At 42.1% G+C, this 72,089-nt stretch overlaps 1 protein-coding gene across 1 annotated transcript; it reads left to right on the plus strand.

The window, feature by feature from the left end:
* Positions 1-7,771: 7,771 nt before the first annotated feature.
* Positions 7,772-50,349, plus strand: Bzw2 (basic leucine zipper and W2 domains 2). The gene is made up of 12 exons (XM_004626435.3): positions 7,772-7,793; positions 10,054-10,118; positions 17,475-17,651; positions 21,898-22,001; positions 24,591-24,656; positions 27,923-28,058; positions 32,765-32,874; positions 37,704-37,874; positions 41,244-41,390; positions 42,440-42,578; positions 49,109-49,231; positions 49,895-50,349. Exons 2-12 carry the CDS (start codon positions 10,061-10,063, stop codon positions 49,921-49,923), a joined length of 1,260 nt encoding a protein of 419 aa, XP_004626492.1. The 5' UTR covers positions 7,772-7,793; positions 10,054-10,060; the 3' UTR covers positions 49,924-50,349.
* The last annotated feature ends 21,740 nt before the right edge of the window (positions 50,350-72,089 follow it).

The raw sequence follows: 72,089 nt of genomic DNA on the forward strand, positions 1-72,089 counted from the left end.
CCCCTCTCCCCCAAATCTAGGATGCTGAGGCAGGAGTTTCTTGATTGAGAGGATTAATAAGTAAGCAAATGTTTGGACTCATGCCCACTGCCACCTTTGAGCTACCTGAAGGAGCATTATCATATTTGTTCGTTTTTTTGTAGTGTGGGGACCGAACCCAGTCTTTGCACAAAGCTGTATCCCCACCCCACCCTCCTTTACTTTGAGACAGGGTCTCATTAAATCACTAAATTGTCCAGGATCCTCAGTCTACCAAGTAGTTGGGATTATAGGCATGCACCGCTACCACTCCCATCCACACCCACCCCCATGGTTTTCAAGCAGTTTCAATCAAGCAGAATTCCCCCACTAGTTAACAGAAGAGAGTGTTTTGTTTTGTTTTTTCTCAGAAGATTTTGTGTTCTTCCTGATTAAAACTCTGGAGAGAAGAATGTGCTTCCCCACTTTTGCCATAATCGGTGATCTTCTGCCTGCCTATTGGAGCACTAGTTGCACACACTTCCATCCACTTGGTGGTGTCTGGCTTTTATAAACTGACCTGCTTGCCCTGTGTGGGACATTCTGCTCCTTGCTGCCCCTCGTCTCCTGGTTTTCCTCATCTCACTGATCAAGGCCATTGCTGTGTGTGCAGTCCACAAGCCTTGTGTGTCCAGGTGGAAAGTACATTGCACATAAAAATCATCTCTCTCCTGAATTAAGTTAGACTTGACATTTATTTAGCTGCCCTCCAATGAATTAGCGTTTGTCTGGAGAAATGAACCTGGGAGGTGGGAAGACTCTGTAATAAATATTTCCCTTTCATGTTATTTCAGTGTGGTGAGTCTCAAATGTGTAGTCATTTTCTAGAAGGTTCCATATGATGGTGTCAAGGGGTAACACTGTAACATGTGTTACAAGTGAAAGACCAAGGAGTGGACATAACTTTTTTTTTTTAATGACCTTCTACACTGTTAATGTTTCTTGCTGCTTTGCTCCCAGGTTAGAGTTTAAAAGAGCTAATTACAATTTTTTTAAAGCCCACTTTTTTCTAAACTTAAAACTATGATGTGATAATTGGATTTTTAACATTTATTTCTATATGTAAGAACTAAAGAATGAAGGATTTTATAGTGTGTATCCCATCAGTATGCAGTGGTCATTAGTGAAAGTTAGACTTACAGATCATTTTTTCTCAATAGCTCTGAATTTTCTGCAATGTATATGGTGAGCAAAACATTACAATCAGTGACTTTAAAAGATACTCTTTGATCCCCAACATTTTTTCACATCTTTATTGAATAATCATGTCCTATATATTATCATATATAAAATGTAAATTAATGTTTATGTGAAATAAATACAATGAGATAAGTATAATGTGTAAAATAAACCCAGATCTTGGCAGATATGAACCTCCAAATCATCATCTTATGCAATTTTATATTTACTGTATTGATACTTTTATTCATCAATACACTTTTGAAGTAGCTTTTGAAAAGTATTACGTTTTAGTGCCTTGTGTAGAAAACAAGCTCTTTGATATACAGTCACCGCCCGTCCACTCAGCAATGCTGCTGTTACTCTGGGTGATCACCTAGTCTTTGGTTTCTTTCAGTGTTTCAGCATTCCATTGTAAATACATAGAAGGGGGTGTGTGTAGGCGATATGGGGTGCTTGAACATTGACATGGACATCTGGCCTACTTCCAAAAGACCACACACTTTAACAGAGGAGACTGAAGTATCTCTAGTGATAGCCTAAATTAATCCTTCCATCCATGGCAGATTTGCCTCATTGATGATAATGAAGAGAAACTCTTATACACTCTGGGAGAAATTCTTTAAAAGGGGAGGTTCATGCTACTTCTTGGGCTTTTAGCTAAGATTAAGTATAGTATCTGTTCTTAACAGTTTAAAAAGGGAGGTTGCAAAACCTTACTCAATGGATTAATGGCAAAATTGTATGTAGCCTTTGCAGGGGAAAAGATTTTTCATTGAGTAATTCTGAAATGTGTTTTTTAACCAGTTAAATGACTCTGTAACATTTTGTGCATAGATGTGTATTGTTCTGATACTTTTTAAGCAAGGTTTGTTTTTTTGTTTTTCCTTTTCTGGTTGGTTTGGGTTTTTTGGTACCCGGAATGGAATCACGACCTCATGCTTGCCAGGCAGGCGCTGTGCTGCTGAGCTGTATTCCTAGGCCTTAATAGTTTCAAATGTGTAGAAAAATAATGAATGTCACTGAAAATTTTGTATACTTTCTGTGCAGGACTTAGAACTTTTTTTATTTCTATGTCTGCTTTGAATTAGCAAAGATTAAAATTTTGTTGTTAAAGCGTCCTATGTTGTACACATGCGTGTGTACACACACCCTGTGTATACTCTTTTCATGGTGGTGATCTTTATGGTGAATTTCAGTGTATATGTTTCTGCTTTGCTCCTCACCCAAGACTGTGGTGTGGAAGGGTACTTCCATGGCAGGCTTGACAGAGGCAGCACGGGGACGCTGAAGCGGTTTGCGGCTCGCCCACGCCAAGGATTCGTGTGGCCCAGGTTTGCAGCAAGGTGTGGGCTCTTCTAATGTAGCAGTCACAGCATTTACTGTGGCTTTTGTCTGATGCTAAGGAATAATGTATTATGGACATCCTCATGTCAAAAGTTAATTTTTTTTTTTCCTGGAATGCACAATCAGTAGAGCAGAGTTGTTTGCTATTTTATAGCTGAGTGATTTCCGAGGGATTTGGTAAATTATGTTACCTTTCTCTGGTGCCAGCTTATTTCTAAGAAGCCCCAGAAAATACAAATTCTCCACAGCTTTTGGCTTCTTGAGCATTTCTCAGCTTCCTAAAAGACATGGCTTCCTGTGATTGGCCTTGCTCTATATTTTTATTTCTGAATTATTTTTATTACTGAATAATCTATAAGTAAATTGCATGTATTTCAACCCATTATTTTGAATGTGTATTTCTCCAGAATGTTTCTTTTCTTACGGAGTACACGGGCAAAATAAAATGCAAGGAATTTCATGTAGATGCCATAGTTGTTGTGTCTTTCTGATTCTTTTATATGGAGCAGTTTTGTAATCTTTGTTTTTTAGAGACACTCACAGTTTTGAAACTTGCAGGCCGTTTGTTTAGGATGATGTTCCTAGGTAGGCATTTGTTTCTCCATGATTAGATTCAGGTCATGCATTTCTATCTGGAAAACCATATGAGCAAAATCATGTGCTGTTCACTGTACATTCTTTGAAAATATATGAGTTTCCTTTTCCCCTGCTGAAGGTGTATGTTGTCTTATTTCTTTAATATGTAGTAGTTATTCTTTTTACCTTGGTAATTTATGTCAGGATACTTGAGGCTACATATGTATCTTCCATTTAGTGTTAATATTCTTTTGGGAAAACACTTTCCCTTTTCCCCAGTTACTCCCTTTGCCATTGTGTACTGATCAGTTGCTTACTTTGAAATGAACATAAAGTGAGATACATATGGTCCTTTGAGTTCTTATTTTATTGAATCAATTATTAGGTATTGCTTTCGTTTAAGTAATTTGGTGAACAAGTTGTCCCAGACTAGGGTAGTCAACTTGTCCTCAAGATACTGCTGTGTTGTTTTAAACTTTCGATTTTTGACACAAGATATCCTAGAATCAGAGTAAATGTTCCCTGCTCCAACCTTGGAACCATCTTTTACTGAAGGACTTTTGATAGGGAATAGTATCTAATAGACAATATTATTTACATCATGTCTGAATGTCATTTCTTTTTATGCAGGAATATTGCTTGTAACTCTTGCAACTGGTTTAAACTTCAGGAGAGGGTAAAGCTTTTCACTTAAATATATGTAATTTTCAAGTTACACAAGTGATCTGCATATTTATATTGTAGAAAATCCTAAAAAGTGTAGGTAAGAGGAATACAGTGTCCCCTGGAGCTAACCTTTCATTATGTGCTACTGGATTTATGTAGCCAAGATCATGTCGTGCATACAAAATTTGTCATTCTACTAAATATGCTTAGCATATATTGTTCTCTCTGAGTAAAAAAAAAAATAAGACAGTTTCATTTTTTAATGATATATTGCATTTTTAAGTTTCTGGTTTTGTTCTTCACTTTTTTTCCTATTCCTTATTGCAGCATCCTAAAGTAGGAAGAGCTTGTGCACTGGTGCTCAATTGGTGTTTTTATGCATCTCTCTTTAAATTTCTTACTTTGCCTCTACTCAGCCATTCCTGTGAATATCTAAAATTATCAAGGTAGAAATCCGTCTGTCAGTGTCAGACTGGGAAATGTTGGCTTTATGCACTGTGAGATGCATACTGATCTTGCGGTGTGTGTAGTTCAGACTGTCTTGAGCTCACTGTTATCCCAGCCTGGCCTCCACTCCCAGCTCTCCTGCCTCAGCTTCCCAAGTGCTGGGATTCCAGGCATGCATCACCATGCCTGTGTTATGTAGACTTTTTATTTAACTTAAAGAATATTTTTTTCTAGTTGTATTTTTGCTGTTAGATAAAACTCTGTAGTCAGCGATGTTTGTTTTGTCTGAATTTGACATCAGTGTTTGGCAAATACAAACAAGCCATTCGGTGAGCTATCTGCTTGGCCCTTGTTTTGGAATGTCCAGTGCTGCGTGTGATACTTTCAGCTCTTAGCAGGGCCCACCCCTGTTCTGCCCCACACTGTTTCATGTTGTGTAAGGCTTGCGGCTTTAACATGGCTGAGAATTTGGACCAAACAGTGTTTGCTATGGAGGGTTTTGCTATCCCTCCTGCCATGACAAGAAAAACTGCTCTTGTGTACAGAAAAACTGGCACTCCTCACCCCCCTGGGATAGCAGTATCAGTAAGGATCACCGTACAGGGATTCCTGTACGGTGATCCTTACAGAGTGGGCACCCAAAGGTGCTCGACGCGTTCTGAAGTGTGTGTAAGCCACCACTGGATGTGTGGAAGTCACTGGCCATTTCTGTGTGTTATGCTACCATTTCCTCCAAATTTTCAGGATGCACAATTTTTAGTATGATAAGTATGTGATGGTTATCATAATTATTTTATCTTGTAGCCAGAGATTCTCAGAATCTTACCTAGATCAGAGCTTTGGGGACATTCTGCTCTGAAAACAACCTGAAACATACTTGAGGGGTGAGTTGTCTAAAAGTCAGGGTGTGCTCATCTATCATTAATGTTCTTCACTGAAAGAGATGTTCATAAGGTTTTGGAGGAAATTTGTTAAATGTCATACTTTTTGACAAAAATATTTTGTTGTTTTGTATTAAATAGGATAAGAATAAAGGGGCAAGCATGTAACAGCAACTATTTTTGTATTACAGAAAAGAACATTGGCTTTACTTACAAACTTATAGTTAGACTATTTGCTATTATAAATTTTTTAAAAATTTTAAGTACTAAAACTAACATTTTTAGATCATTTAATTAGGGTTTGTAGAGGCTGGGTGAGTTATAAAAAGGCTCTTACTTATAAAACCAACATAAGGTTGTTAAATAAGTTACTGTTATTCTGGGCCACAGATTGCACAGTGGTTTTACAGGCATATATGTAGTTGATTGCTTTAGAGCATTAATAATTTCAATGTTCAGAGGCAATTTAATTTTTGTTTCTTTGGCGAGAATTTTGTGACAGTGTTATCACCCTCAAGCTTTCCTAGGCTCGACATGTTCTTTAAAGGATTTCATGATGCTGTTCTTCTAGTTTTAGCTTATATAGAAAGAATCATTTGTTTTTGTTTTTTTTTCTTTCATAGTGCCTTATCTCTTAGAATACAAATTAGAAGGTAATTCTTGAATATTGCTACTCAACACAGAGAACTTCAAGAGAAGAGCTTAGTTTTATGGAGTTCTGTTTTGCTGTTGTTTCATCTTTATGAAATGCTTTTTCCTCTGGAAGTGGTGATGTTGTTGCTCTGTATTTTTTAGATTCTGAAATCCTTTTCCTCTAAAGTCTTAAAGAATATTGACTAAATCCACAGGTTTCTTTTCAGGGTGCTGACTTTTGCTTTTCCTTGACCACTGAGGCCATGTGGTTTTGAAATTTGGGCAAAATAATCCTTGTTCTCCTTTATTTATAGTATATTAATTAGAGATTCCTACTGTTTGAATGTTTTCACAGTTCTTCCAAATTACGTATTCGTAACTGTAAGCGTAGCTTTAGAACTGCGTTACCCGACAGAGTAGCTGTTAGTCACATTGACTAAATTTAAAACTTAATAGAAATGAAATAAAGTTGAATATTACCTCTTAATCATACTGGCCATGATTCAAAGGGACAGCAGCCAAATGTGTCCACTGTCACACTGGACAATGTATTTATGATATGATAGTAGAGATTATGATTGTAATGTAGATTGAGTCCATCACCACACATGGTTAGAATATCTTCTTTCTGACCTTTTATTGTGACCCTTGCTTTAAAGTATGCATGTTAAAAGGTTGACGTTGTATGATAGCAGCATGTCATGTTATCAGATGATAATGGCATGATTATATGCATAGCATATATTAGTGGCATGGCCTATCTTTACAGGTTAGATTTTTCCTAGTGTAAAAAAGATCAATCAGAAATACAGTATAAGCAGGCCATGGTCACACATGCCTGTGGTCCTGAGCGCTCTGAGAGGCTGAGGTAGACAGATCACAAGTTCAGGCTCAGCTTGGGCAACTTAGTGACTGAAAAACAGAAAAGGAAAAGAAAAAGGGCTGGATATGTAGCTCAGTGTGAAGTGCATTCACTGTCCACCAGACAGGTACGTGAAAGACCAAACCTTTAGAGCAACTAGTTAAGAGCAGTTATTTCTTTGTTGGGACAACTGAGAGACTAGGTCCTTCTCTGATAAATCAGCTCCTTTCCACAACAGAATTAAGGAGACAAGAATACCAGGCAAGGCGAAGGGTCAGCATTCAGGTGCCCGTCCCTTCCGGTGGGCTAGGCAGGTGGCAGCATGAGCGCCACAAGGCCGTCCTTGCTGCTGCCCTTGGTCACACCTGAGCCCCTAGTCCGAGAGGTTACGGGTGGAACCTGCTCGACGTTGCCATGGTTCTGTTCACAGTCAGGCAGATGACAAACATCTGACAAGTTAGACCCAAAACCATTTTCTTCAGCCTTTTCCATTTAGATTTAAATAGACATTGTTTTAAAAGTGTTTAGTTTATTAATAATTAGTTTCCAAATTTTTGATGGATTAAATTTAAGTGTTTTTCTGATGCCCCTGTATCTTCTGAGATAGCTAAAATTTAGTCTTTTGTGTGACATGTGAGATGCTAAAATCCATAGTGTTTGCTTTTTTATTTATGCATTTTAATAAATTCAACCCATAAAGCTGTTGTGTTCACTGGGACAGACGATTTTTATTGTCTGTTTGGCTCATGGGTTTATTTTTGTTTGTTTGTTTAATGCAAGTCAGATCATGATGCGTACATTGTGTATTAGATGAATTTGATCTTTGAGGATGTTGTTAAACTCCTTTTAAACTGTCATATTTTTCCTCGATGTGAACTTGTAACGCAGAGCAATAAACATAAGCTTTTCCTGCTGGCCTAGTAGAACAATCTTTGTGACTCTTTCTTTGTCGTTTTCTAAGGATTGAACCAGCCCCATCTTTTATGTGTCCTAGCTTCTCTTAGGCCAGGGCTGTGGTACGTGCTCAGTGAGGACCTTATAAAGGCTGACCCTCACCGGGGCAGATTATAGTCCAGCTGGGAGAGCTAAATTTAGAGGGAAGCCGTGCCTCTGCCCCAAATAGTAACAGCTAAGAGGTGACACTCAGTGAGCACAGTCTCTGCAGTCAGCCTTGCACTACATGGGTGAGTGTTGTGGTTTTGTTTTACGTGTCGCGGGTGTGTGTGTTAAGGTCTTTGCATGGATGCTTATGTTTGCTCCTAGTATGTTGTCCTGCACATGTTCAGGGTGTGGACAATAAACTCCTAAAACAGAGCTGTGAGGCAAAACTTCTGTACTTCAAAATGCCAAGGGTTAGAAACACGGTACTTCTGTCACAGTGCTTAATAATTCCCCATCATCAGAAAAAGTAGAAGAGGGTACAAAGATAAAGTTTGATATGGAATTCCCTGAGTTCGTGTTCCAGACCAACAGTATGTTTTAGAGAACACTCACACTTTTATTTTTATTTTTAACTACAAAATAAAACATCAGTAGAGAGTAACGGCTTGCATGTTCTGCTAAAGATATTTAAAGCTATTTGGATTCCTCCTCCTCCTCCTCCTCCTCCTCTTCCTCCTCCTCCTCCTCCTTCTCTTCCTTCTCCTCCTTCTCCTTGTCCCCTTCCTCCTCCTCTTTTTCTTAGAGTGAAACCTTAAACTTTTAATGGGTTTTTGTTGTTGTTCTGTTTTGTCTTATTTTTTCCTTAAAATAAGGAGACATTGGAATATTACTTGCCCAGGTGGGAGGTGTGGAGACATTACAGGAAACACACAATCAGATGTCATCACTTTTACACCAATTAAGTGTTTGCCCATTCAGAGTGACTCCGATAAAATCCCCAATAGGGAACATTCTGAACGAGTTTGTAGTGAATATAAATAATGCATTAGAAGCACTATTTCCAACATCCATCAATGAAATGAGGTTTCACTGATTGAATTTGTGACATTTGTAATTATTGTAGAATACAACTGTTGCCTCCTGTGCAAACAGCAGAGGGGTCGCTTTCTGTACCTCACTACCCAGGGCACTGCTATTGTTTCAACTGTCACGTTGTATTAGGAGTATTTGGAACTTCTCTCTTCCACTGCTTTTCTTCCGGGATTGATTCTAGCTTCCTTACCGATTACTCTCAAAGCAGTGTTTGAGTTCATTTTACTTTACAGACTTGAGAAGAATTCCTTCCTTTATGTTAAATTATGTTTCATGTTTGCTATGTTTTTGTAATTAGTTTCTCTGTTTTAATTTTTGAGTCAAGGTCTTGCTATGTGCTGTAAATCAGACTGGCTTATTCTCAGTGGTTAAGACATGTTAGGGAGCAAATTTTACCTATTTTTATCCTTAAATTTTCCCTACGTATGTTACTGTTACTGCGTTTTAAGCAAGTAAAGAGTTATGCTTTACTCTTTTCTAGTTAGTAGCTTCCTTTCCACTAACACTATACCTTGAATACCCATCCATGTCAGTAGAGCAGCTTATTTGACAAGTATCTAATAAGTGCCTGTACCTTGCCCAGTTTTTAGGTATGAAAGACACAATATTTCATAGAGCCTACAAGGTCCCTTCTTTCTCTGAGGTAAAAGCTGTCTTGAGAGAAAGGAACCACAGAGAAATAGTGCAAAGAGTCCTTTTAAAAAAAGAAAAGAAAAAGCTAGATAAGGACAAACAGTGACAAGGAGTCGCTTGCATTGGAGTGACCGAGTTTATCTGCAGAGGAGGCAGTTAAATGAATGCAGAGATTAAGCCATGTGAACAGCCAAGGTTTTCAACCTTCCTGAAGGAGAAAAGGTAGATGGCCTCAGAAAGCAGGCCTCGCCCAGTCTGTCAGAAGCAAAGTGGAGAGGGCAGCGTGGCTCACACGCAGCGAGTGATGGAAGGGGGGGGTCACGCGCGTGTGAAACCAGAAGCAGAGCCAGGGCAAGAGCTGCGGCGCGGTTGATCTCGTTCACCCGCTCACGAGGCGCCGGGGGCTCCAGGCCCTAGCTAAGTGTAGCTTGTGTACCAGACTCGTCTTTCTGGGCACGTGCTTAGCTTGCCATTTTGTTCATGAGTCCCGCGGGGCTGCAGTTAAATCCTTTACACGTACACAGACACATACTTGCATCCTCACATGGGTGTAAATGCAGGATAAATGCCTGGTCCAGGAATTGCTGGGCCACAGGTTATACCCATGTGCATATTCATAGATTTTCACCAACTGCTCCCCAAAAGACATTACATAGCGTCCAGCGTCTGCCGCAGTTAACATCTGCCGTGGTTTTCCCTATGTCCTGTGCCAGCACTTTAATGTCTTTGCTAGTCTAGTAGTTAAAAGGTATTTTTATTTATGTTTGAAGTTGAATATACACTAATAGCTATATATTTATATGAAGTATTTTAAAACGCTAATCTTTTCTTTTTCAGAAATTTTATGAATAAGCATCAGAAGCCAGTGCTAACAGGCCAGCGGTTCAAAACTCGGAAAAGGGGTAGGTTGTGTTTTCTGTGTGTGTTTGTATGTATGTATAAGGTTAACAATTAAGGCAGAAGGATAAGAACCATGGCGATCCCTGCTTCCATTTACCCTCACAAGTGCTATTCCTTAAGAGACTCAAATGTAGAATCTCAAATAACCAGTTTCTTGGGTCTTTGCCGGACAAGTCATTCTGCTTGTGTGAGATATATGTCTCTTTACAAAATTAAAACAGTTGGGCTGGGGAGATAGCTCTGTGGTCTAAGCACCTGCCTTATAAGTTCAAGGACCCGAGTTTGATCCCAGGTACCATATGCCATGCCAGCCTTGGAATACCAGTTACACCATGCTGGCCAACGAAACCAGGCATGGTGACACACGCCTGTAATTCTAGCGCTGGGGAGGCTGAGACAGGAGGATCACTACAAGTCTGGACTGTGTAGCTGTATCAAATCATTTTTTTTTTTGATAAACTATCATTTTTACTTCAGCATTTGTATTTAGGTTTTGTTTTCATTGTGTTTCTTTGTCAATGGTAAAGATTCTTATACTGTGAGGTAATAAGTTAGGGAGAGAGAGATGGAAGAGTTTTGTTTTGTTTTTAACTTTCTCAGAATTTAGGAAGTCAAATCTTTTGCCCTAATGTTCTTAAAATTCATAGTATTTTCATGTGTCTTTTTGTGGGCATAATAGCAGTAGACAGCTACTCTTTGATGACAAAAATCTCTCTGTGTGAGTGACTTTTTAATATATTTGCCATCCTCTTTGAATAAACAATATTTTGAATATGATTTTCAGTCAGTTTTATACAGATAGTCAGTGTTGCACACTTTGGATATTCTCTTGTGTCTAAAAACAGACTGAAACTCCATAAAGAAATTCTTTCAAAGAAGAAACATGAGATGAATTGTTAACTGACTTAGAGAACAGCTGAAAAATATTTAAGAATTATCTTGTGAGAGAAAGGCAAGTGGCCTTTGAATAGAGCTGCTGTCTGTAGAAATTCTGTAGAAAGTTGTCTCGGCAGTAGCCCACTCCGTATGCCCTTGGCATGACCAGGGCTGAGGCAGCCCCGGCAGCTGGGTAGTCATGCAGGGCTGTGTCCACCTAAGTAGGAGTCTGGTCAGCTGGAAAGACCGGAAGTCCCAGTGCACCGGTCATTTGGCTCGGAAGAGCTTGGAGGAGTCCCTGGGCAGAAGGAAGCCTGAACTTGATTACCTAAGCTGGAGGGACAAGGTAGCACTAGCACCTCCGTATTCTTAGTCCTTGTCTCACGCATACAGATTGTGTGTTTCCCCAGTGGAATCTGGCATCTAATGCCAGCACAAGGCACTGACTAGTGTGTCGCACACTATGAGAAGCTTCTTTAAAGAAAAAACTCACATAGATGATTTTGAAAGGCAATACCAGGGGAGCGCTACGAGGGGACAATTGTGGGCCCAGGAATGTGATGCTGGCTAATCTGTGCCTGACTGGGAGGTGCACAGAGGTTTGGCACTGCCCGCCTGCCTGCCGAGGCAGTGTGCTAATCTCACACCTGGATCGCCAGCTCAGGCAGTCTGGTGAGCACGGCGGATGCACTGAGCTCAGCAGCCACTGTGGCGCAGGCTGGGGTTGCGCAAGTGCAGATGAGATTCCACAAGTAACCGGCCCTTCCCAGCAGCTGGCAGCGTGGAACCGGAAAGGACTTGTAATCCTGCGGAGCAGTTTGCGCTGATTCATGTGCGTGTCATGACTGTGTCATGAACGTACCCAGGGAAAGTTACTGGGAAAGACAGCTTGTTTGTCAGTCGATCTGGATTTATATGTCTCGGGTCAGATGGTGGTTGAGCAGCATTTGAGCCATTTTGTGCCATGCTGCTGAATGGAAAAAATGAATTGTTTCAACCTCAGGTTGCCTGCTGATGACTTGCCGTGCTTTGGCTTTGCTTTAGCAGTGCGGCAGCACCTTCAGGTACATGGTCAGCAGTTTGGGGAGGTAAGGGAAGGGAAAGTACTGAGGGTGTCTCAGGCCTTTGCTCAGCTGGAACAACCCTGCCACACTACATCCTCGGAGCGCCTTTAGGGGGAGGCCAGGCCTCACCTGATTTTGGAAGCTGGTCACAAGACTTACTAAGCAGTCTGTGGTCTTTTCACTTCCTATATTCTCATCATATAGAAAAGAAAATAGCTTTCTCTCAGGAGGAGAAATTACTCTGGTGGCCAGATCCTGCATGAAGGTAAAGTCTTTGCTTGCCTATTGGTTCTTCTTAGCTGAGATAGTTACCCGCTTCTTCAGCTCACAGAATTAGCTCTTCAGCGTTCTTGTCTGCTTCCTCCACATGAAGCTCTATGATGTATATTTTTTCTGCTATCAACATGTGCCTGTTTAGGGAAAATGGATAAAATTAAAGTAGAAGATGATAAAAATAAACAACTTGTAGGCATTGGAAGTGACAGTATTCAGGTTTCTCCCTGAGACTTAAGCTTTGTGCTGTTCATTTTAAATCACTATTCGGCTTACCGAACTAGGGATGTGGTTCAGTGCCAGAGCTCTTGCCTCGCATGCATGGGGCTCTGGGTTCAGTTCCCAGCACTGCACGACGAAACACTACAAAAGAGCTTTACCGTAAGTGGTGTTAGTAACTGAATAAACCTTTAAACCTTAAGATATATAAAAGTAGTATGTATAATTAGAATATACATGATGCTTCTTACTATAGCTTAGTACCCTTCAGGAAGAGATAAAGGATATGTTGTTTATCAATTTATTAACAGATTGGGCAGATGCTCTATCTATGCGTTGCCATAGTTCAAACAGCAAGCAATATAATTAGATAGCATACAGGCATATTTGAATGTCAAGAATAGGCCTGTTTCTCTACAAAGGCCATTATGACACTCCAGTATCATACTCTGATTCACTAATGGTACAAATCGCAGGCCCTAATTATATACTTTCTACCTCAAGGGAGGCTTGCCAAAGGAGGCAGTGGCACTTTTTATTATTTTATTTTATTTATTTTTTTGCAGTACCAGAGATTGAACTCAGGATGCTGCGCTTGCCAGGCAAGCACTTATTCTGCTGAATTATCTCCCCGGCCCCTAGTGGCCCATTTTTGTTAGGAGTTTGTAAGAATTTCTACTAATCCGTTCTCAAATGAAATACAAATACATGATACACTGTTGCTCCAGACAGAAAGGATTCTTTGGGTAAAATGACCTGTGATTCGCCAGTGTTCTTGCCATTTTCTTGTGTAAGAGTTTTCTTTTCCTCTCAGTGGATACTGTCTTCTCAGGTGGAGGATATTTTTCAGCCAGAGAAAGAATATTAGTTCTGTGATGCTGTCATAATTTCTAAGATAGTCAAGCCTGGTAATACACAAATGATCTTTTTCAGAGGTTATTTCTGATCTGAGTTCCTCTATACCTTTCTGCAGTTGTTTCTTTACTGCAGATGCTATTAATTCAGACATTTCAGCTGTGTGATTCCCAGTTGCTTCTGTGCTAGTGTCCTCTGCACTTGGTCTGGGTGGGCTTGAGGCCTGAGATTGCATTTCTCTCCTTCTCTTTCTTATTTTGTGTAGCACTGTACTCTGACCTTTGGTGTAGAGCTTTGGTGCAGTCATAACCTTAGCAGCTTCAGGTGCAGATCTACGAAGTCTGAGTTCATCCAGTTGTACCTGGCTTGGGTCTGGCTGCGGTGCTCAGCTCCTTCCTGCTGCAGTCCTTGGAAGTGAACCTGCTGTGCCCCTCTGGCACGATGATCTGCTCCTGGATTATCTGTGTGGTTCTGGCCCCTCGCCTCTCTGTAGGGATTTCAGCTGCAGTTTCACCCCAGGCCTGTACGCCAGGCCTGGGCTGGGTCTGGAGGGGTTCAGGGGGCACAGGGGAGCACGGAAGCTCTCCCACACACCAGCCGGGCCTGAGCTTGGGCTGGGTCTGGAGGGGTCCCCACAAATGATCTTTTTGACATAATGCTTTATTGCTCAGTTCCTTGGCCAGGATATGTTTTCTTTAACTTTTCGTCTTCCTTGGCAGTTCTCTTGGAAAATCATGAGAGATGAAGACCTTTATAGAGACACAAGGTTTGGGCTTTTTGGGTTTTTTTGTTTTGTTTTGTTTTTTGTTTTTGCGGAACTGGGGATTGAACTCAGGCCCCTTGCGCTTGCCAGGGAAGCACTTATTCCACTGAGCCATCTCCCTGGCCCCACAAGGTATTTTAATTTGTCTCTTATATTCAAAATGAAGTCTTTGGTGGAGATTCTCAGTGTGGTCTGTGGTTGTTTTTTGTTTTTTGTTTTTTTCTTATTTACCCTACTTACATTCCCAATACCTCGATTTCTAATTTTCAAATCATTAAAATCTGATCTCCCTGCAGTGACATCCAACCTTGTAGTGTGTTAGTGAGGACGGCCTCAGTTGACTTTGAAAGTTGATGGTAAGGCCTAATAAACAGCCTGTGGTCTTTCACTTCCTATGTTCTCATAGAAAAGGGGAAAAATTCTCCTGAGAGAAACAATTACCCTTTGGCCAGATCTTGAGTAATGATCAAGTTATCTCTGCTCTTGCTGGGTTCCTCTAGCATGGCGAAGCAGTCGCCCTTTCCTCCAGCCCCACAGGCTATATTCTGGAGCTCTTATCTGCTTTCCCCTCCCCCTTGCCACAACAAGACCCTAATTATGTTTGTTCCACTGTCAACAATTGCATGTCCGTGGCTGCATAATGTTTTCCTTATGGCATCAAAAAGACCTTCTATCTTTTGTGTATGACAAATATTGTTCCAGTTAATTTATGTGTGTCTCGATGGCGTCTCACACCCTGTGACTCCAACTGGTACTGGGAATGCCATTCTGCTCTGGGTCTGAGGCTGATGTAAGCGGTGTTAACCACTTTTGTAACCCATCCCTTCTGTTAGAAAACTCCAAGCAGCCAGTCTGTACAAACCAGACAGTTTGGTTTTTAAATGTAGTTTTAATTTTATCAAAATTATGCAAGCACATGGTTTAAATAGTCAAACAGCTCTGTAAGACATGTTATAACAACAGCAGGTCTACTCCCCAGAGGAACTCTTTCAACTCTTCTAACTGCTGCCTTTCACATTTATATTCGTGCTGCCAAACAGCATTCTTATATGGTTATCCCTTGGCTTTTCTGGGGCAGTTTAAATACTTGCTTCCTAGGGTAGAAGTGGAAACATCAGCCTTTTCCCGCCCACACCCTCTTGTATGCCTTGTGCCCTGCCACTCTGTTCATCATTGCCTACTAAGTGCAGCTAGACCAGTGTTCAGACTTATGTTACGACTTTCTACATGCTAGTCACAGCTGAACTGGTACTTGATTATGTTTTTTTTCCTGAAATTATTTCATTATCTTTTATTAAATAATTTTAATAATTTACCTTCTTTTGGTTTAGTTTTCTGTACCTTGAGGCTAGTGAGCCTTTCCCTTTGTTGTACAAATCTCTTAATACAAAGAACTTTAGGGATTCTAGCAGTGATAGTTTATTGTAGGAATTCTTTATTCCTATCACATTATATATGATATATTGAAGAATTCAGTCCTGGTCAGGTTACTAAGCCAGCTGTAGAGCTGTCAAGATGGAATGTTGGAAATGCCCTTTCACCCTTTCCCACAGGAGTGCTGATGCCCTAGCTTGTCTATGCTTCCCCTTTCTTCTAGGACCTTTTGACCTACTCCTTAGTTACTCTCCTTTTTCAGGCTTTGAATGTTTCAGTACATGTGAACTTTGCTCTTGCTCTTGATTAATGAATGGTTTGGCCAAACAGTAGGATTCTGGATTAGAAAAATTGTTTTCTTCAGAGCTTTGATGAAATTTCTTCTGCTTTCTGATATTTCATGAACTGCCGAGCAGTTGGTGTCATTTTGTTTCTTGACATTTTGTGTGGCTTATTTTTGTTGTTGCTTTTTTACTTTGCTTTGTTTAATTTATCCCAGGAAATTCAGGTAGCTTTGTGACCGGTCTTCTGAAACACATGGTGATGAGGGTGAGCCGGGCAGTGCGTCCACCTCAGTCACTGCTGGTGGCTCTAGCAGCTTCTATTTGGACATGTTTCAGTTCTGTGGAACTTCTTTGAAATGTTTAATGTAATTACAAATTTTGTTGATTTCGCTCTACTTTTTATTTGGATATTTGACTGGTCTGCCCTTTTCTTTTTGTTCTTATTATCTAGTTTCTAACGAAGATTCTCAGCTTTCTCTTTCAGTTGTTGAGTTTTTAACTTTTCTCTATGTTTTATTTCCAAGGACTCACTTTTATTCATGAAATCTTTTATGATGTTTCCCCTCCTTCTTCCTTCTTTTCTCTTCTTTCTCTCGACTTCCGCAGGGGGGCAGCGCTGTATCTCTAGGGGTGAGGACAGATCTCCTCCCCATCCCGACCTCACCACGTGTGCGCCGCGCTGCTTCTCCCCCACGGGCCTAGCTCACTGCAGCCCTTGGCTTATGCCTCTCATGTATGCCTTTGCCATCATTTCATACTTGTTTTATCAGAATTCCCTGAGAATAGAAGGCTATGTAATATTTACATTTGCTTATGTCCTCCGAGGCCCTTTTAAGAGATCCCCAAAATCATTTTTATAATAATCCTGATATTATTTACCTCTTTCATATCCTCTCATGAGTTTTCTGGTCTGTAAAATGTGTACTATTAGACTAGGTTGAATGCAGTGGGTATAAGAATCTATCCATCTCCTGATTAAACCAGACATTAAAAAGATTAATAATTATTCTAAAATTTTCTGGTCGAACACCTAATAAAATAGTGTGGTTATAACCTCCATGAACAAAAAGCCCTTTGGAGTCCTCAGTATTCTTTAAGAATGCCAAGGGGCTAGGAAGGCATAAAGCTTAGAGTGCTCCAAAACTAAATAGGCACAGATAGTTCATAACATGTATTACTAAATACTTAGGTACTCTTATAAGAGAGATAGCCCTTGTTTCCTCCATATCAACCTTTATGTTTACATTTTCCTATATTCTTTGGTGATTTTTCTAGATAATTTTCTTAATCATGTATGAAACAGTAGTTTAAGTTTCTTATTACACTGTTTTTTCTCTGATGGCTGGAGTTAGTAATTCACTTTGGCCTACCCTACAAATGCTATGAATGAATTTCCATTAATTTTATTATTTATGAGTTAGAGAGTCAAATATTTCTGTGGCCTTTCAACAGGAGTACCTTATTGCTTGGGTAAATGTTTAAACAAGTTGTTTCGGAACATGCAAATCTGATAGAAAAATTTGAATTGTGTTTCAATTTTTAAATAATCATTCTGTGAAATAGCAGTGAACAGAGAGCACACATGGCTCTGTCTCTTTGGGGGAATGTGACTTGTACACAGAGGAATAATCTTGATCTTTTAAATTTTAGATGAAAAAGAGAAATTCGAACCCACAGTCTTCAGGGATACACTTGTCCAGGGGCTTAATGAAGCTGGTGATGACCTTGAAGCTGTAGCCAAATTTCTGGACTCCACGGGCTCGAGATTAGATTACCGTCGCTATGCAGACACGCTCTTCGACATCCTGGTGGCTGGCAGCATGCTGGGTCAGTGACGGCATCTTACTCATTGTAATTCTGTTGTCATGTATCCCTATAAGACAGGATCTTTAAAAATGCAAATAGGAATCTACAATGTTTACCTCAGTTACAGTTTGGAATGGTAGTACTGTAGGTTTAACATGATTCCTGGGTGATCAAGGTGTCGAACTGAAAGGTTATAACAGTTTGCAACTTTGCTTTTGAAAGCCATTGTCCCAGCACATACACTCCTAATCCTCAAATGTTTCCGGAGGGCTAATGAGGCTGCCAAAGTGCCAGCTTAGGCAAGCACACAAGGACTGTGGTTTGATCCCCGGCACCACATGCTGTGCCAGCCCCGCCCCCCGGGTGAGGTGGGCTGAGCTGGCCACGGGGGAAAAAAAGGTATGGAGGGGCCCAAAAAATGTTAATTTTGTGGAAGAGCGTGCATGTGTCACATCTAGGCCTTCAGTGTGCTGAGGGAATCCCATCTCATCGCATTTTTTAGATATAAATGATTTTTTTAGAGGTGAAATCACTCTCTGTTTATTTTTTGGTACCACCAAAAATAGTGAGATACTGAATTATGGCAGGCTTTGCCTGTCTTGGGTGTCAGCTGAACAATCCATAGGTGGGGTTAGTTTTATATCCTATAATACAAAGCATACTAAGTGGCAATTTGGAATTACACAGTCAGACATTTAATGTCTTGGATACTTTAAATGACTTCTATTCCCATGTTTTTACTAGAATTGTGTCCTGAAGAAAACTACTTCCTAATTGCTGCCCTGTCAGAATCCTGTACACTCTGTAACATCTTTGGTAGTGGAAATCCGGTTCGCCTCATTTTATTAATGTGCCATGAAAGATCAAAAATTTGAATATGTAGTGTATGTGATACACAATTGTGAATTAGTGGGTCTTAAGTAACACTTTGTCAGCATTTGAAGGTACTGGTACTTAATCCTCTTACAGAAAATTTGCCTCTAAATTTGAAGCTGGAAAGTCACTGAAATCACTGAAAAACAACACATGGCTCTTTTTGGTCTGTGTGTTAAGAATTGTGTACAAAGTGAATCCTGTGTACTGATCCTCAACACGACCAATAAAATCTCAAATATTGAAGACAAAAAAAAGGATTAAAGGCAGAAGATTTGTAGTTGTTACAGGCTGGTGGAAGCAAAGTAACGGCTGAGCATGCCAAGCAGAGGCATTCGTGGAGAGAACTTCAGAAGACATTTAAAGCCATGAAAGAGCTGTTCCAGTTGTTTTGTGGCTAGCCTGACCATACATTTTTCCTGTCTTGGGCTTTTTCAGATCTTAGTTATTAATAATTAGTTCTTGTGATAGCCCTAAATCACCAGCAGGGGTCCATTTTCCTAGGCCTGCAGTTTTCATTGTTTGAGGGACCTTTGCCCAATGTATGGGAGCATGTGATTGTTCCAGGGACTCGGGCGTGGGGCCCAGGGGTGCTTCCTGCTCTACTGCACAAAGCAGTTAACACTGTAAGGTTGCCCTGCCCAAAATGTGTGCCTTTCATTGAGAAACAGGGCTTGCTCTGGACTTTGAGACAAGGGTGTATCATTCCTCCTTTTCGACGTAGAAGCTCTGCTGAGCTCTTGTTTCAAGTATCATTTCCATTTTTAGCTCCCCCCACCCAGACAGCTTTTCCCCTCGTCTGCAGGACTTGGCCCTGAAATGGGCGTCAGTGGAGTGCGAAGGCCAGCACCAGCGGGTCAGGGCAGGAGTGCAGGGCGTTCGCTGCTTTGAGGCTTCCGACATGGAATTCCGACCACTTAGGCATAGCCCGGCCCACACAGTACTGCGTCACATATGGAGCTTTGGCAGCACAGAAGCACTGAAGACACTCCTTCAGCAACACTCACCGTGGGCATGGCCTCTCGGTCTGCTTGCGAAACGTCTTCAGGGCACAGTTCCTGCAGTGAACAGGCTGCACAAAGCCTTGGCCCTTTTTGGCACAACCATGTTTCTTTTTGGCACATGGCCCCATTTAATGCAAAGCCCCTCTGCACTGATTTTCATTACTACTGAATTGATTTTTTGTTGGTGGTGGTATTTACACAGATTGCTCGCTGTACACAGCTCTAGCCATATGCAGTGAGTGTCAGGGCCCACTGACCGCTGAGAGGGCAACACTGTTGACCCCTCTGTGATTCCCAGCTGTTGTGTTCTCTTCCCTCTCATCAATCCTCCTAGACCCCCTCGTACTTCTCTGGATGCCACTTGACTCCTGCCTTTAATCATTACCACTCCCCAATGTGCGGTAAATTATCTGTACATCTTGCTTGAATTATCCCGAGGCTGTATTTACTGCAATCAGCAGATTAATTTCTGCGGTTCAGGTTTCATCCCTCACACTGTAGTTCCACAAAGAGGGTAGAGCAGCGTGTTTAGTGCAACTTATTTAGCATATGCTGCACAACCCAAGGTACCTCCTCGCAATCGATGAAGCCAACAAGGTGTGTTCTTTTAATATGAACACTTTGTTTGATTATCACATGTGATGAAATTTTCTTTACACCTACAAAAACATGTGTCTTCCCTTAATTGTTCTTCAGTCAATAACTATGTTGATCTTGTAGCTTTCCCCTTGGTGTAATAGCTATAAGAAATATTTTATGTACACTTCATAAGGAAAAGTTACCATTTATAAATGGCAATTCTTAATTCCAATATCAGGAAAAATAATTCTAAGTAGAAGTTGTGGCAATATATAACATGTATATAGTAAGTGCTTTTGCTATGTAAAAGAATGCAAAAGAACAGACTATACTTTCAAAATCATGGTTTTCAGTTATATAAAGTTTATCAGGAATAATTAGCGCAGAGTTTTTAGAAGATTATCATCTTAATAAAATTTTGTTCCAGGTGGTGTGTTCATTAAAAGGGGCTAATTGAATCTCATGCATAACTTAATGGAATGAAAATAAACTCCTAGATGAACTGACTTCTCTAAAAACTAATTTATTTCCAAAACTGCTGGAGTCTGAAGCATATAAAGGACGCAATAGCTAGTGAAAGTATAATTCAGTTGAATCATTACTTGCTTCTCTGCACCAGAGGCAGCTAAAGACAGCCCTTTTCATCAGGAGACCTAATATCACAAGTTAAATCAAGGCAATTGTACACTTAAATTTACAAATAAACTGGTGGGGCCGGGGAGATGGCTCAGTGGAATAAGCGCTTCCCTGGCAAGCTCAAGGGCCTGAATTCGATCCCTGGTTCCACGGAAAAAAAAATAAAATAAAATAAACTGGTGATTAGATAACGTGTCTTTTCACCTTTGATCATTGTATCCTCGGTGCCTACACACAGTAGCTAGTATAAGTATATATGCTACAAATACTTGTTAAACATATGAAAGATATTACTCTGATTTGTTCAAAACTTTTACCTAAGTACAGTGAACTAGGTACTGACTTCTAACCAGTCAGTGCTTATAATGGCCACCTTTGCAGCTTGGAGGTGATGTCCTCGAATGTGGAAAATGGAATTGCGGAGAAAAAGGCATCCTTTGTTCTGGTCAGTTTAGTCCATGAGGAAAAAAGATAAGAGAGAATGAAACACTTCAGAGTGCAGCTATTTGTTGACACTGTACTTCCGATTTGATTTGAAACTGTGTCATTGCTATCTGTTTATCAATAAAATTTTGAAAAAAAATAATAATTAATTTATTTAAAAAAACAGTGCAGCTATGGGCGATCAAACACAAGCACAGAGTGCATGCTGTTCACCGATGTGTGGGTCGCTGGGTGGGTGAAGGAGGAGCAGTTATAGTTCGTACCTGCCAGAGCTGCAGCAGTCTGTTAGTAGCAGAGCTCCCCATTCATAGTTAGGGGAAGCAGAAGCTGACAAATTACCAAACCCAAAGCAAAATGTCCTTACATGAGTAACATCAGGCATTGTGCTGAAACTGAATTAATTTTGCTGAATAAAGCTTGCTGTTTGACTCCTGTGGTTAAAGATACACTTTAGAAATGACCAGATCCATAGAGATAGGATTGAGAAGACATAAGGCTGTGAACAACAGTGTTAGATGCTGTGGGTGACGTAAGAAATAGAACAACCAATTTGTATCACATTGACAATATCAGCAAGGAGCGACAGGTATATATTTGCCCAAGGCCTTCTCGGGCATTTGGAGGTAGTTCTCAGCTCTTACTGTCTCTCTTGATGGTGTGCAGGAATTGCCGTGTTCCGCAGCTGCCTTTCTCATTTCGGTATTGTACTAACGATAATGTTCTCTTTTCAGCCCCTGGAGGAACACGCATAGATGACGGTGACAAGACCAAGATGACCAACCACTGTGTGTTTTCAGCAAATGAGGATCATGAAACCATTCGAAACTATGCTCAGGTAGCGCCTGACATTGAGCGGTTGCCAAGGCTTTAGAAGGGGCAAGACAGGGCTGAGGAAAACTAAACTCTATAGCCACATTTGTGATAGGGCTGTTCCTACGCACGTGAAAAGGCAGTGACATTCATAAGACAGTGGGTGACTTTAATTATTGGATCAGTCTTGCATGTCTGTATCTGGTAGTGTGAGCAACAGATTTAATAACAGGTAATATAATACCATTGTTAATATTCCATTCTTGTTCTGAAATTCTGTACCATTTGTACTGTCTTATATTGCTTTTTTTCTGCCCTACCCTTGTTATTTGTTAGTTTTGTTTGTGTTTTTCCTCTTAAAAAAAAAAAAGACAATGGGCTTGAAAAGGCCAAAAAGCTTTTTTCCAAACCAGTCATCCATCAGGGACTTAGGGGACCAGGTGCACAAGGCAGTCGCCAGTGGGAGCATAAGCTGTTTCTGTCTTCAGAGAAAGTGATAGCTTTCAGAACATAGTTGCATATTCCCTACTGCCCAGCAGCGCCTGCCCTAGGACTGTCCCGCAGCAGTGCTTAGCCTGTGTGCAGCGCTGCCTGTAAGGTACAGAGGTGGTGTAGAGTTGGCTGTGGTGCCCAAGCAAGAAAACAGCGACAGAAACCGACAGGAGACGAAGTCAACTGCGGCACTTGGTATTCATAAGGAGGACCCTGTAGCTCACACAAAGGCACGGGGAGATTTGTAGTGCAAATGCCGCGGCTAAGTGATGGAGGACTCTAAGGGCTGTGTCTTACCTTTAATTATTATAGTATGCAAGGTGTATGAAGGAATTTGGAATAGAAGGCCCTTAATTTAAACTTAAGACATTATTTTTAATCACATGCTATCTTAGGAAAGGTTTCTTTTCCCATTTTATATGTAAGAAACATAGCATAAAAACTAAGGCATTTTTCTTTTGAGACAGGGTCTCACTATGTAGTTCAGGCTGGCGTCAAGGTAATGATCCTCCTGTCCAGCTTCCTGAATGCTGAGATTATAGTCATGTGCCACTGCGCCCAGAGAAGTACTTTTACCTGGTACACACAAGTAGACAGAATTGAGTTGGCCAGATTTTAATGTCATCTAAATATTTTTGTTTCTAATACTATGTAATGAATATAAACCCTATAAGAAAAAAATAAACAGAAACAAGTATCCTCACTTCAAAAGCTGATGTTTTTAAATGTTGCGGTCACCTTTTTGTTTATGAAAGGCAGCTCACAGGGCATCACAACTTCTAAATACAAAGTATCTATTTCTAAATTTCTGAATCTGAATACTTAGTAGCCGTTTCCATGTCTGCCAAATAATAGTGCCTTTTACCTTCCCCATAGAATTTTTTCAGGATAAAATTAATACAGATATAAGATATATTATTTGTTATTTGAATTTCACTGGAAGAAAAGACTTAGAAGAAAAAGCTGTTTCCATAAACAAGATGTAGGGAACTTTGTCTCTTCATTATACTTAAATTGAATAGTTTCTTTTTACAAATAATTTTATTTTTCACTTGGATAATGGGTATTGGAAAGAGAAAACAGTTTGATACATTGCTTGAGTTTAAAAATCATAGAATATTTACAGAATGACAGAAAAGTCTGGTGAATGAGGCCACTGAGCAGAGATTACATGAATGGGAAGGATATTTGAGAGGAAATAAGCCGTTATTAGCTCGTTGAAAATGCTTTTATAAAAATGATGACTTTTGTTCTTTTCCATAGACATTTACCTGTGGGTATTAAGATAACCATTCTTAGATAAAGAGATTTTTCCTATTACTAATTACATTAAGAAGCATGTGAATTCTAGTGTTGTTTGGAAGTCAAAATGTGGAGGATTTCAACACAATTTTTTTTCACTGCCCATTAATTCCCTTCCTGTTTCACTGTTCTTTTCTTTTAAAGGGCTAGCATAATTTTTATTTTTTGAGCTCCATCTTAACTACATTAAAAAAAAAAATTCACCAAAATGTGTAAGAGTAATTCATTTGAATGTAAGAGAAAGGAACTGTGTTCAGAAAGCATGTCCCCAGATATTAAAGGTCATCAGTATTTACAAGATGCTAATTTAAATAAGAGCATCCTGCTTTCCTATAGCCTAGAATCTCAGTGACCTCACAGCAAGTCCCTCCGAGGGAGGAGGCCGGCAGTCCCCATGGCTAGTCTGTTACAATGATTTCTCCTCATCCGTGAGAGCCGTGGCTGCCGCCCACGCAGGTTATAGTCTGCCTGAAACCCCGCCCTCTTCGCCAACACGTCTTCAACTCTGTGACAGTGACCCTTCCTTTTAGTGGCTGTCTTCAGTCTCTGTGTCTCACATGTTGCAAAGCCTTACTCATTTTTATTGTCATCATATTTTTATTTGTCTACGCATTCATTTCTTGAATGAATTTGTTTTATCCTCCAGGTGCTCGATTTTATTCTTTCCCTGCGTCATAGCAACACTTTTAAAATGCATATAGCTTTTATAGCTCAATAGGAATATGTTCATACCTATAATTATAGGTCTGTGAGATAGTTAAGGTGAGTTACTTCTGTGGGTTTTTGAATTGTTAAATAATATTATGTGTCTTACATTTAGGTCTTCAATAAACTTATCAGGAGATACAAGTATTTGGAAAAGGCATTTGAAGATGAAATGAAAAAGGTAACAGCTTCAAATTGCTGCCTGTTTAGAGTGCTGGGATGGAGGGACACAGACAGGTACTCCAGGAGTGCTAGGGACAGCAGATAAAGCTTCTTGGATGAATGATTTAGTGTGACAGAATGTTAGCTAAACACTAAAGGAAGAAGTATGCAATTACCCTGGGCTGTTTTCATTCATATTTAATGTGAAACAGTGCTTTGTTAAAGAGGAATAGTTTTACAGAGTGTGATCTTAAATGTCACAGAGCATACAACAAAAACTAGAGATTCCAGATATTCAGGACAGTAGGTATGACGTAAAGCTGTATGCATAAAGGTGTTTATCACAATATTGAGAAATAACTTAAATGTTCATTGGTGAGATACTGGTTATAGCCTATCCGTATATTAGAACGAACATTATGCGCAGAGAATGAGACCTAACTACAAGAACTGAAGAGGAGAAATGCCCATAGTAAATGAAATGAAGGGTGTGGTGGTGCACACCTGTACTCCCAGCACTGGGGAGGCTAAACCAAGAGGATCGCTGCTACTTGGAGGCCAGCCTGACCTACTTTGTGAGTTCCAACCCCGCCAGAATCACAAACTGAGACTCTGACTCAAAAATTAAAAAGTGAAAAACACAAGGTGCATAGCAGCAACTTAGTAGTACTTTGGTCTTGGTCAAGGTCATTTCTTTGTTCCCGTTTTCCTGCCAGTAGGAATGGAGGCTGTTTATATGAGTCCATTTTCCGTTGCCACTAACACAATAGCATGGACTGGGTGAGTTAGGAGGAAAGGAAGTTTATTCTGGTCCAAGGTTGACTGATGCTCTTCCTGCTTGAGGAGTCTGGGCTCCTAGCTCAGGGCACCTCATGGCAGGAGATAGGGGTGCATATGTACACGTGTGGCTCCGGTCTCTTGTCCCTCTTCTTATCCAGCTACCAGGAGTTAGTCATGACTGTTGAATCCTGATCACTGCCCAAGCCCCCCACCGCCACTTACTATCATTGCATTAAGTTCCTACCCCCTTAATACCTCACAGTGGAAATACGTTTCAACACACAAGTCCTTAGAGGACATTGAAGCTATGTTGTAACACCGCCGAGGTGTTCACGCCTAAGAAGTGTGATCAGAAGTGCCCTCTGGTTTACTCTGCAAGTCTTTACTTCTCTGCCAACTTCCCTGAAGTTCTCAACAGGTTTTTACTTAGAAAAAATGTGTGTCCATGTGGATGTATCTGTGCACTTAAAATCTGGAAGAACACAGATTGCTAATGTTGATCCTAAGGCAGCTTGTTAAGAGGGCATTTTTCACTTCTTTATACTACGTTGTATGATCTCATTCAATAACCATAAACTGATTTTTATATGGAAAGATTTTAAATGGAGAAAGCTATCCACTACCCTGCCTCATTCTTAGAAAATAACAGGTACTTTTAAGTAATCAAAATAGGAAAGTGATGTAAAAAGTTCAAATAAACACTGTTACCACTTATGCTTTACTTCTCAGCTCACTTGAACCTTGAAAACACCCCTAGCTATTTTCTTCATGGAATGAATAAGCTATCAAGAAGGATTTCTTCTGCATGGTATTTCTATATTGTAGAACCATCTCTGTTGAAAAACATGGCATTGATTCATTGAACAGTGTCATTATTTGAAGTGATTAGACATGACAAAGTATATTTTTTAAATGAATGAGTATTCTTTTAATGTACTGGTGCTCTGTGGAGCTTTGATCTTTGATACTCTTACTCCCTTGATGCCTGGCTTTTAGGGAATTTTTAATTTGTTGAAAATTGTATAGGTATAGATGAAAGTCAGCTGGACTGTTTTCATTGTACTTCTGCCACTTACTCGTAATGTAAATATTTGGCCAGTCACGTAGCCTTCCTGTAACCTAATTCTTCAGCTGCTGGGGGATGGTAAATTAGTGTTGCCCTGCCTCCCTCACAGAGTTATTGGAGGAATTGTGTCATTCACATGGAAGTACTGAAGTCTATATTGGTACTGGTACTGGTTATTTTTCTTTGGTGGCAAATGATGAAAAAAAAAAAAAAAAAGAATCAGCAGTCCCTATATTGAATAGTAGTGGTCCCAGGAGAACTTGGTACCATGCCTAGTGATAAAATGGAGCAAATACCTAGCACGCATAGTCAGAGCACTAGGATAAAGGTGGCAGGCAGCCCACAACAGTGGAAAGCAATCGCCCTGGCTTTTGGCTCCCACATTCAGACAGTCTAGAGTTACCCCTTTTTCAGCTCCTTTTACTATTAGGGCAACAGGATTGTGGTGCTGGCACCCAGAACACTCAGCGACACTCTCGCACCCAACCCCCGACGCCACCCCTCTTGTGCCAAAGCTGCTGTTGCCAACACACACCTCAGGACGTTTTTGCAGCCTGTTAGCGCTTCTTTTGCCTCGTGTATTCCTTTGGCTTCATCACTAAGGCTGGTGGTAAAACTGTGTAATCCAAGAAATAGCGTGTTTTGGATCTAAGTTGTTTTAAAAAAATCAAGAACTGGGGCCGGGGAGATGGCTCAGTAGGATAAGCGCTTGACTGGCAAACGCAAGGATCTGAGTTCAATCCCCGGTTCCACCAAAAAAAAAAAAAAAAAAAAAATCAAGAACTTAGAAAATCCTTTCCTCTTCCAACATGCTTACTGTGAACAGTTGTATGCTGTGAGCTCAGAAAAGTGAAGGCTGAATACCAAAACCTTAGCATAGATCTTTGCGGTACTGCTGTTGATGGTGGCAGCAGTTTTGGTTTTATTTTCTTACCCTGAGAATTTTGTTGTTCCTCAAAAAAGAAAATGATTGGGGAGCGGGTATCACCATAGCTGTAAAACATATGGACATCAGTTTATTGCAGAAAATATGGTGAATATTTAAAGATCTAAAAATGTATTACCATGAAACATATATTGCCATTAATTAATCTCCATCAAAATCTCCCTCTCTCTGTTGTAACACACCCCATTGTACTTACCAATGTGAGTTTGACTGTAAGAGTTTAAACATTCACACTATTTTGGTCACCCCACCTATATGTGGCCCAGTGTGAGCGGCGCACACTGTTCTCCAGATGTCCCTTCCTTCCTAAATCTTCACAGCAGTTCGCAAGTGAATGCGGAGGAGGGCTGTGTTGGGCAGCAGTACTTCCAGCAGGAGGCGCTGTATCTGACCACGCGCTTTCGTGGACTAGCCAGGGAGGTGCGGGCCGCGTGTCGTGCTCCCCCTTGGGTCCGCTGCTGCATAGACATGCTCTCTTTTGTTTGACCCACAGCTTCTCCTCTTCCTTAAAGCCTTCTCCGAAGCAGAGCAGACGAAGCTGGCCATGCTGTCTGGGATCCTGCTGGGTAACGGCACCCTCCCGGCCACCATCCTCACCAGCCTCTTCACCGACAGCTTAGTCAAAGAAGGTACCAGCATGCTTGGGGTCACACTGAGGATGCTGAGCAGGGCCAGCCGGGTGGAGAAGCACGGGGGTCGCTTGCCAGCGTCCCTACTGCTTGTAAATGAGAGAATACGTGTCCACAGTAAAAACCGAGAAGGAAAACATGCACAACTACACAGAGGCCGAGACTGAAGTCTTTGTTTACAATCTTAAAACTAAAATCTTTCAAGTTAGTGTGTTCAGATGTGGTGCCACATACCTGTAATCTCAGCTACATGGGAGGCTGAGGCAGGAGGATTTCAAGTTCAAGGCCAACCTGAGCAGTTGAGCAACACCATCTGACAATAGAAAAGACTGGGTTTAGCTCGGCACAGTAGAACTCTGACTTAGCACGCACAAGACTGGGATTCTGTGCGCAGTACCACCAAAACCAAGCCAAGAAACAAAATCTCAAAGCCCTGGTTAAAGGCAGTAAAATCAATCAGGTCGGAACTGCCCCTTTCAGCTAAGGCGCTCCTCCTGCCCTTCACTGGGACAGCACTTCATTGGCAGGTGTGCCTTGGGTTTTATACATTGTTTATTCTTTTATACGTAAGTGCCTGAAGCAGTGACCCCCACGGAATAAAACAGACAGGTAACCACTCCCTACGATGACTGCGAACTGCGTGGATTACAACTATGTACTAGTAAAGTGTTAAAAATTATAAAGAGAAAGTGTCATCAAAAATGTCCGATTAAAAATCGCCCCACCCTCTAGTGGCCACTCTCCCGAACAGTTTCCTCTCAAGACCTGGGGAAATATTCTCAGACCCTCGTTTTGCTCACACTGGGGATCTCCATTGTCTCAAAGACAATGAGTACTTTTAGAAGTCAATGCTTACTGCAGAAGGAGGTTTTTCTGAGAATTGGATAGGCGTGTATACAATGATTTGCTCACAGAATAAAACAAAAAGTGGGCTGTTTTCTTGTAGGAGGATAATGATATTCAAATTATAATGCAACACAACATAGTTATTTTTCATTAAAAAGTAAATTAATGCAACTTTTGTGAGAACATCTGTTAATCCTAAGAACTTAAAAATTATCCTCCTACACACATGAAGTCCCAGCCTCATTCATCCCAGTAATGAAAAGGGTTAGAATTTTCTTACAGTGAAGCGAAAAAAATACAATAAATTAGGAGTCAGACTGCATTATTCAGAGATTCTCTACAGCATTTGGCCTACGGCACCCCAGCACCCCTGGAGAGTGAGCCCAGGGCTCTCCTGCTGAGCTGCATCCCTAGCTCCTTTGATTATTTTTATTTGGAGTCCTGGTCTTGGTGCGTCATAAATTATCCAGACTAGGCTTAACTTTTGATTCCTCATGGCTTGGCCTCCCAGATTCCTGGGATTAACCCCCCATCCTAACTAACATGGCTCACATTGATGACGATCCAGTGAGGAACAAGAGTAAAGAGAAGAGTAGCGGCAACAGTGGCCACAGAGAGCACGTCTATCTCCCTTAAATTGCATTCCGGCTCTTTGCCCCCGGCTGGGTGTGTAACACACCCATAATCCCAGTGGATCATGAGTTAATCACAGACTCTTAAAATTTTCCTGTCGTGACTGCATGAGGCTTTGGGGGGACAACTAGAAACAAACCATAACAATTAGTCTATTGTTCATCTTAGGGCATTTGAATGAGTTTTTCTGAGAAGAGCCCTGGTGCCTCAGTTTACTTTTATTAACCAGTGTGCACACCCAAGAATTTAAACCGTGGACATTATTGATACTAGATTATCCCAGCCGTTACAACATGATTGCTCTCCTAGGTACATTAGAACCCCAAGTAATTTCTGGAACCTTCTCTGTATTTCCCCTAAAAACCAAAACAGGGATAAACGGAGAGATAGGTGATGAACAAAATGTATCAAAACATTAATGGATGTAGAGTCTAGAATACATACGTATACATTTATTGCTCAGTTTGTTCAACTTTTCTGTATGTTCGAATTTTAAACCTTGAGAGGAGGCAGTGCCTTTGCTGTGGAAGCGCCGTGCGGCGCCTGTGACACGCTTTCCCCTTGCACTGAGGAGCTAGAGGCTTAAACTTCTGGTTTCTGTTGGGACTGGCTTAGGAAATGCCTTCCTCCCACCTCGTGCCCGGCAAATGGCCCAGGGGGCCGGCCACCCTGCTCGCTAGAAGAACAAGCACAGAGACATTGCCCACGCTTTTCATCACGAGCGTCCCTCAGTGCAGAGGAACGGCTTAAGCCTACGTTTCAGACCACTGCTTCTGACCACAGCTTTGCTTTACTTCGGAGACAGCGTACAGCCTAGTCTTAATACGACTTAATTATGTAAATTTGCATTGAATTTTAATACTGATTTTTGTAAGCGAACAATGCTGATTCCATGTCAGTAAGTTGTTACCTTAAAGTTCTCTAGCTTATTAAGCACAATTTATTGTCCTAGCCATAATTTTATTTTAACTTAGTTCCTCTGCTTATTCAATTAAGAAGAATCAGGCAGAATTTATGTAAATGGTAAATGAATTGAACAATTTTATCTACATGTAGCTGAAAGACTTGCATGAAATTGGCATGCAAAGATACTGATTGGCTGAGGTGGACCACGTGACCAGTGTTGGTCCAGTAGCAGTTGTCCAAGGGGTAGCATGGGCAGATGAGATTAGCCTGAGTCATTCCTAACCAGTCATATGAAGAAGTTTTGCCAAGACTGACTAATCAGAAGTAACCTGGCTAGACAAAATGGGGGTTTTCTCTTACAGAGAATAAAGGGTGCTTAGCCAGTCAATACTAGACGAAAACTTCAATTAAGCAAGATCAGCTAAATATTTCAAGCACTCTATAACTCTTTAATAAATGAAACATAAATTTAGAAATTGGTGTGCTGACAGCAGAGCTATGTATTACTTGTCTGATTATTTTTATTTGAAAATAACTCCTAAATAAATACGGATATGTGAGTCAGTGGTTTCCTTTTAGCATAAGTACTGCTTTAACAATTCAAAAAAGTAGCTGATCACGTTGCGTATGCTTATGTTCCAGTGGGAGGGGGCCGGAGATGTAGTTTATCATCAAGGCTCCGGGTTCAGTCCCCAGTACTGAAGGGGAAATTAAAAAACAACAACAACAACAACTTTATTTCAGAGCCTTGTTCATAGATTAACTCATGAATATGCTTAAATGCTTTTTCTAAAAGAAATGCAAAGTCAGTGGTACCTGTGCATCCGTAGTTCTACTGTCTGCCGCTGCTGATCCTTTACTGCTGTCACTCACCCACAAACTAATTGGTACCCGTTTACTCTGCAGTTGTGTGGCTTGTGGTTGTTAGTGTGCTGCTTGGTTTTTTTGTTTGCTTGTTTTCACAAATAGGACTTCTTCTTTGTCACTATTGAAAATGTGAATATTAAACAGATTCTTAGCCAGGTGGTTCATATCCATCAGCTAATTTGACCTTAGTACAGTAGCTTTGCCAGAGCTACTGTCTTCGCCAGGAGCTTTCCCACTGTAAACTCAGTCTGCTTCCATATTTTTACGTTTCTAATGAAAACATTACAAAGAGGACACATGTCTGGCAAGTCCTTTCTGTGTCTTTGCCAGTGGTGTCTGGAGCCCAGTTACTGACCACTTCTTTCAAGCCACTTGTCTGTACCTTTTGGGCCATGCTTTGCCATGCTCTGGAGTTGGTGAACCTGCTGGTGCTGAAGATAAGCTGTCTTCTGTGTCTCATAGTTATGATTCTTAATTTGCAGTAAAACCACCACAGAGCAAAGAAGCAAATAAAATTGGCAGTCTTGACATCACGATAAGCTTCAGTCATGGCCTTCCACGTCTTAACATGGGACACATTTTCTCATGGCTGAGATTCATGCCAGGGAAGTCAGTCAAGCAGATTTTGCCTTGAAAATCCACAGTAATTAGTGTGAATTTACTTTTCTACATGCACCTTTATCGTGCTTGAGGTCAGCAGCTTTCATTTCAAATGCAAAGAATTTGAGGCCATCAGACGCCATTTTGGTTCCTTGACTTCTGTGCCTGGTGCTTTGCCATGTTTCATATAGTGGAAAGAGTAGATGTCTTTCCACTATACTGACGTTTTATAGATTCTGGCCAGGGAGATAGCTTAGTAGAATAAGTGCTTCCCTGGCAAGCACAAGGTCCTGAGTTCAATCCCCGGTACCACCAAAAAAAAAAAGAAAGCAAGAAACAGATCAACTAAGGCCAGTCAGATAGCTCAGCATACTGAAATGCCTGCTTAAGCAGGGTGCAGGAGCTGGGGCTCGAACCCCAGCACCACAAGCCCTATTGTATTTACTACAGGGTCTCACTATATGGATCAGACTCATAGTGATCCACCTGTGGTCAGCCTCCCAAGAGCTGGAATTACAGGCACACACCACCAAGCCCAGTCTCAATTGCTGTCTCAGTGCACCCTGAGGGCAGGACCTGCACAGCACACCAGGGATTGAACCTAGCTGCTGCTTTAATTGCTAAGCTATTCAGTGGGCCCCAGATAGATTTTTGACCAAGTAAAAATAAACACATAAAATAAATAAGTTCTAGCTTAGAATCAGAGAGGATGCTTTAAAAAATATTTTAATTATTTTTTCGTTCCCTTTCAGTGTAATCAAAGCTGTTAAATTGCCCATTTTCGGAAACCAGTAACCAAAGTTGTCAAGTGGTTTTGTTTCTAGGAATGATACTTTCTTCTTTTCTTTAAACAGGCATTGCAGCCTCGTTTGCTGTCAAGCTTTTTAAAGCTTGGATGGCAGAAAAAGATGCCAACTCTGTTACCTCTTCCTTGAGAAAAGCCAACTTGGACAAGAGGCTGCTTGTAAGTGTTTTCACGTTAAGAGAGAGTGAGAAAAGGCTGTAAGCGAGATGCTCCTGCCAGAGCTTTGGCAATTCCTGTGTGCAGTGCCTGACTTGGAAGCCGAGCCTGTGCTGAATTGGAAAAGCATTTCTTTTAATTCATATAATTGGCCAAAAGAAACTAAAGCCCATTTTCATCTTTGGTAAATAAATGCCCTGATAAACTTCAGGGACCATAGGAAAGGGAAAGACTCTCAGATCTGGACGTTAGTTGGTATAAGATGCTAACATTTTACCAGAATTGAAACCTCTTTGATAAGCAATACCTTCACGGAAACCCAGGGCTTCAGGTGACCTTTTGGTTTTTTTGTTTTGTTTTGTTTTTCTTTTCTAATGTGTGGGAGCCTTTCTCCAGTGCGCCAAGGAGAGGAGAGTCTGCCAGGTCCACAAAGCGGGATACTTGTGTACTGTCTTGGGCAGCAGTGGTCGCAGGCATGTTAGGCGGTTTGCTAACAAAATCAGAGTTTAAACAAGATTGGAAATAGGCAGATAAGTTAATTACAGTTGATTTGGAACTTCCATGGTCACAACTGCTTAATTACATTTTTATTTCTACATGTTTGTGTTTTTCAAAGTACGTCAAGAAAATTATTTTGTTGCTCTCTTTGTGTCTGCGCCCTGCAATTTCTTTCTGCTAGAAGCAGCAGCTGCGCAAGTGACAAAGGCTTCTGGACCGTTTTTGCAGTTTTAAGACAGAGTCTAAGAGAAGTCTCCCCTGCTATTTTCTCTTCTCTTCCTGTCCATTCTCTGCTCTGCTCTTCTGGCGTGTTTTGTTGCAGAATGGTGCCAACCCAACAGTTCTAAAACTGCTCAAGAGAACCAGAAAATAATTTTCAGCGTGGACTTTCAATCATTTGAGATTCCTTTGTCTCTTCAGGTTTGTCTTTACGTCATTAGAAGGAACAAACTCGAGGCCTAGCTTCTCGTTAATTTCTGCCAGCAGTCGTAACTCTCCTTTGGTGTGTGTTCACGGAGTGCATGCTGTGTGCCAAGAGTGAGGCTAGCAGTGGTGCCGGAACAGGATAGAGAAGCCCCCCAGGAAGGGGACTCGGTGGCAGAGCCCGCGCATGGCACGGCTGACGTCCTGGATATGATCCCCAGCACCAGCAGAAAAGAAACAGCAAATTCTTGCAGACGTAGGATAGATTCTTAGGCCAAAGTTATAAGAGAAGTGTGTAAACGATTTCATGAAAACATATAATAAAATTGTCCTTAACTCTGAGTTACGTTTTAGAAAAACAGCATTCTACCAGAATTCAGCAATCACCTACTGACGTAGTATAAAAGAAAAAATTTACAGTTAAGAGAGAAATGAGAATGCAGGAATGTGTCTCCTACTAGAAAAGGGAACAGTGATTGAGAAATTGAAGAAGTTGCTGTCTTCCTTTATTTGTTGAATAAATTCCAAGTATATCGTGTCTTGTAACATTTCTGGGAGCTCGACATGCCCACAGGACGCAGAGAAGCGGGCGCTTGCTGTGGGCACTCGGCCCAGGCCAGGAGGCTGAGCAGTGACCTGAACAGGCAGCGAGGTGCAGCTCGTAGTAAAAGATGGCAAAAAGCACTGCTGAGGACAGCTAGCGTGTTCCAGCGGGGGAGGCAGGTGCCAGGGGCAAGGGAGGCCTGCGTGAGGAAGCCGCGCTCGTGCCAGGATTGAAGAAGGGGAGGGAGTGTGAGCCGTAGAAAAGGAGGAAACTGCAGGCTTGAGACACGCCGCGGGCTGAAGAGGGCTCGGAGAAGGAGCTTGCCCGGCTTTTACTCCAGGTGAGGTGGAAGCTTTTGAAATAGTCTTTGCACGATGTGATGTGGTGTTCTTCAGATTCCTAGTCACTCTGGTTGCCGGACTAGAATCAAATCAGAAACGGGCAAAGCAGGGAGACCTTCAAGCTGGAGACGACAGCGTTGTACCCAAGTGAGGCTTTCCTGTTGCCAGGTGTGCTGGCACATCCCACAGTCGTAGCTCTTCAAGAAGCTGCGAAAGGATCGTAAGTGCAAAGCAACCCTGAACAACTTGGTGAAATGCTGTCTCACAGTATGTTTTTTAAAAGGGTTGGGGACTATTCTCCTTCTGGGTATCTTCTCAGAAGAATTGAAAACATCACACCACCATGATATATGCGTGCACCTATGTTTACAGAAACACAGTTTGTAATAGCTAGATCTTACTAAAAACTCAAATGCCTATTACCTGAGGAGTGGATAAAAAAGATGGGGTCAGTTTATACAGTGGAGTACTATGCAGCCATAAAGAAGGACAAACATTTATAGGTGCATGGATACAATTTATAGCATACTTGTAAGTGAAGTAAACCACAGACACGTGTACAAACATTGTATTGTGAGAAGCTCAAAGAGTAAGATGCAAAATGTACAATAGATAGTATAAAATGGGAAGAAACTGTTCAAAAGGAAGGAGAAACTGGAATTAGGAAAAGGAGGGGGATATATATATATATTATAGGGGCCAGGGAGATGGCTCAGTAGAATAAGCACTTGCAGGGCAAACATCAGGCCCTGAGTTCAATCTCCAATTCCACAAAAACAAAAAAAAACTGAGCTAAAGGGCAGGCCCCCAAAGGCAGAAGGATTTTTCGGGGGCCCAGCCCTAGCTCAGTTCTTTAAGTGGCTGCTTCCACAATGCTGGCAGCCTCAGTTTGCTGTAGTTCGATCCCCACAACACTCCAGCCATGCAAAAGTGCCCTGAAGGCATTCAAGGAGCAAAACACCACCCCCCCCAAAAAAAAAAAAATACCATGTATATATTATATATATCAGTTATACTACTAAGATCTCTTAGTTCATTGAAAAGAAAGATTGGTGCTAATACTGTTTGAACAATGAAACGCCTCTATCTTGCACTCTGAGTAACTAATTTAAAGATAACGATGTGCGATGTATTAACCATTATTAACCTCCTATTCTTGTTTGGAAATTTTGGGATTTTTAAAGAAACTATCTCTTTAAAAAAAAAAATACTTAGGAAACAGCTTCAGAAAGAAGCAAGAACGATGGGACGAATGTGTTTGAAGAAAGGAGAGTGTGAGGGGGATCCATGAACATATCTTACTGTAATAAATTTTTAAGTTAAGGAAAGGGGGGCTGGGATGTGACTCTGTGGGAGGGCGCTTACCCAGCGTGTCTGAGGCCCTGGCTTCAGTCCCTGGTACTCCAAAGTAAGAACAACAAAAAACTGGGAACTGAATAGGTTTTTCCGGGGAGCACAGACCATGTTCCAAGCCACAGAATGAAGCGCTGTGGTTTAGCCTGGCTTTCCCTCACGGTTGATCGGAGTAACTTTTAAGCTGTTGCCTCGCACTCACAAAGACATCAGGTGTGCTCACGAACTGTGAGTACTGGGTCCGCCGCATAGTGCCCAGCCCCACCTTCAGGGCCCTCTCGCAGCCACGCCTCCTGCGCAGGGCACCGAGCGAGCACCAGGAGCGAAGGCAGCGCTGCCCAGTGCCAGTTGCCTGCCTTTAAGGTTTCTAGGCATACACATGGGGTCAAGCAGTGGAACTACGGAGGCTGAGCTTATCAGGCAAACAAATTTGTACTTGTACAGTTACTATGTAGAAAGAACCAAGTCTTTCTGATTCATAGAAGGAGCTCCACAAAATCAAATTGGCCCCCTCCTCCTATTTGGAAGCTCTCGAATGAGAGTGAAAACATTGGTGACAAAACCTCAGTCTGCCGTGAAGTACTTGCCTTAACAGGAGCGTGCTTTGTGGCTGAGAGCCGCTCCCACCAGCTGTCTCCTGGCATTTGGAAACGCGTGGCTTGAGAGCAATTAAAGGACAGTAGTGTGGAAACTGATTTAGGTCCTGGCGAAGCAGCCCCCCTCCCTGGGAGTGTTCCTGTACCTGCTGGCAAGCGGGGTACAGTTGTTGCCACCTAGCCCGAAGTGGAGCCCCATAGCCTTAGGGGATGTGGATGCGCATCTAACCTGTATAAGGTTTGAGTCTTTTTTTTAAGAATTTGAGAAAGTGAGAACTTTATAGTGTTTGGACAGGCTAGCATGTCTGCGTTAGTGTCTTCACTTCATAGTTGAGTGCTGAACTCAGACAGGGCTAGATCGTGCCTAAATGTTACTTAGACACTGCCAAGTGGCACAGGGCACACTGAAGTGAGGTGAAACGCGACAGCAGCTGTGGTCTCTGCTCCTTATGGAGGGATTTTGCCCCAATGGTGAAGAACTGGGGGGCCAGGTTAGCTCAGATCTCACTGTGACTGCGACCACCGTCATTAATGGAGGGGACAAAACCCTGTGCTCCTGAGCTCGTGTTTAGGGTGAGAGCAGTGTTTTCCCAGAATGCCAGTAAGGGTTCTTAAGAGACAGCAGTGCTTTTCTGTTATCTGCAGTCACTTCAGCATTTCTGAAATGGACTTTTACCTATCAGCTTGGAGTTGAGAAAACTGAAAATGTGTAACTTTAATTTTTCTTAATTTAAAGCAACTCAAATATTATTTAAAGTTATCATACTTGCATATAATGGAGCCACTTTATTTCACACATGCTCACTGATTCTTGGAGTAAAGGAAGAATAGGGCTAAGAGCTCGGGATGCGTGGACCTTGTTTATCTGAGTAGCTTAATGTTCTCTTTGTGTGAAAAAATGCTTCACTTTAGAAGTTGCTCAGTGCAATAAATAATAGAGATTTGTTTTGCAAACACTTCTTGTTTCATCTCTTCCAAATTTATCTTTCATGGTAGTATAGCATGAAAATTTTGCCCTTCATGCTTGCTGAAATTGAAGAGCCTCTTGCACAGCCGCCTCTTCCTTCTGTCTTCCAGGAGCTCTTCCCTGCTAACCGGCAGAGTGTGGATCACTTCGCCAAGTACTTCACTGACGCAGGGCTCAAGGAGCTGTCCGACTTCCTCCGAGTGCAGCAGTCCCTGGGCACCAGGAAGGAGCTGCAGAAAGAGCTCCAGGAGCGGCTGTCTCAGGAGTGTCCCATCAAGGAGGTGGGAGGAGGCTGCTGCCACCCGGCGCAGGGAGTGGGCGGGGGATGTGTGCAGGTCACAGGCCCTGGCTGGCCTCCCCCGCGGAGACCCCTCCTCTCCGTTGCCACATGCTCTGTCACTTGTTCCTGCCCTTCAAATTGACTGTGTTGGCTCAGAACCCTCCATTTGATTTCACTGCAGAGTACACTGGAAATGAATGGGTATTTCAACACAAATAACTTAACCTAACAGGCTACTGTTTTATCAAAATATGTCACCTGACACATAGATTTGACTACCTACCATTAGAATATACCATAATATATTTACTATTTTTTTGTAGATTGTCTGATCAGATTACGTGTTTTATTCATGCTTACAGCAGTACAGTGCATCGCTGGGAGTGAATATATAGGCTGGTGTTTTCTTTGTTGTGGTAGTGATGAGACCCAGAGCTTGTGTGTAAGGCAGACCCTCTCCCACTGAGCTGCACTCCAGCCCCCCACCTACATGCACAGTTTGTAAAGCTGTAGTTCAGTGGCCATGTCCGTGTCTGGTTTTTTTTTTAAGTATTGCAGAGAACTTCATATCTGAACAGTTTATAAGACCTGTTAGGTGACCACCCGAAGTTCAGCGGACAAACTTTGCTTACTCCTCAGTGCCCCCCCCCCCAGCCGGTGGGGGTGAACATGCAGCACACCTGGTCCTCAGCTGGTGGGGGTGAACCTGCAGCACACCTGGCTCTCAGCTGGTGGGGGTGAACCTGCAGCACACCTGGCCCTCAGTTGGTGGGGGTGAACCTGCAGCACACTTGGCTCTCAGCTGGTGGGGATGAATCTGCAGCACACGTACCAGAGCAGGTACTCGTAACCATGTGTGAGGGCCAGGGCCAAAGCTCAGTGGCATTCATACCTGCCTGGCAAGCAGAAGGTCCTGAGTTCAATCCCTGGTACCAAAAAAAAGAAAAAAGAGCCCTCTATGCACATGTGAGCCAAGTCACCCCCACGGCCCAGCGTTGGATAGCAGCTTTTTTCTAAACTAAAACCTCAGCACTCTGGTTCCAGTGCAGTAATGGTGCTCAGCGATGAGCAGGTGGTGTGGGGTTGCAGTTGGGCGCCAGTCTCCATGTGGTTTGCCATCCCTGCTGCAAGGCTCCTAGCATGGCTGAGGGCTGGAAATTTTCAGGTTGATACCATCAGCTCTTGGAGGTGTTGTAGCAAGTCCCAGGGCTTTGAGGTCAGCAGTACACTCGATAATTTTCTTCAAGCCAGAGCTTGTACCAGACTTTTCATGGGAAAATAAAGGGAAAACAAAACTCAGTGGGATGCTTTCAGATGCAAGGGTGTCGCCTTGTTGTATAGCTCCCCCGGGCAGCTCCGGGACTGGCATTGCCCAGCTGCTGCTGCTGCTGTTCTGTAGTCCAGGCCAGAAGCCAAAAAAGCAGGGTCTCTTTCCTCACAGGAAGGGGAAATGTCTTGCAGGGAAAACACCCACAGCCACAGCTTAAAGCAGGAGGCGTTAGTTCAGCTCGATGGCAGGCCATGGCTGCCATACCTAACCTACTCAGCCGCAGAGCTTGTTAGCTGGTGCAGGCCCTCTGCGCAGCGGCCTCAGGAGCCTGCCGCCTGCCAGGAGTCCCAGCCCCCAGCCCCCGGAGCTTTGGGGGCAGAGTCCTGCTCTGCCACAAAGATGAACTTGCATCATTTGTAGGAAAATGAATACACTCGACCATGGCGTGAAGTGACATAAATCAGACGCTCAAGGATCACGTGCTTTCTCGTACATAAAACCCACAGTAAACATAGAAGGTTGATAGTCGGAAGTAGGGAGCCCAGTCCTTCCCAAGGGAGGGGAGGGGCAGGGGCTGAGGAAAAGGAGCTAGGAGGCATGAGGCACGGGTGCCAGTGCTGTGCAAGGAAGGTAGCCATGTGCTGCACACGTAGACAGGGAAGGCAGGGAGTGGGAAGTAAAGACAAGAAGGATGAAGAAAGGCTTTCGGGTGTGCTAGGAGCGCGCCCGCCCCCACAAGGAGTGTGAACACTAGGTGCTACGCACATGCACTAGTGCACTGCGATTTAAGGAAAAGACTTAAAATAACCATAACTGGAAAACTAAAGTTAGGCTGCTTGTAAAATAGTACACTTTAGATAAATGGTTTTTACTCATTTCTAAGGCCTTAAACTCAGTCTGTTATTTTATTTCAAAAATAAGCAGCATTCTAAGTAAATATGATATACATTGTCAGGCAGACCTGTATTCTACACTGGTAGAACTGAAAATAAATCTGTATTTATGTGTAATTTAAAGGATAAAAGTAACCTGTCCATATTTCTGAATTGGTGAATGTGGTAGTTCATATGTAGATGTTCCTCAAAGCCACAAGCGCCCATAGGTGGGCTTTTAGCAGACTGGACTGAAGGCTCGTGGTGCTGGGGTTAAGCGTGTGTGGTACTAAATTAGCCCACTAATTGGAATGAGCACAGTCCTGGGTGGCACCAGCCAAACAGTAGGTGGCCTGGTGGGCTAAGAGGGAAGGGAAGGGCAGACCGGCTGCTCGTGGTCGGCTGCCGTACCCTGCTGCGCTCTGCCGCGCCAGCCAGCCTTGGAGCCAGATGACTAGACAAGCCTCTCATGACCACAAGCTGAGTAAGTGTTTCCTCTTGGAACTTGTGGGTGTTGGCTGTTTTGTCTCAACAATGGAAGAAGGAAGACAATATCAAATAAACTTGTCCTCGTGTTTATCGTTTATGTACAACTTTTCACTAAGAATGAGACATGCGCATCAGCAAAAGTAATAATGGAGGAAATCAGTTGTGGAGAATGCAAGTCAGGGAGGCTCAGAATCAGCCAGGCCTGGGGCGCACGCCTGTGACCCGAGTACTCAGTTGAGGCAGGAAGATCGCAGGTTTGAGCCCAGTCTGGTAACTTAGCTAGGTCTTCTTTAAAAACTGTAAAAGGGACAGGAGTGGCTTAGGGTACAGCCCTGTGTTCTGTGCTCAGCCCCTTGCTCCTCCCCCAACAAAAAAGAAATTCAGGTTGAGATCACACTTACAGCTATTTGCCTTCTTGAACCCCCAAGACAGTCAAACTGGCTCATGTGTCAACACTGCCCTTCGGGGTTGCACCACGTAAACATGACTTAGGAAGCAGCAGTGCCCTTGGTCTATGCTAGCTGGATATAAACCTGTTAGTGTGGGGACTAGAAATCAACCACCTTTGAGCACAAATCGTGCTTTTTATTTCTTCTGTAATCTGACAGTATGTGCCAGGAAAGGAAGAAGTGAACAGAACATTGCCTAAGCTGCCTCTCCCCTTTCGCTGACCAGACGGCGAGTAGGGAGCCCTCCGCCTCCTGTTGCTTCCTGACCCTCCTCCTGCTCAATGCTGCAGGTGGTGCTTTATGTCAAAGAGGAGATGAAGAGGAACGACCTCCCAGAAACTGCCGTGATTGGGCTTCTGTGGACCTGCATAATGAACGCTGTGGAATGGAACAAGAAGGAAGAACTCGTTGCTGAGCAGGCCCTGAAGCACCTGAAGGTAAAAGGGCCACCATGTCGCTTGAGAGCAGGAGGAACTGGGGCGTGTGCCCAGAATCCCAGCACCTGAGAGGCCGGGGCAGGAGATCACAGAGCCAAGCTCAGCCTGGGAGACTGAGGCCCCATCTCAGAAAAGACACACAAGGCTGGGTGTAGCAGTTAGGCTCCACCTGTGAGTGTCCCAGAATTAAGCCAAATACATGCAATCTGATGTTTTCTCTGATTTGCTGCTGTCTGATATGCTCCAGATAGAAAAATATAGGCAATGTCACAGAATAAATTTTTAGCAAAAATAATTCCAGAAAAGTCATGGGATCATCATACATGATGGGCACGTTATAGAGAAATATAACCTAAATTATTCATTCTCTTTCTGTTCCATGTGACAAAAACTTAGAAAACTATAAATTGATAATAGAATTTATTGAGTATCTGACTGGCCAAAGAAGTCAACTAATTATTGTATACCAGTTGCATATTTCTGTGCATTGACAAAGGTTTTTCCTCTTACTGTTTTCTCACTGTAAAACTCTTGCCTCTTGCTTTTGCGCTTGAACTGGTAAGCCAGGATCAAAGTCATAGAAGACGTCTTTCAGCGTGTCTGAGAACAAGGGAGCCAGACGTGCAGGTGCCTCAGGGAAGAGAGTGCTGAGTGGAGAGGGCCTTAACACAGACAGTGGCCATCCATGAGTGGGAGTAGCCTGGGACATTTGAGATGAAGGAGACAGTGGGAAGGGGTGGCCAGCGAGGGCTCGGAGCATCCTGGAGGAGGAAGCCGCTCTTGCGGTGCTGACGTGGAGAACAGGTGTTCCGCATGGGAGGTACAGTGGGTGTCTATCAAAGGAGCGCTTCGTGGCTCATCTCTTCTTAGAGGTACAGTGAGAAAATCCACAGGGATAAAGGCAGTTCATTTTCATGGGACACGGTACGGTAAGAAACCCTGGAACTCAGTATTTTCCCAGCAGACCTCCAGGTGGGTGTTCAGTCTCAGGAGTGTGGGCACCATAGACCCCACACGAGTAATGGCTTTCCCATCCACCTCTCTTCTAGCAATACGCTCCCCTGCTGGCTGTGTTCAGCTCCCAAGGCCAGTCCGAGCTGATCCTCCTCCAGAAGGTCCAGGAGTACTGTTACGACAACATCCACTTCATGAAAGCCTTTCAGAAGATCGTGGTTCTCTTTTACAAAGGTACCGTCACGTTGTTCCAGTATCGCTTCTTGTCCTGTTGGAGCCCTGTGAGGGCAGAGCGGGGCTTAGGCAGAGCTCACGGGGCGCGGGCCCTGAGCGGCAGCTGAGTTGGGGCTGCCCCCGCCACAGAGTCCTGCGTACTGCGGGGAGCCATCCTGACGGGTCCGGGCATTGCTCCCTGGTGGACGTTGCCTGAGGATGAGCTGGTTATTGTTTCTGGGTGGTGAGAGAACGTAATTATGTGAGATAATGGAGTCTGCTGTTAAATTGTAACAATTAGCTTTAATAACAATGATTATCAAAATGCTATATATACTGTGTTCAGACCTTTTTCAGTGCCATAAAGCTGACTTGAAAATTGCTGAAATAATTAGCCTTTTCACTTGGCATCTTAGTCACTTGGCTCCGGCAATTTCTTATTTTCCAAAGAAATGGCTATTTTTAGGTTTTCACATTTACTGCCTTTTCATCGCATTTATAAAGTTTAGGTTGTCATGGCAACTGCCACTAAAAATGAAAGCTAAAGGTTCTAACTGATCTGTACCTACATTAGGAAAAAGATCCTATAATCGTCATTGGTCTGTATTTATGTCCCTTTATGAAGGAGAGAAAGTGCACCTCAGAAATATACTTTGAACATTATAAAATTCACATCAGAAGTTGAAAGCATAAATGACATAATACAAGAATTCAGTAATAGCTGTTAAATGTTTATTCCCTTTAATGTATTTGAAAATTGTCAGTTGTATGTGAAGGTTTGGAATGTGGAATAGAAGGCTTTTACATTAATGATTAATAGCTATTGTTTAAATGTGTAAGAGCATTTCACAATGCATTTTAACTACCTATCTATATTCTTCAGACATACACATCTTGCTCACAAGTATTTGGGTGCTATTTTACTTGTGCGGCGCACTCAAGCGTTGAGTGACAATAATTATGTCAGCGGGGGAATGTGGTAACTTCTAATTCCAATCTGAAGTTGGCCACTGTTGAATTTAATGGATGTAGCCTTAAAATAGCAGTGTCTTAAAACTAGGACACAGCAAATGATACAAAAGTGACCCATCAGAAGCAGACTAGCAGATAACATTGCCCACCCACACATGATACCAGTAGCCAAGAATGAGAAACGATCCACTGAGCCAGGGGCCACTTCTGGGTCCACTGTACCAGCAGCCGACTCCATTCGCAGGACTGAGAGGCCACTCAGTGCTGCAGTTTTTTCCACTACAGAAAAGCAAACTGCTTGCTAACTAGTTTACGGAACAATTTCCTTTCTTTAGGAAATCTTTTATCCTTTAGTAGATAAAATCCACCAAAAAATGTGCTAGCCACTTGTTGGCAGCGACACCCAGGTGGCATCAGAGCCACCAGAATTTTCTAAGTTTGTCACTTCGCCCACTGATGCCAGCACCCTCCCCATCATGCTCCTTGTAACAGTCGGGGACAGATGATGAACTGGCTGGTTTATTTTCTATTCTTCAGTCACAAATGCTAAGGAGTAGGATGTGAAATGATGAAGTTGCCCAAGTGGGTACCAGGAGGTTAAAGAGGCACTAGCTCCCCCTTCGGCCATTTATTAATTCACTAGGCACTTAGCTGGGAAACAGGTTAGAGTCCGTGGCAAGTATGAGCAGGCCCCGGAGATGTGGGCAGGGTGGCCACAGGGCCTCCATACAGGGCTACATCCCCAGCTCCTAGTTTAGTTTAGTTTAGTTTACTCTTTGTTTTGAGATAGGATTCCTCTGGGTTGCCAGGCTGGACTCAAACTCGCCATTGTCCTGCCTCAGCCTCCCAGAGTCCAGGGATAACAGGCCTCATACCGAGCTTTGCCATCAATTTTATTTGACTGTGTTGATGTTGTTTTTAATTCAACTTATTCTTGGAAATGAAAGCAGGAATCTTTTTTTTTTCTCTTTTTTTTTCAAAAGGAATCCTAAAAATGTATCACTGAAGCCTTAAGACTAAATATTACTCTTCTAAGTAATTTCATAGTTTTCCAAAAGATTTATATATACACTCTGCTTTACTAAATAATCATATACTTTCTCTTGAGACTGTGGAGGCCCAGAAGACTAATTATTCCATGTCATTATTAAGCATGTTACATACTATACTGTGTTCATGTCCATAATTTCTTTTTTTTAAGCAGCTTTTTACTTTGCTATTACTTGGTTCAATGAATGCCTGTCTACCAGCAAGCAGGTATTTCTGCAGGGATTTGGGTGCTCTGTTTCTGCTTTATAGGCCTAAAAAGAGCGATGAAAGTGGATTTTTTCATACCCTATTGTGTACTAGACTACCTGGAGAACTTGTAAGACATAAATTCCACAGGCTCTGGCGTAGAGCCTGGGGTGTGCCTGCGACTTCACAGCCGACACGCTTTGGTGGGTGCTGCGACTGCACCGGGACTGCTGGTCCAGGGGCTTTGAGTTCCTGAAGCAGCGGCTGCCGGGAGCTGCAGCAGCATATTCAGGATTATATTTATTCCGTGCATACAGACACATTTTTAAATACCAGAGCGTGTCATTTTATGTAGTAATGTGGATTCCTTTCAAGGAATATTTTCTTTTAAAGCAACCTTTCAAAAATGTAATAGAAATCATTGCTTTTTCATTTTTATCTTTCTTACATGCAGCCACAGCTTTGCTAATATCTCTGGAACTGTGGGAATATGATTCACCTTACTGCTGTATTTCAACATTATTTGTTGCCCTTGTTGAAATATTTAAAAATCTTCTATGTAATGTAGGAATGAAGGTGCATTAAACTATAAAAGACGTTGGGGCAGTGACATAAATGGATGACGACTAGTCACTTAGCAGACATTCACTTTGTGTGTTGAAAACCGAGATTTTTGTATTTTTAAAACAAGAAGAAAAAGTAAATCCACAATTATCTTTCAAACATCACATTATACACTTTTCAAAATAATTTCTCCTCCTGAAGATAAATGCCAGTCTCAGCAAATAGGTCTATATATAAAATTTACATTTTTTTAAGTACTGTTATTATCTGTCACAGGTTTTCTTACTTGCAGCACTTAAATTCTGTCCCCCATGCACATTTTTCTAAAAGGAGTTTATTATTCATCTCAGAAGTGAGTGCCATTCTCAGCAGATACTCCTGGCATTCTTAGGGGTAATTATTTTTTATTTGTTCCCTAGGTGACATCCCTAATAAGAAATTGAGTTTTCTGAGTTCTAAGTGACACAGTTATAGAAATAACTAATGTTTTGTAAAGCTTAACAAGCCTCCGACCACTCTCACAGAATTGTCTCTTGGATTCTCATGAACACCTAGAGGTCAGATTTGAACTCTCAGAATGGAGAGTTCTTCTTAATGGCCAAGTCAGTGTAGTTCTTCAGTATAACTATATTGAATGTATCCTGCGTGGCAGGTCTTACGGTGTTGAAAACAGGGTGAGCAGAGTAGCTCCCCACTTCCTGAAGCTCGGGGCCTAGAGGAAAGCAGAGTTGCAGTCCCTGTGTTAGTTGCTAACATCAGCCCTCCAGGAGAGGGTGTGAAGCGGGAGGAGGTGGGCAAGAGAGCAGCCGACTTACAGTGGAAGTTCCCAGGGAACGATAAAAGAGCTCTCGGGGGATGCAGGTAATTCCGTCATACTTTAGGGGGACTTGGCCTGATGGGCGGACCAGGAAATCCTCTGTGGTCTGTGGGAGCTGTGTGGATGGGTCGTTTGTCTTTTTCCTTACCGTGTTTTCATTGTATTCTGAGTGGGTCTTTATGAAAAATCTAGGCAGAAACGTAGTGGTCTGCCACTTGTAATTAACCCACCTTCCCACTCTCCTCTACTACGAAAAGATACTGCTGCTCTTCATTCCTCAATGAAAGTCCTTGTCTTTAGACTGTTTACTGAAGTTGATTATCTACTCAGACTTTATCATGCTTGTGTTGTACCTTGTAAGTTGTCCTGTGTTGTTGCTTCAGTCCCCTCTTTCTGTTGATTCCTGGTGCTGGACGTTTGGTCTTCCAGCAAGTGGATGGTGCTGGCTTGGGCTGTTAGCTTCCCAGCACTCAGCCTTGCACTGTTTATGTGGTTCTAGGTGGGAACCAGTTGACAGATTTTTGCCTGTTGTCTTAGTTACTTTCTCCTCGCTGAGACAAAATTCCTGATAACCACAGCTTGGAGGACGGGTTTATTCTGGCCACATTTTAGGGTTCTTCGTACTGGCAGGTGGAAGAACCGTGGCTGCAGGGAGCTGCTCATCCGGTGGCAGACAGGAAGCAAAGTGAGGGAGCAAGCGGCGGGGAAAGGAGACCCTTCCAGGTCACACCCCAGCCCCAGCCCCTCCAGACCACCCCTGTTCCCCACCAGCACGTGTGGCTGCAGCGCCCCGTCATTCAGTCACCTTTCACACATTCCACCTCTGAGCACATTAAGTTAGATAGATGTAGACCACAGCACCCGCAGGTCTGTCTGCACTGGCAAGTTTTAGCAGATGCAAGGCCTCCCTCAGCCTCTGTGGGGCAGTAAAGCACAGGATGAGCTCTTGGCCTGCAGCAGGAGCCGCAGGTAGTCTGCTGGAGCAGCTCTCCGCTGTGTGCTCTATCATCCCCTGCTCATTAGGGCGTGGCAAGGAAGAGCCATTTCCTTTTGTGTGTGTGTCACATCCCCTAATTGTACTTGCTAATAATCATTGCTCAGTAGTATGCTTATGTAGTTTATAAATTGAAGAATTTAATTCAATTCAAAATTGTCTTACAAGCAAACACTTTAAAAATCACTGGTCTAAATAGCAAGAACCTTGAAGGTAGTTTGCCAGTTAAGTAAAAGTAACTGACAAAAATCTCTGTTCTTGATAAAAGTGTGTGATTCTGCCCAGGAGCAAGGCACTTGCTGACCTGTAACTGCCTGTCCCTTCCCTCTGCAGGAGCGGGGCTTTGAGAGCTTCTGAAAGTCTCTCTCCTAACTCAGCAGAGTAGGGAGCTGGGAACAAGTGGCCAGAAGCTAAGGACTTCGGGTCGGAAAAACTCTTGTACTTGCAGTTTTTCTTCTTCTGAAAATTTTGTTACGGTGTATTTGATGATAAAAGTAAACAAACCATGTTGTCTAAAATGAGTCATGTGCATTTGTGGTCAGTTCTATCTGCTCACTACAATCAAAGAGATTTTTTAAAGTCATTTCTTAAGAAGGGGAAATACTTCTGTTTTATTATTTAAAAAAAATAGTGATGGAGCTGGGGAGATAGCTCGGTGGAGTGTTTCCCTGGCAAGCACAAGGTCCTGAGTTCGATCCCTGGTACCACCAGAAAGTAAACAGTGATGTTTTAAAGGAAAACAGTATTAAATCATTTCTGCTAGGATTATATTGACTCCCAAGAATGTCATTAGTGGAGTTATCAGCATTTGTAATGAGTTGAGCACCCACTAGGAACCAAAATAAATATTGTTCATCTGTTTACTATCTTATTTCCTACTCATATTCCCAAAAACCACTCATTAGAATACTGGTAAGACTATGTACGCTGTTCTTTTTATATTTTCTTTCTTTTTTTTTTAACATTAGAAGCATTTGTGTAAGTATAGAACTTAAGAGTTATGTGTGTGTTGACCTACACCAGAGCCAAGAAGCTTGTATTGGTCAGTTCTCCTAAGAGGGCTTTGACCAGCAGACACAGCTTCAAGGAGGAAGGGCTTATTCATAGGGCTGTGCCTGTGATGTCCACTACAGGGCACAAGCATGGTGGGGTGCAGAGGAAGTAACAGCCAGATAGCATACCCAGTGTCACCCCCATGGTGCACCATGGTGTTCCCAGATACCCAGAGTGTGCTTTGCTAATCTGCTGGGTGCTTTTATTCCACTCAGATTGAAGGTCATGATTGTCGGCCACACTCATCTTTTCTTTTTGGGTTTGTTTTTTGTTTTTTTGTTTGTTTGTTTTTGTTTTTTATGGGGGATGGCTGGACAGAGTCTCACTGTGTAGTTGAAGTTCAAGACGATCCTCCTGCCTCAGACCCCAAGTGCTAGGACCACAGGCGTGCAACAGCATACCTGGTAGTCACACTCCGTGTCTTTATATGTAATCATTAGTGCATAATCTGTAGCCTATCTACATTTTTTCCCATTGTCATTTCTCCCTACAAAAAGAAAATCCCCTTCAAAGAGCAGTCATTTGAGGTTACTCCTTAATCAAGAATGGTTCAACTTGGCAAGACATGGGGTGTCCTAAACTGCTGGAGCTGCTGATTCATTTGTACAATTACAAAATAACCCTACCTCCTCCTGGCCAGTTACACTTCCAAGTCCCAGCAGTAACCCATAGACTACGTTGTATCATGCCTGATGAGTTCTGCATCATCATAACTAAAGCATTAAACTGTTACAGCACTGTGCTGCAGGAAATGAATTTGGATTCTAGTACATTTCCAACTTAGATTTCTTTCTTTTCTAATAGAGCTTTAAATATAAAGAGATTGCCTTTTTTTAATGAAGTTATTGGGCCTGAAGTTGTTCTTATACATGATGTTCACGTAATAACTTTGACATCTTTGACTTGAAATTTCAGCTGATGTTTTGAGTGAAGAAGCAATACTGAAATGGTATAAGGAAGCACATGTTGCCAAAGGCAAAAGTGTTTTTCTTGACCAGATGAAGAAGTTTGTTGAGTGGCTACAAAACGCAGAAGAAGGTAAGCTTCCCTTTAATACCTTGATGGCCATTCAACAAATACTTTGTCACTGTATTTTCAATTATGTGCCTCTTCCATAGATTGCTTTTTCTTGCTTTCCCAAAACTATAGTTCTCAATGTGTCTCCCAGATCAGATACTTTGCCTGAGTGCTCCTTCCTGAAAGCAAAATAATCAAAATTATCAGTGATATTTATAAAAATGAAAGAAACTCAAATGGCCCTTCCAGATAAAAGACAGCAAGGAAGATTTAAGAGGGAGATCAGTGGAAACAGAAGGGAAAAATCCCTCAGGCTCACCCATTAGGGGGCTGCATAGATTTTTCTACATGTTCCATGTAGCTGGTGTTTTTAAAAGTAAAAGAATAATTATGAATGACAGCAAGTCTCATTAAGATTGAGAATTTATTTTAGATGATGCAAAAAAATAAAAGAGGTTACAGTCTCAAAAAATTATATGAGCCTGTTATATTTTTAGAAAGAGTTCAATTCTTTTAAAGCAGAAAAGCTCAAAAGTTTGCTTTCTGCGCTCAGACCTGAAGCTGTTGCCTGAGTGGTTTCAGGTCAGCGACAGTGCTGGGGATGCTGGTAATTAGAAACTCTCAGGATCTCACTTACAAGCATCTGCAAAAAAATACCTGGTTTTTCTCTTTCTTCTTTCCTAGAATCGGAATCAGAAGGTGAAGAAAATTAAGCTGCTGGACAAGCACAATGTCTAGGTTCCCACCCCACACTCTGATTAGGAATGCTGAAACATTTGGGGAGAGAATCGCGGCTTCTGTTTTCACAATGGAAAAATAAATAGGATAGGCTTCCCTTGTGTGGAGGGGAACGGTTTTCATTTTCGTTTTGTTTTTAAATGGAGCCCTGAGGCATCAGCTGTTACACTTGGGACTCTACCTCTCACTCTGTACGCTAACTTAAGCCATTCACCGAGGAGTCCAGTAGGAAGCAGAAATTAATTACTCAGCAGACTCCTTTTTTAGCTGTATTTTTCAGGTACTGTGTGGTGAACGCCCACTGGTGTCTATTACAGGGCCACTTTGGTAGTTGTGTATCAGCTCGTGTATGTGATTTGACAAACCAGTTTTTTAAAATAAACAGCTTTTTAAAAACCTGCGCTTATATTCTCAGAGCTTTCATTTCTTTACTGTATGTGACTTCTGGTCACGTGGCACTTTAGCATGACCAGTTTTTCCTGACCAAAATCCTGAATAACTGCATTTCTTTTCCATAAACACTGCTGTATTCCTTTTATCCTCAGAAGCAGTACATTTCGGGGCCGGGGAGATGGCTCAGTAGAAAGCGCTTCCCTGGCAAGTGCAAGGGCCTGAGTTCAATCCCCCGTTACGCCAAAAAAAAGCAGTAAATTTCGTCTTCAGGGTGAAGTAGAGGCAAACTCAAACTATACATGCACATTGCCATTGACACCAGAATAATTATTAGCCATGTACATTATAGTGACAAAAACGTTTCTCTTGTTGCCATTAGCTCTATGTAGAGGACAGATTTTTTTAATGTGTATATGCAAATAGGTCTTTTTATTAGTAGATGATTATGTAAGTCTTTCCTAACTTTTTTTTTTTATCTGTTTTGAGACAGCGTCTCATTATGCAGTTCAGGCTGACCTTGGCGCTCACTTTGTAGTCCAAGCTCAAACTCAAGGATCATCCTGCCTCAGCCTCCCACCACCAGGCCTCCCTCAGTCTTTCCTAACTCCTGAGAAACCTAAGATTCTGCTCTGTAACTGTTAGAGGAAAGGGAAACATTTGATCTAACAGTCAAGACTGAAAAGAGGCTGCGTTAGGAACACTGCTGCTCACCAGCATGAAGTATGAAAAATTCTGTCATTGTGGGCTCATCATACAGGCCCAAAAGGTAGTTTCCTATCTGTTGTCAGGAAGAAATACGTACTGTCCATGGCCGGGTCACGTCCCTGAAGGTATGCGATAAATTCTGCCCACTTCTGAGATGCCAACCCTTGTCAAAGGTTTTTTCTTTGGGAAGGGGTGGCAGGCCATCAACGTAGGTCTCGGCTGTCTGCCTTTCGATTTGCCTGAAAGTGAAGTTATACATAAGCGGTACTCCCACCATCCAGGGTATATGAAGTCACTTTCCCGTCGTGGCAGGGACCGTGGTGACTAAAGGAGGGGAAGCTTACTTCGGCTCACGTTTTCCAGCCTGTATTGGCGGACTCCAGCGCAGAAACCACGTGACTGGAGGAGCTGGTGGAGGAAGGCCGCGCAAGGCAGGATGGGCAGGAAGCGGGGAAGGGAGGAGGAATTAGCACTTCCGGGTCACCCTGCAGTGCGTGACCTGCCGGCTGCACCTCTTGGCAGCATAGCTGCTAAAACCCGGTTAGGGGTGAGTCCACTGGATGGGCGCGAAGCCGAAAAAGTTGTTTTTATCTTGTGCCTATTTTAGTTTCTTTAAAAGAGCACCCGGTGTACTTACAATATTTTTAAAATAGCATGTATTTTGCAAAATATTAAAGGCTTTTGGTAGGAACTTTAGAATACTCAGTTTTCAGCCGCAAAGAGGAACATTCCTCACAATCTTATATTTACAAATAAAATTTTGCTTAATTCTTTAATAAAAGTCCAGGACTGGGGCTACAGCTGAGTAGCACAGTGCTTGCCTACAAAGCGTGAGGGCCTAACTTCACTCTTCAAAAATGCAAAAACAAAAAGTCATTTTTTTTAAAAGAGAAAAAACAAAATTATACAGAATTTTTAAACAAGAGGATGGGGCCGGGGCGATAGCTCAGCAGCGAAAGTGCCTGCGAAGTTCATTCCCGGGTACCACACACACGCACGCACACACACACGCACCCGCACACACAGGAAATTAGCCGTGGTTATTATATTGCATATTGTTATCTTCAAAGTAGTTGTTCAGGTGACCAGCTACAGGCGTGCAGAATTGGTCAGGCAGTGTGAGCACTAACAGGTCCTTTCGATGAACAATATTCTGTAACATTTTTACTGTATCAGTACAGTATTCTTCAAAAACATGATTTTTAAACATAAGCAATTGTTCTTGGTATAGACAGGGCATAATTTAATTTTCATTCTGTTCTATATAGTATTTTATAGTTTTTTGCTTTTAAAATTTGCTGTTTTATAGCATTCGTGTAAATTTTTGTTTTTCAATAAAAAAAATGGAATTTGGGTTAGAAGATTGGAATGTCTTTAACTCAACCTGATCTTGTTTTATGAATTTGGGTCTCTATGTTTGCATGCATTTTATTGTCATTCTGGACATAGTTCAAGGAGATGCCATAGGACTAACATGGAGAATATATAATAACCAGAAAAGCTTTCAGCCAAAGAATAAGTAATCAGTGGGCAAATGATCTGAACAGTTTTCAAAGGAAGTACAGATAGGTGATGAATGATAGAAAAAGGACTCACCCTCTCACCCGCGTTAGCTGTCGTAGAACTGTAAATCAGTACTACAATGAAGTTTGACATGGTAATACACACCTGTAATCCCACCACTTAGGCTGAGGCAGGAGCACCACCATGAGTTCGAGACCAGACTGAACTACATAGCAAGACCCTGTCTCAAAACAAATACACTGAGATAGTGTCACACCCTAGTCAGAATGGCTATTATAAAAATAGTATGCAGAGCTGGGGAAATAGCTTGTGGTCTAAGCATCTGCCTGGCAAGCACAAGGATCTGGGTTCAGTCCCTGGTACCACATACTGTGCCAGCCATGGAAACCAGGCGGCGTGGCACACACCCGTAATCCTAGCACTTGGGTGGCTGAGATAGGAGGATCACTGTAAGTTCAAACTGCTTAGCAAGACCCTGTACCAAGTAAATGAATAGATTTCTTTTTATTTAAAAATAATATGCACACTATCATAGATAATAGTATGAAAGTTCCTCAAAAAATTAAAAGTAGAAATACTTGGAAAAAATTGAAACAGTATATAAAGGAGACACCTGCATAACTCTTGTATTATTTACAATGGCCAAGTTAAGGAATTAGCCTAGGCACCCACCTACAAATGGTTGTGTACAAAAACACTCTGTGTAAATGCACAAAGGAAAGTTGTCCAGCCATAAAGAGGAAACCTTGTCATTTGCAGGAAGACAAGTGCCATTGCATGTTTCCTCTCAGATGTAGACACAGAGAACCCAAAAATAAAAGAGGGGGCCTGTCCTTTCAAAACATGATAGCCTTCAAAGCCTCTCCTGATAGCCATTCCTACACTGCTGTGGCCCTTGTGGAATAGGTAAGTATACTAGTGTTTCTTTCAGGACACTTGATAGTTACCATTTTTACACCTTAGATTGTTGTAGTTCATGCATATAAACCTACCTACTCAGGAGACTGAGGCAGAAGAATCTAAAATTCAAGTCCAACCTGTACAATTTAGTGACTTAAACCTTATCTGAACATTTTTTTCGAAAACGCTGTGGATGTAGCTCAGTGGTACATAGCTTGTGTAGCATGTGTGAGGCTCTACATTGAATCTCAAGCACAAGAAAAAAAAATGTACACCTTGCTTTTGCTATGTTGTTCCTATACAATATACAGAAAAATAGAGCTAAGTCTGTACCTTGAATGGAAACAACTGTTTAATCAAGAGTCAAATGAAGAAAGTGAACATTAGTTTGTGTGCCATCCTCCCAACTCCAACTGAGGAGGAAAATCATGACCCTGGATTCTGACGGCAGGGACTTGTGCCTGTTGGAAGTGCATACGCCTAGTGTTGTTTGGCTAATGTGTTCTCTCACTCAGCACCATTTCGCTTTGTTCTGTTTGTTGTCTGTGTAGAGTTAGTTTCTACAGTGGGATTAGGTGGACACAGTTGAGCTCCCGACAATAATGCCCAGTTCGCAGCAATAATACACAAATCATGGGAACATTGCTTTTAATAAACCAACCTGTTGCACTCCTCCCTTTGGGGCACTGGAAGTAATTCCTAGGCACACGTCTGTTATGCAGGAATAACTGGAGCGTGTGCTTTTCCTCAGGCAAGTCATTACAAAGAGAAAATCACCCTTGCCTTCTCTGAAAGTGTAGTCATATTTTGAAGGGTAGATTTGAAAAAGAAGAACGAAGCCTAGAGGGCTGTGGCTTCCGGTTGGGTATGCTTCAGCAAACATTGGGCTTCTGCTGCAGAGTAGAGGAGTAGAGCAAAGAGTTAGAAACTGGTTGGCCCAAGCTTAGAGCCCCCAGGCTGGCTTTTAATTAACTGTTTAACCAATTACCCCGACACTTGGCACTTGGTGATTACTTGGCTTGCTTATAAAATAAGAGTCCTTACAATTAACAAACTTTTGTTTTATCAGATTCTTAGACCAGAGACCTAAGAAAGGAGCAAAAAGGGCTGCTTTAAATTTGTGCTCCACCCTAGCCCCACCAAGTGCCTGATGCAGTCTTTCTCAGCCATGTCCAGCTTTGCATGTCTTACAAGTTCTCAAGAGAAGCCAATCTTTCTGCAGCAGGACCACACTCTGAAAAGTGCTGGCTAAGTGGTTACTAAGATCTGGTCTGGTGCTGACTTTCTATAATCCATTGTATCTTCTGTGGAGAAGATGGACTGTATTTTCCTTAACTCTATTTTGATTGCTATATATCATAACACGTATCTTCACAGGAAGTTGGCATTCAGTAAATGTTCAAGTGCATAAATGAGCAGATGTGTATTAAGAATTCCCTTTTTAGAAAGTTAATTGGTTGTACTTTTAATAGTACATCTGCTTTACATAATGTTTACAAAACTCATGAGTAGTTAATGCATGTACATAACTCATCTTAATTCCTAATCTCATCCCCTTTCCTTTCCATCCCACCCTTCCACCTCTTGAGCTTCAAGTTTGAAAAAGATTCATCTCCCTATTTCCCTATTGTCTTTTATTTTGTTCTTGTTTGAATTTCTCATATAAGAGAAACCATGTGGTATTTAAGCCTGTGTGTCTGATTGACTTAACTTTATGACCTAAAGGTGTGTCCACTTCCCTAAACATGACTCAGGTTTTTGGGGTTTTTTTTTGTTTGTTGGTTTGGTTTTTTGCGGAACCGGGAATTGAACTCAGGCCCTTGCAGCTTGCCAGGGAAGCGCTTATTCCACTGAGCCATCTCCCCGGCCCCAACATGACTCAGGTTGATCCTTATGGCACAGTAGTACTCTATTGTGTATAAATGCTACATCTTCTATATTCATTCATCTACTAGTTATAGAGAGCTCTTCCTGGGTCTTGTCTCAGTCCAGGAAGTTTATATTTGTAATCCCATGGGTAAGTTATTGGAATCCCTTCAAGTTAATTCTAATCTACCACTTCCAGAGCAAACCACAGTGAGAATAAAGACACTAAAGTATATTTATACTTATGGGGAGCCAAGGGGTCCTAAGTCCAGCCATGGTGATGGCTGTCCTGAACAAAAGGCCTTGACCCAGGGCTGAACACAGGTTTTATTCAACCATGAAGGAGGAGTGTCTTGAGGATGACTGAGAATGGCAGGAAATAGGTAGGTACTGTGAGCTGGGCTAGGTGGGAGGCCTGAATTTACCTCTGCAACATGCAGAGACAAGGATCTGCAGAGAGTAATCTGCATTACACAATTGAGGTAGTATCTAATGTTTTGAGATCCGGAGCCTCAGCTCTGATGTGTGATCTTTCAAGCCCCAGACAGTCACAGACTCCATCTCAAGACGCAACCCCAGCTGACAGCATGGAGCATTGGCGCTTTGTACCATCTGCAGCCTGCTCTTAATAAAGTGCAGCAGGTGGGGGTTACTGGGAAACACCTGTGTCATCCTCAGATGTAAGCACCAGCACCTCAGCTAGACCAATATGAGTTGCTTAAAGCCAGTGGAAGGGATAAGGAAATGTCCTAGCCAGCTCTGTACATATCAGTACATGGAAATAGTCAGGCTCAGCCAACATGGAGACAATTGCTCTTCTTTCAAGGAAAGCTGCCCAGCTGGTCCTCCATGATTGGTGAGCACATAGGCTACTTCCAAGTCTAAGCTATCATTTTTTAAAACTGTGTGTGATCATGCATCCCCTTAATCCCAGCTACTCAGGAGGCTGAGGCGGTAGAAGGCAAGTTCAAGCCTATCTACTGGGCAATTGAGCAAGAACCTGTTTCAAAATAAAAAATGTTAAAAGCTAACAGTACAACTTAGTGTGAAGGCCCTAGAATCAATCCCTAGTACAAAAATATATATATATATTTTCAAAGAGTTGATAATCAGTACATTCTGTTTTTATACCTCTTGTTAAAAAAAAAAAAAAAAAAAAAAAAAAACCTTCAACATTGAAACCACAGTCTGCCTCCTTCCTACTTAGTATTTGGTTGAATGGACTAAATAGAAATCTGTCATTGCTGTGTCATTCTGTGAGGAGCCAATGAAAAGTATTCCCTTTGTTTATAAAATGATTCTGACACTGCTTTCTTATGTTTACAAATAAAGCAAAACTACTTTCCTGTGTGGATTGTCTGACCTGGTAACAAAACACATTTTGCATGTATTGGCCAGCCGTGCTTGCACCCAAGAACAGATCTGAGGAAGGTAAAGTGTCTCTGGGCTTGATCTATTGTTCATCCTCCACCTTTAGTGCATGTCATATCATCTAGATGGCGTCTGCATTACACATTGCTGGCAGCAGGCCCAGGGTTTCCAGCTCAGCCCTGGGGTGGTCTTGCAGATGGGCCTTGCTGATGAGTTTCCAGGTTTGGCTAGTCCATGCCACTCACAGAACTAGGGGTTTGGTGGTTTCCAATCCCCTTATTTTAAGCCATGTTGAAGCTGCCCAGCTCTAAAGAGGAAGATCTTGCTTTAGACCATCTCAAAAGCTATTGAATCTGCATAACTTTTAATTCTCCAAAACTCTGTCTTCAATGAAATCCTAGAATACCCTTAAGAGGCACAGGTGGGTTGGAAACAACCTTAACTTCTTACAGCAGACTTAACTCTTTTTAGTAAATATTGGGCTTTACTTTCTCAGTCTTAGCCTTTCTCCATTAGCAAGAAAATACCATTTTTATGACTGTGGTTCCAGCCCAACAGCCTCAGTGGTGCCAGGCAGCTAGAAAAGCTGTTGACAGGATCCCCCAGTCCTGCAAGTGAGAAGCTGGGTGGATCCAGTCATTTGTTTCCCAAGTCTTCCTGGCAATTCTGATGCACACTTGGACTGCATAGCCCTAATTTAACCTCCATGTGTCAATGCTTCTTGGGAAACATCCTGAAAAGGATAAGGAGGTAATGAGCAATTATTGAGCGGGATTGGTCCAAGACAAGGCATTCCTGAAGTGGTAAATCTCACTTTCTTGGAGACTTTAGTGACTGAAAATGGAAACTTGAAAAATATCTCTGGAGATAATGTGACTTAGCAACTTTCGGTAGCTTTCACCTAATATAAAGCAGTACATGTCACTGCCCTGTGGCATGATGACTCACACCAAGGTGGGGAGGTAGGTGGCTGGTAGCAGGAACTCATTCCCAGTCCTATGAGAATGCTGTCTAAAAGCTGATTTTCCTCATTTTTCTTCTTGGACAATGAGATAAGTGTCTTCCCTCTTCATAGCACTCTCATCAACACCAACAAAAGCACACTTCTCAGGGTCAAATAACAGCTCTTTGACAGACAGGAGAATAAAACAAATGAGTATTTACAACAATCTCAAAACCAGGTTCTGGGTTACAGAGAGAATCGCAGGGGCAACAGGGTGAAGGATGAATGTAGAGTCCAGGTAGCCAGGCACTAGGCTATCCAGCTTGCAACAAAAGATCAAACATTTCTGATGTAGCACTAAAGCTGAGCATAAAATAGCAGATGAAATATTTGATCATTTCTCTTCTCTTGGCACAACTTTACTGCTTTTCCATGAAATTTAGTAAAGCTACTCACTTTGCCCATATGGCCTGTACTCTTATTCAAATCAAAACATGTTCTACTCAGAGCATGTAGGGACCAAATGAGTTCTAAATGTGAAGAGCAATGCCAATAGTCCATGGATTATTTACAAGTGCTCTACTGAATTTCCAGATACTTGAGTGTTCCTAATATATTATAGTCACTGCTTTCTGGTTTAATTTCACTGTAGTCAAGGAATAGAGAGTAGCATTTCAGCGCCTTTAAATTTACTGAGACTTTTTTCTTAGTTGAGCATATGGTCTGTCTTGGTGAGTGTCCCAAGCGCACTTGAAAATGGTACATATTCTGCATTTGTTGGGCGGAGTGTTCTATAAATATCAATAAGTTCATGGTGTTCAGATATTCTGCACCTTCAATCATATTTTTATTTTTTAAGGGAGGAAATGTTTAATTGGCTCATAGTTTGTAGGAACTTTTCAGTCGGTAGTCAGCTGGCTCCAAGGCAGAATGGAGGGCAAAGAGGCATTGCAGAAGAGTAGCAATTCATGACACACAGAAGGTAGCAAAGCAAGCAAGGGACAACCACAGCTATTGCTGTTCCTTCTGTCTTTTCCAGGCTACTTAGAGAAGGTCGCACTATCACCCTTAACCCTAGTGCCCTTGCACCTAGCACTGCATCATCAATCAATCCCAGGGTTCACACACTCTAGATCTAGGCACCTCTGAAAAAGCCCCACCTGTGACACATGAGGTCTCGGGGTGACATCTACACACAAGCCATAATAAGGATTACAAATCAAGTGTCCACTTTCTTCTGCCGGCTGCAGGACTTCTTCCTGTCACCCCACTGCCTCTCTCGGAGCCGTAAGCTCCCTGAGTGCATCATCATTCCATGCTGTGAAGTGAGAAATAGATCAGCAGTGTTGACACTGACTGAGCCTCTGATCTCAGCTTTCCTAATGAGGCAGGAGATTAGGGCATGAAAGGCTGGCTGGAAATGATGTTTCCATCAGTTACAAAGACCCAGAATGAAGGCTGAGCAGCAGGAAGTGACCTGTCAATCATGGCCAGGATGCATGGGTAAAGCAACCTCTGACAAAGCAACTCTGAGAGGTTATAAAGGACAGTGGCCATTGACTTTGCTGCCATATAATCTTACTGTTCTGCTATTCTCCTTCTGTGGTGACATGTCCTGTTTGTGGGCTGTACTTTTACTTGCTCTTTTCTTCACTCTTTTCAAATTTTATTTTATTTTATTTTTTTCATTTCGTGCATTTGGTGCAGGATCTCACTATGCAGCTCAGACTCGTAATGATCCTCCTGTTTTCAGCCTCCCTAGTGCTGGGATTACAGGCGTGTGCCACCATGCCTGGACTCAGTCTCAGGCTCAGTGCTCCCCAGGGGCGGGGCTGGCACAGCCTGTGGGACCTGGGATCAAACCCTGATCCCTACACTTGCCAAAGCAAGTGCTTAGCCCACTGAGCTATCTCACAGGCCCATCACTCTTTTACTTAAAAAAAAAAAAGTTGCATTTATGAAGGCCAGGGAGATAGCTCAGTAGAATAGGCTCTTGCCTGGCAAGCACAGGGTCCTGAGTTCAATCCCTGGAACCGCCAAAAAAATAAAAAAGTTACATTTGTGTGTTCATTGGTTGTCCTTGCCACTTCTTTGGGTGGGACAGGAAGAGCTTGGAACCACTGGACCCTGTGCCGGCAGCACTGCTATTTGGTAATGTGAACTTCAGTTTCCTGGTCTTTAAAATGAAGAGATTCAGTTAGGTTGGGGCTGCGATACTTCACTGGTTGCTGGGATATACCCAACTCCCACAAACTGCAGGAGGAAAGGTTTATTTTGGTTCACAATCTGTAGAGGTTTCAACACATAGTCCCGTGGCTCCCAGGCAGGGTGCCGTGGCAGATGTGTTGCTCATCACATGGTGTCCAGGCAGCAGAGAGGAGAAGGAGGATGGGGAGGGGAGATAAACCTTTGAAAGCCACGCTGCTCGTGATTGGTCTCTTTCGACAGGGCCCACCTCCTAACAGCAAGTCAGAGTTAGAGCCCCATAACCCACTAGCCTTCCCACATCCCTACACTTGAGTTCATGGGAATTTGAGGGGACATCCAGATATACCAGATATGAACCTTAACAGTTTTAAATGCTGTTTGCCCTGCAGCTTAAAACAACACATTATCTCATAGTTCTGTAAGCCAGAAGTCTGACCAGCTCTGTGGGCTTCTTGGCTTAGCATTTCATGAGGCGAAAGTATAAATGTCAGCTGGCTTAGGCTCTTACCCAAAGACTCTGAAGAAGAATCAGCCTCCAGGCTCATCTGAGGTAAAGGCAGAGTTCAGCCTCACCTGGTCGTAAGACTGAGGCTCCTGCTTCCTCGCTGGCTGCCACTGTGGGTCACTCACACTCCCAGGAGCTGCCCTTCTTCTTTTTTTTATTATTATTAATTTTATTGAGAAACAAATAGCCATGAGACAGTTACAAAACAGGTGAGTAGGACAGTTTCAATAATTAATACATTGCATATTGTTGTCTTCGTAGTGGTTTTTCATAGTACAAGATGCAGACATGATATCCTGTCCAGACACTATTAGTACAAATCTTTCTTCTCATTAATTAAGAGAAAGTAGCTGTGTATCTATCCTAACTCTTCTATAGATACAGATACAAGATGGTCCTTCATTTATGATGGGTCCCTTTCAGCTCTGCAGCTGGCCAGCAGCCTATGCTCCCTGTCTTCTCAGAAGCTTCTGACTCATGTGCTGGTGCTGAGTCCACCTGAACAACCCAGGAAGCTCATCTTCTGCTCGATTACCTGATTAATGTCCTTAAATATAATTTTTTAATTCTATGGTACATTTTAGATATACAGTAGCCCCTTATTTATCATGGAGGTTATGTTCTAGACATCTGAGATAAGTGAAAATCAGCGAAGTAGCAATATATATATATATATATATATATATATGCTTTATAAATCCTTCCCACATGCTTATAAACCTTTCCCACACTTTTAGAAACACTTCTAATGTTCTTAACCATTTTCTAAGCTCATAAACCTATGTAATTTTAACAACATACGTATACTGTACTGCAAAATCCCACAATATAGCAAAAATCCAAGATAACTACTTTATTTATTTTATTTTATCTTTTGGTGGTACCAGGGATCGAACTTAAAACCTTATATTTGCCAGGCAAACGCTTATTCCACTGAGCCATCTCCCCAGCCCTACAATAAATACTTTAATGTTTTTTGAAAACATGCAAAACAGGTGGCCAGGGAGATGGCTCAGTGGAATAAGCACTTCCCTGGCAAGTGCAAAGGCCTGAGTTCAATACACAGTTATACAAAAAAAAAAAAGAAAAAAAGAAAAAAAGAAAAGAAAAGAAAAAGAAAAAAAAAAAGAAAACCTGCAAAACAGTGAGTCCACCAAAGCCAAGCTATGAAATAGCGAGGGACTACTGTACATAAGGGTCACATTCATCCTAGGGAACTTGCACCTGTACATGATGTATCTTGCTTCTTTCCTTCCGGTTCCCCTTCCCTCCCTTCAACCCCTCTATCCCTCCTTATTTACAAAAGATTTGTTTGCATTTTCCCTTCTGGTCTGTTTTGTTCTTGTCCCTTCCCTTCCCCTTCTCTCTTCCTTTGTGCCATTTTCCATTCAAACATTTTCTTCCAGTTTCACAATATTTATTGTCTGTTTTAGTCCTTATTAACTCTTTTGGTTTCCTGCACCAGAGAAACAATATGATATTTGCACATGTGTGCCTAAATTTATTTCACTTAAGAGTGTGGTCTCCGGGTGCATCCATTTAGCTAGAAATGTCTCAAGTTTATCTTCTGTGTGGCACAGTAGCACTCCAATGTATAAACATCACATCTTCTTTGTCCATCTCAGCTGATGGGCACTGGGCTATTTCCCAAATTTAGCTGCTGTAAGCTGTGCTGCCATACACACGGGTGTGCACTTATTCCTGTGATATGCTGATTTAGTTCTTATGGGAAGATACCAAGAAGGGAATAGCAATTGCCAAGAAAGGTATATCAAAACATCCATGATTGTCAGTTGCCCAGTTCCCTAGTTGGTTTAACCAAGTTTGCTTCATGTATCTGAAAGTCCTATTGTACATATGCAGTTTTCTCGCTCTTTGTCATGCTTGGCTGGCTTTCATTATGAAATATCATTTTCTCTGATACTACTCTGTATGTTGAAGTCTATGTTAATGGATTAGTACAGTCATTACAGCATTTCGTGACATATCTTTTTTGATTAATTCATTTTCAGCCTGTGCTTTATGCTTGTTGATACCGTTCTTATGCACTGCAGTTTACTGGGCCTTACTAAAAAAAACAAAAAACATTTTGATAATCTCTGCCCTTTACATGGTACATTTCATTCATTATCAATGTGGTTGCTTTGGGATCAACAATTCTACAGTGCTTCCCCTGCCATTCCTTTTGTTTTTATTTTTCTATTACTCTATCTTAGTTACTTTTCTCTCTTTTATGAGACAGAATAGCCAATGCCCAGAGTTAAAAGGAGGATTATTTAACTCACATTTGAGGAGGTTTCTGTTCATAATCAGCTGGCTCCAAGACACAGTGGCACATTACAGACGGCCTACAGTTCATGCAGTGGAAGATAACAAAAGCAACAAGGGGGACAGAGGATAACAGCCTGTTAGCTGCGCTTTATGTTGTCTCCATAGTGATCATTCTAGGGCTCTACTATATAAAATCTTAAATGTTCAGTCTAGATAGAGTTACTTTTGTGTTGCCTTACTCTTGTGTTTCCAAAGAACTCATGACGCTCATGTGTCAGCCTCTGAGTGCTGGGCTGTAGGCATGCCCACCCCCTCCCTCAGGCCACACACGCTGGGTTTTGCCTTGTGATGCCCTCTGCCACATTATGAGGAGCAGGAAAGGCCTTTGCCAGATGCTGAGCGGATGCCAGCGCCATGCATGCTTTTGGACTTCTACACTCTAGGACTGTGAGCCAATAAGCTTCTGTTCTTCATAAATTACCCAGTCTCTGGTATTTACTTAGAGCAATGGAGAATAGTGCACTTCATCATTATCCATTAATTTACCATTTCTGCTATTCTACTCATAAGTTTTGGAGTTCCCATCTGGGATAAGTTTTTAAAAAAAAATTCTAAAAACTCTCCTTTAGGATTTCTAATAATATTAAGCTGACAAATTTTCTTAGTTTCATTCAGTTCCCGAGTGGTGAGTCTCAGACCCCTGTGGCAAGTGTGTTAGGCCAGCGCGGCACTCCCAACACCATCGCAGCTCACCGCTCAGCTCTTCTCCATTCTTGTCTGGACTTAAGCCGGGCTCAGCCTCTTAAAAATCAGAGCATTAGACACGATGGCCCTGTGGGCTGAGTCCTACATCCATAGATTAGACGGGGCACTTGGGGGAGCTTTGAACTTTCCTTCTGACTTCTTTGAACTCTGTTGGTTCATGTTTAGGGTACTCAAGAATGGCTGTAATTGAATGACTTAAAGATCTGCCGTGATGCTTGCAAAATAGCTCAGCGGTCTAAGCAACTGTCTGGCAAGCTCCAGGACCTGGGTTTGATCCCCAGTACCACAAGCTGTGCTGGCTCCAGAACTCTAGGCACTTGGTGCCAGCCACCAGAACTGGGCAAGGAGGGGCACATCTGTAATCTCAGCACTGGGGAGGCTATGACAGGAGAATCACTACAGGCCCAAGCAGCATAGTGAGACCCTACACCAGATAAATAAGAAGATTTTTGTAAAGTTTAAAAAAAGATCTGCCAATTCCACAAGCCATGATTTTTATTATTATTTTTTTAATTTTAGGGAAGGGTCTACGGAGTGTTCAGGTCTCACTACTAGATCAGACGCCTAGTGATCCACCTGTTTACAGCCTCCCACGAGCTGGGATTACAGGCGTATGCCACCATGCCCAGTCTCAATTGCCATCTCAGCATGCCCCAGGGGCAGGGCTGACATAGCAGGCCCAGGGATCAAACCCCTGGCCCCTGTGCCTGCTTGCAGTCACTTTTAATCCACTGAGCTATTTGGCTGGCCCAAACCATGCATTTCTAATACTCAATAACATTCACACAGACCCCTATTAAGACCTTTCCTCAACATGTCATTGAAAGTGATCATTAAGCCCAATATTTATGCTTGAAGTTCAAGTTGGAATCCAAAGATTTGTTCAACTTCATCTCTTGTGTTAAAAAATATATATATTTTCTGCACCCAATAAAAACAGTTTGGACCAGGTGAATTCTTTAGAAGCTCCTATGAAGTGTACATTATTCTATTATTTTAGATGTGAGGAAAATACTCCATTTCTTGAAATCATGCTGAAAATAAATGATTCTAACAGTAAAAGATTTACGAGTAATGAGAGAAACATAATAGATGTCTCTGAAGACTGAACTGCAAAATATGTTAAAAATGTGTGCATTCAGAAAAATTACAAGGAACTCATGAAAACAATGTGCTACTTCAAAGAGCGACAAGCAGCCCCCACGGGTGAGGACTTGCTGAGCCACAGCAACAAACTAGCTGTGCAGTCACAGGGCTGCAGCTGCCCCCACAGGAAGGGTGTGTACCATTGTCTATCTCGGAGACCCAGCTAGCATCTTGTGTTGTCCTGTGGCCTGTTCTTCCTTTTACTGCAGTCTCCCAGGGAAGACTGGAGAGGATGGGCAGGTGAAGGGACGCAGAGGAAGGATGGTGATGGCATGATGACATGCCACTCCCAGAGCCACCAACTTGCCCTTCTCTGCTAGCAGTCAGCTTTGGAACACTGCTGAGCACCACTGCCAAAGACCCAGTGGCCCATTGTCAAGGAAAGAAGGAGTAGTGTAGGTAATTTACTTTATGTTTGTTTTTAAAAAATTGCATTAATATTTGTTTGCAGTATATAATGTTTACATTCCTGTGTGGAGTTGGTACATGTATTGATGTTTCTGTTTTTAGAAAATCAGGTGGGCAGGTGCAGTGGTGCACCCTTGTAATCCCAGCACTCTGTAGGCTGATGCAGGAGGGTCTCTGTGAATTCGAGCCAGCTTGGGCTACACAGTGAGCTCAAGGCCAGCTGGGACTGTTTAGGGTATCAGGACTCAAACAAAACAAAACAACAACAGCAAAAAGTCCTCAGGTAATTAATCTGAATTGTCCAACCCAATAGCCCACTAAGGGAGGAGATCTCTTCATGTCAGTTTGGGGTCCAGTCTTTTTTCCCTCTCCTTTATAAATGCATGTGAAAGTAAAAAGAAGACCCATGACTGGAGGGTGTCATTCAATAGAGTGTTTGCCTAGACACATTGCCCTGGGCTGGGGGACAAGGACTGAACAGAATGTAATAAAACAACAAAAGGAGATTAGGCCTGCAGAATCTCTGAGCAGACAAAACCAAGCCCTCCAGTGACCCATCCCTTACGTCTCCTCTGAAAGTTTGTACTTTAGTGTAATAGTAGCCACTTAGCTAAGGGGTAAATCTCCTCACTTTGTACACATCCTCATCCTGCGCAAGCGGAGGATACAGAGATGGTGTGTGTTATATATGTCTACCCTAAAGAAGGGTGGTAGCGTGCTTACAATATGGAGGAGGAAAAGAGGCTCGCTCCCTGCTCCCCTTTTGCTCTGGATGCTTTTTCTGGCTTCTGCAGCCTTGAGCTGTTGCCCCTCTGCCACACCACTCTGCCTTGGAGCCAGCTGATTATGGACTGAAACCACCGCAAACTATGAGCTAAATAAGCCTTTCTTTCCTTAATTTTGGGTACCACGTATTTTGTCTCAGCAATGAGAGAAAAGTAACTAAGACAGAAGGATGCAGCTAATGTGAAAATATTGATGTCCATTTGAATGAACAATGTAAGAATGTAATAACATATTTTGTTGGTATTTGTAGGAGACTGCCAACTGGTGGTCATTTTGTTGCACCTGGCTGAACTGAACTAGTGTGGTGCTGGGTATGAGAGGATTATGGCTGGCAGTGTAAGAGGAGGACTGGAGAAGTTCTTGAGAGGCTGTTGGGGGAGCTGTTTGGAGAAGCTGTTGGAGGTGTAGGAAGCTGCTGGTTCTCTTGGGCTGTTCTTCTGGAGGACCTTGTCAGACTGGCTTTCCTGGTGAGCTTGGTTGTTCTTGCTGGAAGAGGAGCTCAGGACTTCACTGTCACTGAGGACGGCTGTGGTACTTTGTGGGGAGCTCCAGTTCTTACCTTGAGCATTGCTTCCTGGCTCCAGTTCAGATCTTTCATCTCACTGGCACAGACATTCTAGCTTCCACGACTGACCTTTGGGCCTTCCCAGGCCAGATCTATGAAGTGGGCCTGCCTGGGGCATTGTCATGGGCTCTAGGCCTCCAGTTGAACTTGTGGGAGACATTGTGATGGTCTCTAGGCAGGTCTTCAGCTGGACTCATGCGGGAATTTTTTTTGTTGTTGTATTTTAGGAAAGGGTCTACAGGGTGTTCAGGGTCTCACTACCAGATCTGCCTGTTTACAGCCTCCCAAGAGCTGGGATCACAGGCGCACTCCACCATGCCTAGTCTCTCATGTAGGATATTGTTGTGGGATCCAGGCCCCCAGCTGGGTTCTTTAGTCTTTAGTTTGTGGACAGATTTTATACACTCTATTTTTGTATATGATTATTTTGGTGATTCATTATAAATGATCTTATAAAAAAGAAAATATATGTCCTGTATTGTACTGTTTCCCTTGCAAAACCCCAAACCACAACAGTATTTTAAGTTCCTGGGTCCAGCACACAACTATACACTGTACAAGATAATTAAAAAAAAACAAACCCTGAGAATACAGCAAGACCGCTAATGGGTCAAGTAGGTCCTACAAAAAGGCCAGGGAAGCAAAAGGCAGGTGCTCTCAGTATAAGCGAAGTGTGTGTATGGGGCGTGCTGTTGCCACATGTGCAGACTGCCTTAGGATTGATAATTGAAGGGAAGATTATTTTTTGTAGCATGCTACTGGTATTTTCATTGTACTTCATTTGATAATTAATTCTGATCTTTTAAGACTTTGTACACCAAAAACCACTTTATGTTGAAATTTTTGATGCCGTTTTTTAGAACCAATAAATATTAAAATCTCGATACTTTATTTTTGTGATATTTTTCCTGCCAAGTACTGATTGCTTAGCAAAGTAAGTCATAAATCATAATGAATAATTCATCCATAGAAATATTCTAAAGAATACATGTGGATCTGAGAGACCAGTGTTTGTGTACCTTGATAAAGAGATTAGTCTTACGCTCCAAGGGTTCTTCCTTTTTCTTTTTCCAGTACTGGAGAGTGGAACCAAGGCTTTCTTATTTTTTTAAGAGAGGGTCTCACTAAGTCACTTGGCTGGCCAGGCTGCTGTTGAACTTGCAAGTCTCCCATCTCAGCCTCCCAGGTACTAGGATGACAGCGTGGGCCGTCCTTTGTGGCCCCAACTGAGTTTGTTAAATGACCTAACCCTTCATTGACTTGCAAACATAACTTGATCTGAGTAAATACCTGTCTATGCAACAGAGACTATGCACACCTGTAATCTCAGCACACAGGAGGCAGAGGCAAGAGGATCCTGCAAGTTTGAGGTTAGCCTGGGCCATATGGGAAATTCAGCCAGCCTGGACTACACAATGAGACCCTGTCTCTGCATAACAAAGCAAACAAACAGAAACAAAAGCTAGCTGGGAACAGTGACCGACACCTGTAACCCCAGGAATCTAGGAGACTGAAACTGATATATTTCATGTTTGAGCCCAGCCTGAGCAATTTAGCAGGACCCTGTCTCAAAATGAAAAATGGTTTAGAGCAAGGGGTGGTGAACTTATGGTGAATCTATGGGTGTGTGTGTGTGTGTGTGTGTGTGTGTGTGTGTGTGTGTGTGTGTATTAAGACAAAAGATGTTAATCTACAGCTATTTTTCCTAAACTAAAACCTCAGTATCCAGGTTTAATTGCAGTGTTCATGTTTGGCGATAAATAAATGGGCTTGGGGTTTGCAGTTTGTACCCCTGAACTCTGAAAGGATCACCAACATTGGCTTCAAGATAGCTCAGTGCAAAAGAATTGATTCAATGTGAAAGAAAGAAAGAAAGAAAGAAAGAAAGAAAGAAAGAAAGAAAGATAGATAGAGAAAGAAAGTCTCTATGTCCCTGTATCTCCTCAGACCTGCTTATCTGCTCACTCCTTGGCCCTGTTAGATTATAATTCTGGAAGCCACTATTATGAAACTCCCTATTTATTTATGAGACAGGGTCTCACTATGTAGTTCAGGCTGGTCTTGAACTCACAGTGACCCTTCTGCTTTAGCCTCCGGAGCACTGGGATTATAGCCATGACTGCAACTTTTATTCAAAAACAATGCTCTGGTTAGTTAGCCAACAGCCTAAGGAAGAGCCAATGCATCTACTGTATACTTCCTGGTGCTTGGCTGTGTTGGTTACAATTTCACATCACTGTCCCTTAGGATTGGGGGATTAAAGAATGGGCAATAAAGTAACTGGATTTGCTCCCAGTTGATAAAAGCAGCACAAAGTGTAAGGATGTTGTCTTTAGTGGACAAAATGAGAAATTTAAAGAATTTTCTTAGCTCTAGTACTATCTACCTGTCACTGGCAATAACAAGGGGTTGGTAGATTTTTCATGTGAGCGAAGTGCAGCACAGTGGAGAGATGAGGCGCCCCTCGCATGGAGCCAATCTCTAAGCCAAAGGTGTCAAAGAATAGTGTTAAGTCCCAAGTTGTTCATTTGCATCCTTGTTTTAGGGGAATCACAGGGATCCCTTACACAGTTCTCCTGCAGGGCTTCCCGGGTCGTGGGCAGGGCTAGAGTTCACCAGACTAAGGCCTTCAGCACCCTGATCCTGCCTGGCGCACTAAGAAATGCTAGCTGTCCAGTGCCAGTGACAAAATGAGTCTTCTTTGGCTGTGATTATCATTCAATATTTTTTTAAAGGCCCTGTAGATTAAATGTAGGGACATGATCACTGATACAATTCCTGGTCTTTCATATATGCTTTGCTTTGCTTTGCAAATGGCAGAGTCTCACAGTGTAGTTTAAGCTGGCCTTAAACTATGTAGGGCTGGCTGGCCTTGAACTCATGGCAATTCTTTTGCCTCAACCTCCTCAGGGCTGGGTTTACAACCATGCACCACCATGCCAGGCCTTCCTATATTTTGTTTTGAGACAAATCCACACAGGTTTTCCAGTCCAGTTTTGAAAATACCATCCTCCTGCCTCAGCTGCCCCAGTAGACACGATTGCAGATGTGCACAACCATACCTAGTTATTACTTAGTTTTAAAACTGTTTATTATCAGCCCAATTGTTTTCCTGGTTGCTTCTATAACTTTTAGAGCTTCAAGCTTCTCTGGCATCTTCAGTGAGTATTCAAAAATTCTTCTAGCAAGTGGATTAGGAGGCACATGCCTGTAATCCCATCTCACGGGGAGACTCAAAGTCAGCCTGGGCCATTTAGTGAGATCTTCTCTCGAAATGAAACAGAAGAGCTGAGGATGGCACTCAGTAGTACAGTTCTTGCCTAGCATGGGTGAGGCCCTGGGTTTGATCCCCAGCAGGACAAAAACAACAAAACTTTCCAGCCACTCTGTGACTTTAGATCTCATCAGAAACCACATTAGCCAGGAACTTTTCTAAAGCCTAATGAACACAAAGAAGTCAAGTCAAAATAGTGTTTTGAATTCACCCTGAGATACTATAGACCCCTGGGCCCAAATCTGTAAAAGGTCATTTGCTACTTTTTTTCCCAATCATTTGAATATCCTGAGTGGTACATAAATAATTAAGCAATGACTTTTAATGAAAGCTGTGTAATGAAAGCCTCTTTATGCAAAATTAAATTCTTTTGAACCGCTTATTTGGAAACCACTGTTTAATCTAACAGCGGTATAGCAGCAAACCACTGGTTTTATTTGATGGTAGTCTCAGATGAAATGTAGGTATTAGTTTTATTTTTATGAATATTTCTAACACAAAATTCAGGGTTTAGTTTCAATATTGTAATACTGTTATTACTTTTCACTAAAAAAACCACATGAGAAAACTTAGGTCATACAATGTATCAAAAATATGACACAGTAATGTGAAAAATAAATGTGGAGCTAAATGCTTTTATCCTTCTCTACCTTTTATAGACATTAAAGGTAAGTAGGTCTTATGGATTGGCTTTTGTGCCAATTAGACAACTTGGCAAGTTGTCTGATATGCAAGTTCATACAAGTTACTTAACTTTCAGAAAATTATAGTCACAATTAAATGAGCTAATATGTGAAATACGCTTAGCACATTACCAGGCACATAATAGGAACTTACTACAAATTAGTTAATAATGATAGTGAGCCAGGCTCTTATTAAGGTTCTAGGCATTTAACCAAGGACCTCTTGCATGCTAGACAAATGCCAAGTACTCTGACAGTAAGTCACCTTCCCAGCCCTAATGAGAGCCTTTTAGTAATCAATAAAAAGATTCATGTTGTAATGATGGGTCATTTATGATGCGTACTCTGATAGTAATAAACAGATGACTTAAAAATGAGAAAGAAGCCAGGTGTGGTGGTGCATATCTGTAATCCCAGCACTTGGGAGGCTGAAGTAGGAGGGTCTTTGCAGGTTCAAGACCAGCCTGGCTACCAAGAGGGCTGAAGGCCAGCCTGAATTGTATCATGGGACCCTGTGTCAAAAAGAGAAGAGAAGAGAGAAAGAAGAGAGAGAAGACAGACAGAGAGAGAGAGAAGAGAGAGAGAGAGAGAGAGAGAGAGAGAGAGAGAGAGAGCATTTTCTTTCTGTTTAATTTCACAATATATTTTATACACTTTGGTCTTATTTGCACTTTTGGTTTCTCACACCAGAGAAACAATGCAGTATGTACATGTGTGTGTCCCACTTATTTCACTTCTGAGTGTGGTCTCAAGGTGCTTCCATTTAGCTGTAAATGTTGTTACAACCTTGTCCTTTATGGCCTTGCCTTTGTCAACCAAAATTACCTTTTTTATTCTAGGTCTCTTTTGGTTTCAAATGAATTTTGGAATTGTTTTCTACAATTCCGTGTGATATACTGTGGGAATTTAGATTGGAATTGCATTAAATCTGTGTAACAATTTTGGAAGTACGGCAATTATCGCTATACTGGTTCTTCTTATCCAAGAACAAGGGATTTTTTTTTCTCATATTTCTTTTCCAGTCTCCTTTTTCAGAGTACTGCAGTTTTTTTTCTTTTTTAACTTCTTATTCATTTTAATTAAAATAACAATGAAGCAGCTTCAAAACAGATTAGTAGTACAGTTATAATAATTAAAACATTGCATATTGTTGTCTTTGTAGTACTTATTCAGAGGACAAGATGCAGACATGTATCTTGTCTAAACAATATTAGTACAAACCTTTCTTCTCATTTTACTAATAGAAGGTAGCTGTATATCTATGCTAACTATTTTTGTATATACATATATAGTTTTTTCACTACAAAATGGTCCTTTATTTATATCCCCCTTTGTTTTGTCAGAGGGGACTGTTCCATTGCTGATAGAAAAGTTGTATTTAGAGAAGCGAGTACTGCAGTTTTCAATGGAGAGGTCTTTTACTTCCTTCCTTAGATTGATTCTTAGGTATTTCTTTTCTTTCTTTTTTGTATGGTGTCTTAGTTACTCTTCTCTCGTTGCTGGGACAAATACTCGACACACAAAATGAAGGAAGGAAAGGTTTATTTAGCTCACAGTTACTGGAGGTTTCAGTCCATACTCAGCTGGGTCCAACGCAGAGCAGCACATAGCACAGAGCAACTTTTCATGGCGGCGGCAAAGAGCAAGAGTGCAAGGGAGGAGCAGCAGCAGCTCAAGCAGCTAGCTTCTCTTCCCACCTTACATTGTAATGCAAATTACCTGCCCCAGGGTAGGGGAAGTACTCACACCTATGGGTACTTCCCAGTATTTACCCACCTATGGGTAATCCCAGCAGTACTATGACCCATAATCCCAGCCTTGGATCACA

The sequence above is a fragment of the Octodon degus genome, unplaced genomic scaffold, assembly GCF_000260255.1.
Source record: "Octodon degus isolate 3935 unplaced genomic scaffold, OctDeg1.0 scaffold00015, whole genome shotgun sequence".
In the NCBI taxonomy this organism is placed as follows: Eukaryota; Metazoa; Chordata; class Mammalia; order Rodentia; family Octodontidae; genus Octodon; species Octodon degus.

Excerpts from the sequence above, each read along its gene's own strand:
- Bzw2 (XM_004626435.3), top strand. The coding sequence starts at position 10,061 with ATGAATAAGCATCAGAAGCCAGTGCTAACAGGCCAGCGGTTCAAAACT. Across the intron at positions 24,657-27,922 it reads TTGAAGATGAAATGAAAAAG|CTTCTCCTCTTCCTTAAAGC; the intron begins GTAACAGCTTCA and ends TTTGACCCACAG. Across the intron at positions 42,579-49,108 it reads CGTGGTTCTCTTTTACAAAG|CTGATGTTTTGAGTGAAGAA; the intron begins GTACCGTCACGT and ends TTGAAATTTCAG.